Source organism: Poecilia mexicana, unplaced genomic scaffold (assembly GCF_051168715.1).
Source record: "Poecilia mexicana isolate PSO_F unplaced genomic scaffold, ASM5116871v1 scaffold_3, whole genome shotgun sequence".
Taxonomy (NCBI): domain Eukaryota; kingdom Metazoa; phylum Chordata; class Actinopteri; order Cyprinodontiformes; family Poeciliidae; genus Poecilia; species Poecilia mexicana.
The window spans coordinates 24732958-24786779 of record NW_028263372.1 but is presented as its reverse complement, the minus strand read 5'-3'; the positions used below and the strand labels follow the sequence as shown (position 1 = coordinate 24786779).

The following is a 53822-nucleotide window of genomic DNA, read 5'->3' as shown; positions in this document are numbered from 1 at the left end:
AATAGCAATAAACGTTATAAAAGGGACAACGCAGTGCTCAAACATAAATGTCACCATTTGATTTGTTTTACCAAAATTTAGCACTAGCTAATTCACATCTGCAGTTCCTTGGGCTGGTCGTTATAATACAACACAATCATAAAATAAAACACAAAATATAACCCTACAAGTTGCTTTCTAGCTTATAAAATGTGAAGTACTTATTACTTTAGACCAACATTTAGCATTATAATTTTAATATTGGAGCAAAACCTAGAGAAACTCTGCTAGTTTATAAACAGTGAAGTACCAGAACAAGAGTCAAAGATGGGGAACCAAAATTTAGCTTTATACTTTACAAATCTATAAGAAACTTAGAAACTTAGCAACAGAACAACTGGAACATTTTGTTTTTCTTTCATTGTGCTTGTGTTGTTTTTTGTTTTTCTTTTAATTCATGTAAAGCACTGAGCTGCCATGTTGCTGAAATTTTGATAAATAAATAAATCTTCTGTTTTCTAATCACAGTACACAGACAAACACACATGGTCATACAGTTAAATCTCTCATGGATCAAAGATGGATGTTTTTCCACTTTTCACTGAGATGTGTCCCGGTTGCTAAAGAAACGCTTGTGAAGTGTGTTTCCCCGCTGAGATTTTTTAATTAGTTCGACAGAGGTCCTGCTGTAGGTGTGCCTGTTCACGCCACGCTAACATCAGCCTGAGCTTTTCAGAACAGGAACCTCTCCCTCCCTGGCTGTTTCTACTTCCAACTATTCTCCGTCTTTCATTCCCAACCACTCTTTTTATCTTTATTACCCTCCATCTATCCCTCTTCCTCACTCTCTCCCCTCCACCCTCGTCTGACCGTGAATGAATGCTCTCTGACTAGTGGAACATATGCTGCTGGTTGTTCAATACCCTCCCTCTGAGCGGGGGCACATCCACGCATGTGTGTGTGTGTGCGTGTGTGTTCATTGAAACATACGCCTCCTGTTGCACATCGGCCATCTGTTCCTTGAATGGACTGATGGAGTGCTGCTGTAACCATGACTATAGGCCATTCAGTCAAACTGCCCCTGCCTCCCTCTCTTTCTCTCTGTTTCTCTCTGTGTTTGTGTGTGTTTATGTTTAGGAATTGGCTGGCAGAGTGGAGGAATTCCCACATGTTGATAAAAGGATGCTGACCTTCCACGGCGACCTGCTCCTACTTTATCCAGTCCTCCTTTGGTCTCCACATTCACAGAGATTTGTTTTTACTGTAGCTGAGGAAGCGGTGCCCATCGCCCAGCTGGAGCACTTATAAACCCCAGAGAAAGGGAAGCACAAAGTAATCAGAGAGCAACGCTGGAAAACACGAGGTAAACAAGAAAGAAAGATCACTTTACATTTGAAACTTCAAGTTTTGCAATATGAAAATATATCGTCACCTTCAAAAAATAAGGCTGTCAATGTTTTGCCAAAAACGATTTTTTGGCAATAACAAAAATCAAAATTTTAGGAAGGAGACGATATACTAACTTACATTTATTACCAGAGGTGGGTATAGTACCCAAAAGTTGTACTCAAGTAAGAGTAGCACTACCTTATTTTTACTCAAGTAAAAAGTAGCCATCCAAATAATTACAAAAGTAAGAGTAAAAAAAGTATTTGTTTAAAGTCTATATAACTACTACGTGACTGATCAAATTATCAATCATTTAATATTTAAAAAGCACATCATCAGATGAACCAGAATATAAATTTGTGTGGTAATGTTGGTATTTTAAGGACAAAAATGACAATAATGTGTATAAGTAACAAAAAATAAAATCAGGCAAAAGAAAAATTTCCCCAAATCAGTTTCTTTCAATTAAGAAAACTTATAAAACTTTAATAAAAACTGCAGGTGTGTGTCTGTGTCTGGTGAATTTTTGGTTAAAACATGTTTGTTTTTCATTCAGTGGGTAGAAAATCCAGAAATTTTACTCAAGTAAGAGTAAAAATACTTCATAGTAAAATTACTCAAGTAAAAGTAAAAAGTACAGCATAGTAAAAACACTCCTAAAAGTACTTTTTTCTTTTTTTTCAGAAAAGTAACTCTTGCAAATGTAACTGAGTAAATGTTACTAGTTACTACCCAGCTCTGTTTATTACCAACTTATACACAGGATTCCTCCATTTAATAACGTTCCCCTCTCACCGAAAGGACTGTGTGGGATGGTGTCTTTCTTTAAATCCCGCGCTGCCGTTCAAACATTTTCACTTGGATCTCTATTTTCTTTTTTCTGTTTAGATTTTTTTCTTTAAAATTTATTCTTTTAAATTTTTATGAAGTGACCTTATGTGCCCTGAAAACACCTTTTAAATAAAATACATAATAACTATCATGCTGATGGAAGCGTTATGGATAGTTACCATGGTTACTGCTTCACGTGGTTGCGTATTTGTAGTATTTTATATGTGTTTATGGGTGGCGACCAGGCGGACGAGCAGCTGCGCTCAATTTCCCGAAAATTGGGATTTATAAAGGAAAGGTGCGCAGGTTTGTGCGTACGCACCACGTCAAATGAATGATTTTTTTTTTTTTTTTTTTTTGTGCGCCGCACTTTTGTAAATTTATCGTACGCCAACACTTGGTGTGAAATCTGCGCACTCTTTTATATGTGAGGCCTCTGATCTTTTAAACTGTCACCTGTTTCTATGCGCCCTGATAAGCAAGCGGGAAGAAAAACAACAACCACGGCGGACGTTAATGAGGATTAAGTTATTGAACTCCTGCTCCAGTCGGACAACAACTTCGACATCGTAAGCTATGCTACACCGTTAGCATCCATGTTTACTTCCGCAAACACTAAGCACTTCTTCTTCTGAGCTCGCTCTCTATGTGTGACGTTGTTGCGCCCTCTACTGCGCATGTGGGACACTTTTAGGACACTTTTCAGGTCGTTTCAAGTCATTTGGAAATCTGAACGACTACGCCAAAAATAATCTGATTTGATTTAAAAAGAAATCGAATTTGGGTCACTTCAGGCTGCAGTGTGAACGTACCCTTAGTTTTTTAGATAGATCACAAGCCCACCCCCATACCTCCTGAAAAGTGGCCTTCCCGCGTGCCTGGACACACACACACACGCACACACACACACACACACACACACACACACACACACACACACACACACACACACACACAGAGCAGTGGTGCAACAGTGAAAATGAATATTGAGTTTCAACTGTCTCTAACCACTGGTCTATTCATCTGCGCCCTCATCAGACCATTCAGCGGCCCCACCCTCACACACACTCTGCCCCACCCAGCGCAGTGGTCTGCTGGCCATATGTCAGCCCCATCTCCTCCGGGACACCTCTCCTGGGACCCCTGCTCCTTTTGTGTTTTTATGTGTGTGTGCGCGTCACATCCCGCTATCTCCGATCTAAATGTACCACACTGAGTCAGGAATGAAGAAGGCACGACCACATAACACAGACTTATCTTCAATATTCTTTACGTTTCTGGTTTGTTGGGAGGAGAAAAAAACAGAGCAGGAGTTTTAATGTGAACCGGCTGAAAACAGTGGCAGGCCCCTGTTTTCCTGTAGGGCAGCACTGACTTTGATATTTGGAGACATGGCTGTAAAATATGAATATGCGATGCGGGGAGTTGACGTTGTGGCGTCTGTGTGCATATCTGTGTAGAAACATTAATGTAAACAGGCTCTAAAAAGAGCAAAAGCTGCTTTTTTTAGCAGCAGACATGAGGAGCATTATTGTTTTCTGGGCCTTTATGGCATTTATACATGTGGTTCCTACTAATACTGCTACTTATCTTGTAATTATCAGCTTTATCTATTCTCCAGCATGTTTGTTCAATTTATTATGTCTTTGATTCACCAGAACTGCAGGGCAGTATCAGGACAAAAAATGCATTTATTCATTTCTTCACCATTTCAACAGTAAGATCTTATGTTTTGTCTGACTCTGTAGAAAGTTTCTGCTTGATTTAATTAAAACAATGTTCACAAAAACATCTCTCTCTCTCTCTCTCTCTCTCTCTCTCTCTCTCTCTCTCTCTTTCTCTTTCTTTCTACATATATAAAGCTATGGAAAAAAAACTAAGAGTCCGCTGCACTGAACAACACTGAAAACCTGGTTATTCCACCAAATATTGGTTTCTGAACTCTTCCTGAGTTAAAACATTAATATTGTTGTTTCTAATGAACGTGAACTTGTTTTCTTTGCTTTGTTTGAGGTCTGAAAGCTCTGCATCTTTGTTATTTTGACCATTTCTCTTTTCCTGCAAATAAATACTAAATTTTTCATTTCGGAGACACGTTGTCAGTAGAATAAAAGAGCAATGTTCACTTTGCTCAAAGATATACATGCAAAAACTAAAACCAGAGCAACTGATAATCTTATGTGGTCTCTTAATTTATATATATATATATATAAATTTTTATTTATGTATTTTTTATTTTAGAAATATTATTAAAAAAAATTTAAAATTTTTGAAATGTTAAAAATTGTAAAAAAAAAATTTTTTTAAATATTTTAAAAATAAAAATACATATTCAAAAAAATATTTCAAATAAACAATTCTAGGCCTGGTATTATATAATAATAATAAATCATTTTATTTGTCGCCGCCTTTCAAAACACCCCAGGACACTTTAAAGCATTAAAAGTGTAAAATAATCTTGGGGAAACTAGTTTGAGTGTTTTAGTCTGTGTTTTTGTTGGTCTTGTCCTGAAACGAGCTGAATGAGTTCGTGGCTCTCAGGAACTGGAGTTGGACCATAAATGTCTGTTTGGTCCAACAGCCAGGAACAAACATGAGTTTGTTTCAACTCTTTTTCATGTTTGGTGGTTTCTACATTTCATATCTGTGGTTTTCAGAGCGACCGACACCAAGTTGCTCTCCTTCTTGTCCGATCCATTCATAGTCGTTCTGTCTTTTCTGTTTCCAGGATGTTTTGGGTTTAATCTGTCGATTGCTTTCCTGGCAGCGCTTTGTGTTTGTGTTGGTTTGGTTTCATTAAGGCGGCCTGTTTTCTCCAGATGCCTCCCTCCTGCCTGGGCCTAAAGGACACGCGTGACGAACGCTCCGCATTAATAAGTGACGTAGCTTCACATCGTGGCCATTCAGGAGGTTTTCATGCTCAGATTGTAAACCAAACGTGCGTGAGAGCGTCGAAGTGATTTCTGTGTGTGTGGTAGAAAACATTCAGGGCTTCCCTCTGACACAACACTGTTTTTATTTGTTGGCACGTCCTTGTTGTTTGGCAAGCTGAGGCTCATTTCAAGTTGTTGTTCTTTGTTTGTGCACAAACCAAAATCCATGCATGTTCTTTACAATTATCCGGTTTCATTTTTTTGATTTGGCTGCATCCCCTCTCAGTAGCCTAGGTAATGCTAAACATAACACAACATGGAAGGAAATTTGTGTTTGGTCCAGCGTTGCTTTGTTGTAACAATGGTTCTTGGCAATAAATCACATGCGGCTGGAAATTCAGTTTATTTCCACTTAAATGCTGCCACATTTATGAGGAAAAATACATTTGTGGATTGAGCAACAGGGGTTGGTATGCGAGTTACTCCCATAAAAAGCTTGATAAATCCTATCTGCCATTGCCAAGCAGTTTTTTTGGAGGAACCAGTGTGATGTGCGAGGCGTCGCCCTCTCTGAGGAACAAGGCTGTTCAGGCCTGCTCGCTTAATTTCAACCAAAGTTAATTTATTTGTTTACACGATAAAAACACAAAACAAACGAAAAAGAAACGTCACGTTAAAGCTGCTTTATGTAACGTATATAAAGATTTTTTTTTTACATATTTGTTGAAACTGTCATTATGTTGTGATAGTTTAATTTGAGAAAAGAAAAGTCCCAACACTGATGAGAAACAACCAATCAGAGCCAGGAGGCGGGGCTTACACTGCAAAACATTTGAGCCACATTTAGTTGTGTCTAGTACCTTTTACTCTTTGGATCTTTTAATTTTTGGTCACTCTTTGGTCACTGTTGGTTATAACCTCATTTAAAAACCTTTATTTGTATTTGATTTCTGGCGTGTCGTTGAAGCTTCGGCTCCTTCTGGCTCTCGCTGCATCTCAACAGACTCGGTGGTGAAGATAAAACTCGTCTTCAGGCTCGATTATGAAGCTCCTGCTTTGTGTTTCTTGGCTCTGTTGAAAAGCTGCTGGCAGCAGCAGAAGAAAACATCCAAACAGACGTGATGAAGACGATGTATCTCTGGGAATGTGGAGGCGGTAAATCAGCTAAACCATAGAAAACATTTAGCAAACAGAATTAAAGATTGCGGCGTTCTGAACTGGTAGCTTCATCTTGGAGAAAGGTTAAACTTCGCAACCTTTCTCCAAGTCTTTATTATTTATTTAGTTATCTCTTTATGTCAGCCTTCATTTTTAGACAATTCTCACCTCTTTCAAAAAAGTATTTGGAATCCTATACAGTCTTTTTTTTTAGGGTTTACTTTTGTACTTTAGATGTTTCAATTTTAAAATCAACACAAAACCCAGTTTTCAAAAGATCATTTTTATTTCTTGAAAGAAGAAAGCTATCCAACCCGACATTGTCCTGTGGGAAAATAAACTTTCCTACCTTGTGAAAGTTTAAAATAACTGTGATTAACCACATTTATTGACTACCAGCCACACCCAGACCTGACTGCAGACATGAATCAGCTGAATGCAACGCTGCTGACATGAGTGTCAAAGATTTCAAAAGGGAAATGGTTACAGAGGCATTTGTCTAATTTATTTTAGCTTTGCAGTTTTACGTGTTTGTCTAATATTGAGTGAGTTTCTGTGTCTGTAACCTGCATTAACGCAGTGACTTTTCCTGTCTGCTGCTATTTTCCTGTTCATCCCGATTACAAGATAAAAATCTAAAAAATTTCTGGATAAATTCAAGAGGCCTGCCAAAGCGGCCGTATCGGTTGGAACCCAGCGTTCTGATCCAACATGGTTCACTAACATGGACTTACTGCATTCACTATGCTAACATTAGTGTAAACTAAAACTAGCCAAAATGCTAAGGTTAGCTTAAATGCTGTAAGTAAATCTAGTCCATTCAACAAAGCTAATAAACAAAAAAATAGCTAAAATGCTTATTTTAGGTACAATGCTAATGTTTTCATGAGGGTTATCAATAGCATATTGTGTTGGTGCTACCAATACAATGAGAGTTATCACTAGCAAGTTGACTAACACAAAATTACTCCTTTCAATATGCTAGTATTAGTGTATAAACTAAAACTAGCCAAAATGCTAAAGTTAGCTATCTTAGCTGGTTATCATCAGCACATTTGTTTACATCGACTTAATCTATTCAGTGTAATAAACGTAGCTAATAAGTCAAAAATGAGCCAAAATGCTTATTTTGGGTATAAAGCAAATGTTAGCACCATGGCTATCAGTAGTATATTGAGTCACTAGCATGTTGTTGCTAGGTTGTCACTAGCATGTTGACCAACACAAAATTACTCCATTCAGTGTGTTAACATTAGTGTTTAAGCTAAAATGAGTCGTAATGCTGAGATTAGCTTCAATTAAATCCTGCTAGCAGCATGTTTATCACCAGCATGTTTGTTTACATCGATCTAGTCCATTCAGTGTAATAAATGTAGCTAATAAGTCAAAAACAATTAGCTAATTAGCACAGTCTTGAGACATTGAAGTTCAGAAATGCTTATTTTAGGTGCTAGGAGAATGTTAGCATGAGGGCTACTGCTAGCATATTGAGTCACTAGCATGTTGATGCTACCAGTAGGAGTTGATTGGTCCATTCAGTGTGCTAACAGCTCTGTTGTTTTGTCACTTATTTTGCCAAACTCATGTTTGCAGTGTAAGGTGGGTTTCATCGACTGTTGTTTTGTTTTATATTTATTACAGCTTAGAAAAAAAAATAAAAAGTTAAACTTGGAATCAAGAGTTTAACCTGCAGCATTGTAGTTATGTAAATGTTTGAAAGTTGGTTCAGGTTTTAAAAGCTTTGACTGAATTTCATGTTTGGATCAAAAACAAAAGGAGAAGCCAAGCAGAGCAGCTGTGGTTCTGGTTCTGCTCTGAATCGGATCACCTGTTCCTGTTGCTGCCCTCTTCCTCGTCTTTCTGGCACTAATGTGTTGATGGGTGAATTATGACACTTTCACTCGGCTTTTCTCTCTTCCTCTCCTCATTTGCCTTGCTCTGTAACGCTCTAACCCTCCGCAGATGACCATCAGATAGGACTTCCTCTGAAGTGCAGATGGGTCACACACGGGGCCCGGGTTAACGGGCCGGCAGGTTGGGGAGGTGGAGATCACAAGGTCACGGCAAAAGGTCAGGATAACTGGGAAGTCCTCAAGCTCAACGGAGGCCCACTCGTCTGATGCTGCTTCTGTGGAAACTCCTGAACAAATAAATCTGCCTCGGTTTCACATTTTGTAGGTAAAAATGACCACAGATTGACTTTCAGGAAAACATTTTATAATGTTTGGAGCTCTTTAGCATCTGATTTTAAGAGCAGCAAAATATTTACTTCACAGCTGAAGAGTTGGCTGAACCAGAACCGTTCTCGCTTTTAAATGTAATTCTTTTGATTCAGTAGCTTAAATATGTTGTTTCATGTCATGTTTTTATGGTTTTATTGTATTTACTGTTTCATTCAACTGTTAAAGCTCCTTCTAGGGATTTAACTTTGGTTATAAACTCTGGCTACATTTCCATCACTAATATGAGCAAATCTTTGTTTATATTCTGCTAATGTTGGAAAAAAAAAACCTCAACTGCTGTGTTTCCATTAAATGAAATTAAAATCACCTGAATAAGCTTGTTAATAAGAAATTAAAAGTAATGGCAGAGATGAATGTAAACGGATATAATTCAAACATGGCGCTCATCATCCATCAGAGGAGTCGCTGGCGTCTTATTCAGGCGCCGCAGCAGCTTCATACGCGGCGCTTTGGGGAAATTATAGTTGATTTTAACAGAAGAGTTTTGGATTCAACACATTCGAATAAGAACCTTGAGCTGCACATCGCTACTTCCTGTTATCGTCTTTGTCGTTCTCCCCAGTAGTAACGTCGGGTTGATGGTCATGTGACTCCTGTGATGCGAAAAAAATCTGTTTATTTTAATAAAACCACCTGATCCTAATGCAAAAACCTTTTTTCAAAATTTGTGTTTCTTTTAGGTGAATTTATTTTCTTAATTTAAATTTGCGTAATTTTATGGTTAAATTGAATACAGCTCTTGTTATGCAGGTACCAGATCGTCTTGATGTTTCTCACATTTGATCCTATAAAAAACTTTTTTTGGATTTTTATTCAAATCTGTACACAATGTTTGCTACCAGCAGAAAAAAGATAAGTAATGACAGCTCTGTAAAAAAACATAATATACCACTTAAAATGATCAGTTTCTCTGATTTTACTCTTTACAGGTTTGATAAAATGAACATTGTTATTTTATTCTGTGAACCACTGACAGCATGTCTCTGAAGTTACAAAAATAAAGTTTTTATTTGCAGAAAATGAGAAATGGTCAAAATAACAAGAGATGCAGAGTTTTCAGACCTCGAATAACGCAAAGAGAACAAGTTTATATTCATTTATAAACAGCAATACTAATGTTTTAATTCGGGAAGAGTTCAGAAATCAGTATTTGGTGGAAAAACCAGGAGGTTTTCAGTGGGTTCAGGCGTTAACCACCTAAAAGTCAGTAACAAAAGCTGAGAACAATCATGGAAATAAATAAATGAAAAAGTAAAATTGATTTGTTGCCGTTTCAGTTCTAAAAACAATCATTCTCTCATCAGACATTTTTGCGGTAACATGAAATATCGGGTCACTTTAGATGACCTTTAACCTTGTTGTTCATGAAGGTTTTCTCCTGCTCTGCCAGGTTCGTCTGAACTTTTCCTGCTGTTCTCAGACAAGAGGCCACACAAGACAAGCATGCTCCACATTTCAGCCATTAGACGAAGAACTGGGGAAACATTTGTCATAAACAGACATTTCTGAGTTCAGCGCAGCAGCTGCGGCCTTTTCCTCCAGCTTCGGTTGCAAATCGTTTCCTCCAAACTCTTTGATCTCAGAGGAAGGTGTTGGAGAGAGAGAGAGTGTCGGCGTCTGGTCGTCTTCTTCCAACCGAGCACCTTCAGTTGAGGCTGGGAGGCAAACTGCTCCTCAGGGTTCAGTCACTTAGGAAGGAGTTTGATTTAAAAAAGTTTGACCTTATTTAACTGTGTGTGTGTTTAAAGCTGCTCAGCAGGTCGACTCGTCCTGCTCTTTGATAAACTCAGACGCTTCCCTTTAGCGCCTGACTGACGAAATGCAAACCGTCACCTTGTGCTGCAGCTCTGAGGGAAACGCTGCAGCACATCAGGGACTCGATTCACCTGAAAACAATTCAACTACCTGCTTCACTCGGCCAGAGATGAAATGAGAGGTCAGCTTTCAAAAAATGATTTTCTACATGCTGCCCATACATTTTTCAAACTAAATATTTGGCTAGAAATTGCAATACTTGGCTCCAAATTAAATATTTATTTGAGAATAAAATACTTTACAAACGGAATATTTAGGTTTCAAATATTTAATTTGGAGTTAAATGTTTAGTTATCTAACTAAATATTTAATTTGAAAGCTAAAAATTGAAAGATGGAAAGTTCAATATTATTTAGCTTCCAATATTTGTTTTGGAACTAAATATTTCCTGAATAAACATTTAGTTTGGAGCTAAATATTTAGATTTCTAACTAAATGTTTAATTTGGACTCTAAATATTTGGTTCCCAAATAAATACTTAAATATTTGAATATTTAGTTCTCAAGCTAAATATTTCATTTGAAAGATAAATATTCAAACTAGAATTTACTTCCCAAGTAAATATTTAATTTGGAGCAAAATATTTATTTTTGCAAAATAATTGTTTAATTCCCAGATAAACTTTTTAATTTGGAGTTAAATATTTACTTTTCGAATTAAGTTCAATGTTTAGTTTGGAGCATTTATAAATAATATGGTGAAAATATGACTTTTCTCTGTGAAAGTCCAAATAAACCAAAGTTTTGCTTTTAATTTTTTACAGTGTAACTTTACAAACGTCACTCCAGACCTGGAAACTTTAAAAACTAATTTATTTTGGAGTGAAATTGACTTTGATCAATGAATCTGTTTGTTCTCCCTTTAATTTGTGATATTATCTTTAATTTGTTTCCTAAACGTAGCAGCGGCTCTCATTCTGGCTCAGCAGTGATAATTAGGAGATTAGAGCAGAGAAATCACAAAGGAGTTTGAGTTTTCACACTCAGACGAGTGAGATGCAGATCAGAGAGACAAAGACACAAAGAAACTTTAAATAGGACAAATGAGGCTCTTTAGCATGTAGGTGCTGACAGGAACAGGAAGAGAGGCAGAAATTAACAACTCAGATTTATTTCTAACTCAGACCCAGATAAATAAGTTTCGCCTCGACACTGAAGCTTTGTCTGTTTTCTATTTTTATTTCTGCCAAACAGAGGCGTCTCTGTCTGCTGGGCTTTTCATAGATCTGATCCTGAGTGGGAATATAAATAAAGGCAGCAGCAAAGAGACGATGGTTGTTATGGTTCATGACTCGTTTCATCCAGTGGAAATGAGAAACTTTTGGTAAAAATATGTTTTTGTAAAAGTCGAGAGGAGAAGCAGAAAACATTTTATTGAAAGGAATCAAACAGAGATAAATAAAGCAACATGCTAGATCCACTGTAGATGGAAAAAGCAATAAAAAAATCTGAAATTTTCTAAAAAAAAAAAAAAAAAAAAAAAAGAAATTTATGACTGAAAGTTCAAAATATACTAGAAAAAAAATATTTTTACATAATTTTTTTTTTACTTTTGAAACTCAAATTTCCATGATTGTCCTTGAAAATTTCTGAGATTAATCTCAACTTCAGTTTTCCCCAGTAAATCTTTGTTTAAACTCATAAATTTCCTCGTTTTTCTTCTAGAAATTTTCTGAAATTAATCTTAAAATATTTCAATATTTTTAGATTTATTCCTCTTTTTTTCCAATCTACATTGAACCTCATACGTCATCGTAGTTAAGATGCTAATCTACACAAATTATTGAAATTAATGAAAAAAAGGGTCTTTTTTTTATCTTATCCTGGCTTCTCTGCTAGAAGTAATGACAAAAAAAGAAAGTACACCCTTTGTTCCTTTGGAGGGTTAAATAATCTGTTTTGCTCCAAATACAAAACTATTTTAACCCAACTTCAACTTTTTTATGTTATTTATAAAATAAAGCCAGACGGAAAACTGTGAGAAATAAATGAATAGATGCTACAAAATGGCTGCTGGAAAAGACGATTGTTTTGTTGTTATCATCCAGAAATAACTTGTTGCGTTCTTGTTGGTTGTGCAGGAGGCTCCACTTCTGCTTTTCAGATATGTACAGTTGTATAATTTTGCATGTTTGCAGCTGTTTTCTTGTACAAGTGTAAACGTTGAGTTGGGGTTGTGAATTTAAAGTGGCAGAGGCCTTAAAACCGCTCAGTCAGAACTAAAATCTCATTATCTGGACAATAAAGTTGTGTAAAATTGTAACGAGCCTGCGTTGTGTAGCTTATTCATTAGAGGATCACCTCCTGCGGTCAGTGAGGTGTGAACCCCAGAGGCTCCACCCACTTCCACACCAGTCCAGGTGGCGAAGCCCCACTGGGCGACACTTTCCACCAGTATGAGGAGCTGCTCCACATTTGGATACCAGCAGGCGGAAATGTCTCCTTCTCAGCAGATATTAAGATAATCAGGTCTGAATGATAAAATGAAAAACCTCCTAATCTGTGAGGAAGGCCCAGTGGACTCCAGGTCTGACCCGTTAACGCTCAGATACCGACCGGGTTCTGGATGATCTGGGTCGTCTGACGCCTGCTGTTCGTACCGACGTCTGTCTGAGCTTCAACCGGAGTCTGACTTTAGGCCGACTGTCTCCTCTGTGCTGCCGCTCTGCAGATAAATATGTCAACATCACTGCACACAGTGTGTGTGTGTGCTGCACACAGTGTGTGTGTGTGCTGCACACAGTGTGTGTGTGTACTCCAGATTACCAACGAATCTCTTATTTTATTCCAGACTGTAACAAAAACGCTCTGAGCGTCTTATTTTAGACTTTGGGTTCATTCAGGAAGCAGAATCTGAACATTTGTGGAAGAAAGTAGCCAAATGTCACTAGATGTGACCCTGTGACCATCAGGGGTCAAGGTTCAAATTCTTGGACTGCCTGACAGGCGGAGAGTTGTGCTGCCAAAACCACGGAGCTCTCAGTTAACAGAAACTGAGTTTAAACATTTAAATACATCTGATTAATGGAAACACGGCAATTTAATCAGTCAAGTTTGTTTTAAATCACATTTCAGCAACAAGGCAGATCAAAGAGTTTTAAGTCATAAAGACACAAAGTCAATAAAACCAGTAAATGTTTTGTCACTACACATCAGAGTGTTGGTCAGTGTTTCATTTATTAAGGCTAAAAAACAAACCTAACAGCTGGTTTTAGTCTAGATTTAAAGGAACTCGGTGTTTCGGCTGTTTTGCTGTTTTCTAGAAGTGCATAGAAGATTTCAGTAAAATGTTTCTGAGGATATTTTTCAGCCGTTTTCAAATGGATCAGATGTCAAACTCTTCTTGGGAAATCCAGATCATGAATGCTCTTAAAGGGCCGGTTGTTCCAGAATGCATTGATAAAACCTGTTAACAAACTGTTAAAATATAAATTCTTGAAATTAAATTATATTATTGAGCATCTTTTCAGGGCCTTCAGTATTTTGTGATTCTTTTTGTGATTTGTTTGCAATAAAAAAGTGTTTGTGGTTCTAATGTGGAAATATTTGCGCTTTATTACTCGTGGTACAGCTCTGATATCAGTTAAAGCTGAGGCAGATGTGTAGTACAAGTAAAGTTTTTAACAATTTTTGAGAAAAATCTGCAATAAACTCCTAATTATGTGTTGGTGCAGAAAAGTGCAGGGATAATTTTAGTATTCATTGTGATAAAAACATCATAGATTCACTTTGGGAGTTTTCTGGCCAACCAACCACAGGGTCCTGAAACCCAGTGGAGAAAGTCTGCCAGACTTTTTCCTTCCACTCAACCTTCCATTTGGATGCTGCTCTCTGAGCCAGCCTCTGGTGGCTGCTCCGATTTATATTTTAAGTATTGAAATCTGATTTTTGTCCCCTTGTTTGATGAATCAACATGTCTATGTATAAATTGAATTACTGGAATAAATCACCTTTTATGAGATTCATTGTACTGAAATGCAGCTTTATATGTTAAACCTGATTAAACTGTTCAGGAATCATTAATTTCATGTTTCTTTTCAGTTCAGTATCATCCAGTTTGTTCTTCTTTATGTCTCGTGTACAAATATTTCTCTTGACTCTTTAATTAATAATTTTGTGAAAAATTTTAACCCTTTTTAAATAGTTATTTTAAAATGTTCTATCTTTTTTTAAATAATAAATTGAACAATTAAGGTTATTTAATATCACATTTTGTACAACTTTCGTTGCATTTTGAAAACGGGGTTTTAATGAAGTCGCAGCAACAATTCAGCTTCTTGTTCGCAACTATTTGATTTTACTTTCTTGGTCTTTGGCGCCCTCTGTCGGTCAATGTTTTTACTGCACACATTTTTATACACATGAAACGTGTTAAATTCCCACACAGTGATTTTAAAATAAGGTTTAAATTACTTTTAAAAGTTCAGCTAAGCGTCTTGAGCTGCTTTAGCTTCCGCAGACCTCCATGTTTGGAGCTAAGTTAGCATTAGCTCACGTCCTGTCCGGGTTGTCATTTTAAGTGCTGGTGTTCAGACTCTGGATCCAGTGATCATATGTTGTGGGGCTTTTGTTGAAAGAAGAGACGGTTATTATATAACAATCACACATTCATCATGTAATAGGTGTTATTCGTCCTGCAGCCTCTGTAATTTGTAAACATACATAGCAAACTGAGCCCAGCAGACGGTGATTAGCATAATGCGGGTCTGAATGTTTGTAGCCGAAATCTGAAGCTCTGATCATTTTACAAAGTGATAATATTTTGGTATTTAAAACTAATTTAGTTTAAAACTAAACTAATTCACAAGTGAATTTACAGCAAGATATAGGAGCTTGTTATTAAAATAATGAATTAATGAGATGAATTACTTCTGCATACTTTATGCTACTTCAACCATTAAATCTGTGCCATTATTACGCCCATTCAGGTAATTATGGTTATGTATTTTTGAACTGACATCTTCTATGGTTGAAGAAACCTAACAGCTTTTTGTGACCATGTTGGCTCTATTGAAATTAATGGAATTTCTCATTATTTCTGAAAAATTTTGCTAAAAACATTGCGCCAGAAACATTCAGTTAGAAACGTCGTTCAGCGTTTAAGATGGAGTCGAAGCTGCTTCATGTCTTTTACAGATTTAAAAACGAATCCCTCAAGTTTTAGCTCAAATGATCCTGTTTTCAGAAACAAACACTGTTCCTACCATCAGGGTTCCATTCAACCCTAATTCAGACCTCTCCTTCCAGATTTTAATTTTTTATTTTTCTTTAATTGGTCTTATTTGTATCTTGAAGAAAGCAGAATTAAAACTTAAAGTACATAAATGTGAACTTTTTTTCATTGTTTTATTTTTTTTTCTTATTCATCCAGATATGGAAAATTATGAAAACATCACTTTTCAAGACATTTTTGACAAGTTATGAACTATGTCCTTTATTTGTGTAAGGAAAGCCTTTTAATTCATTAATAAAAAATATGAAAAGTGTGGCAAGCACATTGAGATCTGTTTAGGGGATGAATTTAAATCTACACCACACTTTGCACAACTTTTAGTTGCTCTTTTATAAAAACAAATCCAATAAAATTTCTTTTCTAAAAGAAATCCAATAAAATACATTAGTTAGCTGATTTAAGGTTAAAAATGACAACGTTAATGTGACCTGAAGTAAAGTTTACTAATGTCAGTGTTGAATTAACGAGTTTTAAAGAACAAACACGCCATCTAGTGTTCACAAAGTGAAAGCACAAACAAACTGATCAACATTTCTGTCAGAGGATCTTTAGATGAAAGAGCTCATTGCTCTCAATTATAAATTGAATTAAAATGCATTTTTTAAAAATGAAACTTGTTTATACAAAGATAAAGTTATTGTCCTGGAGATATAAACTTAAAAATGTGAAAAGAAATATTAAAGTAACAGTGAAAAACATTTAGTATGTTGATTAATTTGAAACTTTCTCTTTTATTTCCAGGTTTATTGTTGCAGCTGCTTTTTGACATATAGAACTTTTATCTTTTTTCAGTCTGTACCACTAAAACCTTCCACATTGAGCCTTTAAGCAAATTACTTCACACTTCGTATCGTCTACTTTCACATCATTTATTCATTTTTTAATCATGAAATTTAGTTCCCTAAATCTCAATTTTATTGCTTTGCTTGCTGCCATCTAAACTAATGCCAGTTTTAAAAAAAGAATGTGAAAATATTTTTGTCTTGCTTTGTGTTCTGAGTAAATTTTACTAAAACATTAAAGATGCACATTTTCTGTAAATATTATGTCAGCAAATAAAATGTTACTTTTTTTCCCATATTTATCCAGAAAAGGAAAAGGCAAATTCCAGACTTTCCTAGTTTGTCTATTAAACCTTGTCATACTTAAACAGTCAGATGTCTTTATTATTTAATATTTTGAGCGACATTACAATTAAAGTTAATAACCATTTATTCCGTTTTAGCCAACTTGGTGTAATTTGTAGTTTCTGGCCTAAATGTAAAGACAGATGACCGAGTATGAAGCTCAGTCTGTCCAAAGATGAGATTATAAAGGAATAATATAAACAAAAGACAAAAACACACTTTAAAAAAAAAAAACAATCACTTTATGAGGTCAAAAAGAAACATCTTTCCTCAGGCAGTTAAAATATTCCTCGCCTGAACCGTTGGCATCAAACTGCGTTACCAACAGGTGGTAAAAATAAAGTTATAAACATTCCTTGTAAACCACAGAGCAGCACTGAACTTCAACAGCTGATCAAGTTAACAGGGATTGTTCAGACTTTAATGTGCATAATTTGCAAAAAAGAAAAGTACATTTAATAAACTACATGATTGGCAAACACCTGCGTGTCATTAGTGGTTCACAAACTGCTTGTTCCTCTGATCCGCTGCATTAGTGTGGATTTAATCTCTTTAATTAACTGGCTAGTGTTGCTACTTTGAGATATTTAAGAGCTTTTATTCCAGAAACGTCTCTGCAACAGATTGGAGTCGATATCAACATGAGGAACAGAGACAGTGGCGCTAACACTGGTTCAAATGGCACTATTAGAAAAGTGTTTCTGCCTCAACATGATCAGGTTTATCTTCTTAACATTAGCAAAATAAAATCCACATAAGCTGTTTTTACAGCACATATAATTATTGTAAAAATATCTACAGTCAATATTTCTCTGAATTTGGATCTAAATTCAACCTGCAGTGTGCAACTTTTACAGAAATATTTCATTTACATATTTATTAAAACTGTCACCGTGTCTTGATAATCAGGTTTCTCCACCTCCTCTAAGTGCTACTATTATGGTGATGACAACCAATCAGAGCCAGGAGGCGTGTCTCTGCGCTGTCAATCAACCTCAAGAACCTGCTGCTAAAGGTGCTAATGTCAGAGGACCAACTTATCGTTCCAGGAAATCTGTTTATTCATTGGTAGCCATGCTAACTAGCTTCAGCATCGGTAGCTGTGGTGAACCAGCTGTAGCTTAGCAAAGAGCAAGCAGGAGGGGGCGAGTACAAGAGTGATTGACAGCGCTAAGACCCTCCTCCTGGCTCTGACTGGTGGTGTATTTCTGCTCTGGGAGAACTGGGAGCAGAGGAACTTTCTGTCTCGTACTTTCACGACTTAATGATAATTTTAACAAATATGCACTTTTTGAAATAAAAGTTACAGACTGAGGCTTGAGCAGTTTGTGTAAACATTTCTTTAAGAGCTTCTCCACAAACCAGAGTTTGTACTTAAACAACAAAAGGCACATGTCCGTCAAGCGCTGTGCTTTTTGCCTGATCTCATCAGTTTGGGTTTCAAGTTTGTCGCGTGCATCAGAACAGTGGAGTAGTGAGAAGAACTGGGTTTGGTTCAGAAACCCAGTTAGGCAGAACCAGTCAGTGCAGCATCACTTTCAGTTCTTCTTCAGGTCGTTTCTTCTTTCATATCCAGACTCTCTATATTAACTCTGCTTTAGTCTTCAAAATACAGTTTCTTTTGTAAAACTCTTCACAGCCTTGAAGTTGCATCTTCTTTGCTACAAGTCAAAGTTTTTAGGATGTATTAGTCAGAAATAGATCAGTCACAACTTCCTCGTTGTCCAGTTGTACTTTTGGTGAGGAATTGTAAAAAAATAAAAATAAACAGTTGAAAGATTCATGCAGAGGCTGCCAAACTTAACAGAAAATAAAAATACTGCACATGTGATGAGGATTTGTCGATGTGGTCCAGCGTTAGCAGCAACCTGGCCTGGCGAAGAGCCTTCCTGTCCTGGCAGTGGAGTTTGGCCTCATGTCGTAGTGGAGGAGCATCTCTGGAGGAGGAGAGCGTGGCAGGTGTCACACACTCTCACCGGCTTGGGAGACGCAGGCAGAGGAAGCTCGTTGTCGGAGCAGCTGTTGCAGAAAATCTCCCCGCAGTTCCTGCAGTGGTGCTGCAAGCAGACGATCAGCTTCAGCCTCAAAGCCCAGGGATTTAAACTAGAGGCTAAAGCTACGTTCACACTGCAGCCTGAAGTGACACAAATACAATGTTTTGTGAAATATTTTTCTTTTGATGTGGTTGCTCACACTTCCAGTTATATGCAATCTCCAGTGTGAACTGAAAGCTACGGCTGCACCGATTGCAGTTTTCTGGCCGATCGCCGATTACCGATCCTTTAAAAAACCTAACTTACCGATTCCAATTTTGGCCGATACCATTTTTTTGACTGAAATGTTGCTCAATATATCAACAAAGTTGCTGAATAGGCAACAACGGGGTGACTGTTGTTAACTGTAAATGTGCAGACAGGACCTGGTCGACTGGTTTGTCTGTCAAACTTCTCTAACGGGAGAAAAGAAAAGCACAGCAGTTGATTTTTAGACCGTAACCGAGGTTGATAACATCGGTGGATAAGATCGGCTTCACATGTAAAAATCAGCCAATCAAAGATCTCCCAAAATGAAAAACAATCGGCACCGATAAATCAGTGCACCACACGCGCAGTAGAGGGCGCAATAACGCCACACAGAGAGAGCGCCATAAAAGAGAAGAAGTGTTCAGTGATTGCAGAAGTAAACATAAATGCTAACGGTTTAGCATATCCATTAATTCTGAATGACTGGAGCAGCACATCAACAACTTCAACCTCATTATATTCCACCATGGTTGTTGTTTTTCTTCCTGCTTGCGCGCATCAGGATGCAGAATAGTGACGTCTGTTGAGTGTCGTGTTCATCCAACCTGAACGTTCAGGTTGGATGAACACGACCTGGACTTTCAGATTCAAAAGTATCGGCTAGCCAAGTGGTCTGGTTCGCATTCGTCATGAAAAGATCAGATACGGGTTGCAGTAAGGCACAAAAATTGTAATTGGCTGCAGTGTGAACGCAACCTCAAAGTAAAACGGCTGGAATGGATTTACTGACTTTTCGTCTCGAAATGGAAAACTCCTTCTCACACAGCTTGCAGTGAGTCGCGTCTTTATCCTTCAGCCACACCTGACCGCCCTGAAAGCAAACACCAGTCTGATCACTTCACACGTTACAGAAACACCAACATGTTAAAAATACATTGGAGAAATGACAAAATGACGAAAAACCTCTAGATGTTCACATGACAAGTTTACAGTCATTTTCCCCTGAAGGGTTTTGATTACAGTATTTCACATGTTCCAGACCTGAAGAGTTAAAAGATTCATTTCACCGTTTTTATTCTTTAGGCTAAAAGAAATTAAAGTATAGCGAGTCAGAAGTTATTTCATTAAGAGTTTCCATCTGTATCAACTGAATTACCAGCAGTCTATTGAAAAGTCTTTATTTCTAGTAAGTTGTAAAAACACAAAATCTTATCAAGCATTTCTGGTCTGGTAGTTTAGCACACTTGAAATAAGGAAACTAACATCCAAGTAACTTTTCAGCAAGACATAGGAGTGTATTCGCAGTAAATATTCCTTAATATCGACTAAAAAGTCGTGCTAGTTCAACTGGGAGATTGTTTCACCTGTAACACATTTTTCACGTGTTATAAGTGTTTTCCAGCCGAGATAAAACCAGTTAGCCAAACTGCTGGAGTTCAGCCTGGGTTGCTAGGTAACGGACTGGGCTTAGTTTGGGTTGCTAGGTAATGGGGCTGGGCTTAGTTTGGGTTGCTAGGTAACGGGGCTGGGCTGGTTTTCTGATAAACTGAATCCTTCATTTTCAGGAGCTGTAAGCTCAAATAAATCAAAACTAGAAATGTTCTCCATGTGTCATTCTAAAGAAAATGATTCTATACATTAAAAGTTGAATCTTTTGAACTGAATTACTGAAATTACTTTTTTTTTTTTTTTACTTTAGCATTTTAAATTTAAAATATCACTAAAGCTGGCTACAGAGGTTTGATTTCACCTGCAGGGCCTTGTTGGCTTCTTTGATGTCCTCAATCTTTAGTTTGGACCTGATGGACAAAAATAAATTAAGATCATTTAGTCAGGAAAAAATGTTGACGTAGCAGGAGGGTTATGTTGTCTTTGGATGACCTCATCAGGTTTAAGTCGTTTGTGAGCGTTTACGTACTCGCTAAGTTTGGAGCCCAGCTCCTCCAGAGCTTTCTCTTGGTCCTCACAGATGGTTTTCAGCTGAATGTTTTCTTCCTGGAGGCGGTGGAACTCCTGGAAAACATAATAAATGGAATGTAATAATCAACTAAAGTTACAAAGAAAATCACTAAAAATGTTCTTTGGCATTTAGCAGATAGAAATAATTTTGGTGACTCAGATTGACCAAAAACAGGAAAAGTTTAAACTGATTTAACGTCGAACAGCAAGAAAAAATTATATCTGCATCTTTTTATTATAGGTGTATGAAAATATCTGGTTTCAACCGTAAATAAAATTTTACAAATTTAGGACTTTAATCAAATTAAAATTTATCACAAAACTGTGCAGCATTTTAACCCTTTCACAGCAGTGGACAGCTATCTAAAAGATATTTTCTTGTGTTTCTTGTGGATTTTTATGTTCTAAATGCACAGACACCACTAAGTGGTCACTCAGGCATCATACAATACGCTGCCAACTACTGGCCATCCACTGCAAGTGCAAGAAAAGTTTTAGTTAAATCCAATATGGCCGAGATGAATAAGCAACTCAGGAACATCCAGTCCCTCCTTCTACTGTTGCAGTAAAACAATATTATGACATCAACTAACCCCGAATGACCAACATTACTGATGTATTTTCCAAACGTATTTGTATTTGGAGAAAATTACAACTGATCACCTAAAAGAAGAATCCTAGAAATTTCTAATATTTTTCCCCACTTTTTTTTATGCCTCAAGAAAATCAAAATCACTTTGGAAAAAAAATATCCTGACATAAAAGATCATAATCCGTGCACTAAAGGGTTAAAAACTTCATACAGAAATCAAGACTTTTCCAAACCTTGAAAACACCTGAAATTCAAGCATTTTCCAGCGCCTGCCTGCCTGAGCCTTGTGGTTACCATGACGACAGGTGAAAAGCCTCGTTTAGTTTGTCCTGACCTTCTTGAGGCCGTTGATCTGCAGGGCCTCAGTGCTGAGCTGGGACACCATGTCTCTCTCTCTGTCCAGGTCGTTCTGTAACGTCTGTCTCCACTCGCGCTCGATCTTCAGGTCCGTCTCCAGCTGCTGCCTGAACGCCCAAAACAATCAAACACACACAAAACAAACTCGACAATGACATTTTTAAACTCATTCACTGCTTACTGTAAAGATGGGGGAGCCAATCTGCTTGGTGGGAGTATTAACATAAACTAAAATAAGTGGAATATTAACTAAACTCCAGAGGTGAGTGATGAAGGTCTAACAATCTGAGTTTTGCTTACAGCTGCTTCTCTCTGAGCTCGATCTGCCGCTGCAGGCTGTCCGCCTTGTTGGCAAAGTCCAGCTTGAAGCGCCTGGATCCCTCCTCGGCGGAGCTGCGGTGCCTCTCCGCCTCCTGTAATCTGCACCATTATAACCAGGGGACAAACTCAGGACCGTGGAGAGAAAAATCTGGGAGGAGTGTTCGCACGGGGAGAAAATGAACCAAACGGGAAAGAAAAACGATGGATGGGAGGATGGGGTGAAGACGTGGCGCTTGTTTTGGTGTGAAAGATAAAGAGATGTGAAAGCTGCCAGAAAGTAAAATGGGGTGCTGCAAACTGCTGCAAAACAACGGGGGGAGAAATGAGTGAAAAAAAAAGAAAATAACTGGTACCCAAGTGCAGCTTTAATGTGCAATAAATCCTGCATTTTAGACATGATGATCGGCCCACTCTTCCAAATCTACAGCTGACTGAATGTCATTTTATTAAAATCAAATGATAAGCTGCAGGCACTTCAGATTAAAAGCTGAATAAAAACTCCAGTCACACCCAGGACTTTCAAAACACTTTCATTTATTGATCACTGTGGTAAAAGACAACAGTTGTGAGCTTTAACTAACAGGACTGGGTCTTTATTTCTGTCTAAAAATGTAAAGTTTTATAAACATACAAGGTAGAATAGTCAGAAGGATTATTATTATTTTTTAATATACTGCGTGTCACAGAAGAAGTCAGTAAATATGCTGAAAACGAGAACAATGTTGATTTTTACAGCTCTGCCTCTACAGTTCACTGCAGTCTGTCGTTATTCAGCGTTTCATAGTGGAACCCTGCAGTTTTTTTAACCAAACTTTGAACCTTAACTAACAGCTGAATTACCTCCGAGAGAGACGGTTACTACAGACAGTGAGGGCGGGGGCTGACTGCAGGCGCACGCGGGGTCGTCACAGCCACTGGGAAGCAGGTCAGGAGGTGCAACACATGCAGCACAAACCAGCAGCAGACCTGAAGCACACAGTCCTGTCTGATGCTGCATCTGCAAAGGTCCTTACTGGCTGACTCAGAAAATAAAATAATCAGGGCTGCAATGAGATCGATTTACACTATAACACCACAAAATCTTACCACTGTTGTCTAGTTTCTGGTCTAAATGTTTTAATACACTTGAAATAGCTTTTCAGCAAGACAATAGAGGCTTGGTTTTAGTAAATAATGCCTTAATATTGGTGAAACTACCAGCTCCATTGGTAGATAAATTAACTTACAACATGGGAATATATCTTGTTAAAAGTTAAATAATCTGCCAATGGAACAAGTAATTTTTATGAATTATTCACTTAAAACAAGTCTCAATTTCTTGCTAAAAAATTTATTGTAAGTTAGTACACTAGAAATAAGACAAAACTAAGATATTTGCACCACAAACTTACTAGACCAAAAATATTTGGTAAGACTTGTTTTCTTTTTTGTAAACCTGAACTTTGCTGCTAGAGGCTGAAGCTGAGGCTGCGTTCACACTGCAGCCCAAAGCGACCCAGTTCTGATTTATTTTGACGTAATGCGACCTGAATCTGATAGTTTCATAAAATATCAGGTCGGATTCTTTTGGAATGCGACCCAGGCCACTCGGGTTTCCGATACGTATCCGATTCAAAAGCGACCTGAACGTCACTGATACTCGACAAACGTCACTATTTTGCGTCCTGATACTCACAAGCGCGAAGATAAACAACAACCATGGCGGACGTTAATGAGGATTAAGTTGTTAATATGCTGCTCCGGTCGGTCAACAACTTCAAATGTGTAAGCTAAGCTACACTGTTAGCCTCCTCCGCAAACACTGAGCGCTTCTTCTTCTTTATGGCGGTTGGTAAAACTGACGCTATTGCGCCCTCTACTGCGCATGCGGGACACTTTCAGGTCGTTTGCAGTTCACTGGAGATCACAAACAGGTCGCATTTATTTGGAAGTGTGAACGACGACGGACGACGGCGCAATTGGGTCACTTCTGGCGCAAACATCTCAGCACAACCAACATAAAATAAAAAGTAAACACACCACTTCAATGTTTTTACATTTTATCACTTCAGTTCGTTTTACTGGGATTTTATGAAACATTTTAGTGAAGTGGAACTAAAAGAATTCATGTTTTTTTTTCCAAAAAAAGTGAATACTTTGTAGAACCAATTTTTAATTGAATTACAGCTGCAATATTTTTGAATATTTAATCCGATAAGATTCTCTGTACCTGATAAAAAATAAATAAAAAAAATAAGCAAGATGCTGCCACCACTGTCTCCACCATTAGGGTGATGTTTTTTCATTACAGTCTTTTGCATGTGGTCCAAAAAGCTCAATTTAAATCTCATTAAACCTATAAATGTATTTTTAAATAATAGATTGAACTGCGTTCTGTGATTTTTCAATACTTGTAGTTTTGTTTTATGAACCAACTTGGCTTTAAACTTCTCAACTTCCTGTCTGACCTAAGCAGCTGTTTGTTCACTAATCTTAACATTTTATCTATAACACACTTTACATGTAAATCTCAAAATGATACAAAATGGAAGGAATTAACCAACATAAAAACAATAAAAAGTAATTTAAAATATAAGATCTTGTGAATCTTTTCAGTTCTTTGAAAGTCTGAAATTATAGAAGTTATTGCGATAAACAATAATATTGCTGTTTTGAGTCAATTCTCAACTAATATAATGATGATGGCATAAAAAAACAAAAAAAACGTCTCAAAGATCAGTAAATTTTAATTATTTGCTGTAACACAGACTGCTGTATGCTGGCATTTGAAACAACTTTTTGACGAATCTTGAACAATTTAAATTTAATTTGAGTTTTAATTTATCTTTGGAATCAATAAACTGACTGAATTTTAATTTAACACTGGAACCAAAAGACATTTTAAAGTTGCAAAATTAATAAACAGAAACACGAGAAAAACAAACCATGCAAATGGAAATTATCAAGCTAATTTAATTTAACGTTGATTTAAAGCTTAAACTGATTATGTGTCTTTTCAGTGTGATTGGATTAAATTCAGGAGTTTCAGAATAAAGTTGAATGAGTTAAATGCACGCCACACTTTTAAGATTTCCATTTGTAAAATAATAAAGTGAAGCCATTTCTCCATTTCTTATTTATACACGACTTTGTGTTGATCTGTCAGATAAAATCCCAACAAAATTTCTGATTGTTTTCCTCTTAATGTGATAAAACGTAAAAACCAGCAGACTCGCCCCGCAGTTTGAGTTCCTACTTAACATCGACGACAAAAGAGACCCAAACTTTCTCCCTGCATATAAGCTGATCACTGCGGTTGAGTGAGCTGCATGTGTGACTGAATATATAAGAGGTGTCTAGTTCATTTATCTAAGCAACAATTAAACCGTTCAAAAGCTGCACGACTTAAACATCTGATCATTTCTCTGAATGCGACATCATGAGGCCCGTCTGAAGCCGCGGCTCGGAACCAAACCAAACATGCAGTCGGGGTTTCACCCGATTCTGTGGCGCCTCTGTTGCCCCTAAAACCACTGAATAACTGTGAAAGTTAAACAACAGGAATGTAGTTTGGAGTCCAGTGAGTGACTGGTGTCCTCAAAAGGAGATGTCTTTGACCAGCTTGTACTGGTGCTCTGTGTCTGTGCTGGCACACTTAACAAACGACATGGCAAGAGTTCTGGTCTGGCTGAGCAGATCTTTATCGCTGCACGAGGGGGAGCGACCAGACGAGGTTTCAGGGGAAGCAGGATGAATGAAACGGGGGAAATGGGATGAACAGAAAGGAGGGACGAGGGAGGAAAGAAAGGAAGAAAGGATGTCAGTACATCAGTGCTCTAAGGCGGCCCCGTCACACTGAACAGCTTCGACTTTTCAAGACAAGCACAGCAGGAAGTGTTAATGAAACACAGGTTACTAAAACTGATTTCAGGCTGCAAACATGTTGGTTTCACTGGAAATACTGGAGCGGCGGCTGATGGAGAAGAAGGGAAATGTGATGCAGAAAAACAGATGAACGAGACTACTTCCCACAAAGTCTGCTTAGAAAGAAAAGAGCTGGTGCACTTTACTGTCACGACAGATTCAAGGTTAAAATGAAAAACTAAAACGTAAAGTATCTCCCATATCAGCTGGGAGAGAGAGCAAAAACATTAAAAATGATGAGCATTTCTGGTCCAGTTTCTATGCAAATATCTTAAACTTGAAATAAGACAAAACCATCTTTTTGGCAAAATGCAGGAGCTTCTTTTAAAATCAATAATTCCTTATTGATAAAAAGTATCAAAAGGGCAACAGATTTTCCTGAACAATAAATTATCCCAGTAATTATTGCGATAAATTATAATATTGTTTTGAACTCATTTCCAATTGGAAAAAATAAGAGATCACTTAAAATGACCAGTTACTCTGATTTTATTCTTTGTAGGTAAATGTTTGAGTTAAATGAACTTTGTTCTTTTATTCTATGAACTATTGACAACACATCTCTGAAATTCAAGCAAAAATGTTGTTCTTATTTGCAGAAATGGGAAATGGTCAAAATAACAGAAATATGCAGAGCTTTCAGACCTCAACTAATGCAAAGAAAACAAGTTTATATTCATCTACAGACAACAATACTAATGTTTTAACTTGGGTCAGAAATCAATATTTGGTGGAGAAACCAGGAGGTTTTCGATGTTGTTCAGTGCAGTGGCTCTTAGTTTCCCATCTCAAAGGGGAATAAACTTTAACTTTGTAAAAAAAAAAGAAAAATAAATAAAACAAAAACAAAGATATTTGAAATATTCAAAATAAAACCAATCATAAACAATAAATAAAATGGAAATAAAGGCGACTCGTATCAGAAACTATAAATAAAATGGATCATGACATCTCTAAACAAAATTGCCCTTCAGAAAATATTAAGACAATGAAAACTTAAATAATCTGACGTGTAACGACGGCGTTTGACAAAATAAAATGTTTCACTTGTTTACTACGACTTTGTATTTTTGTGTTTTTATGATGTAAAAACTTTGAATTTTTTTTTTTTTTACAAAAATACAATTTTTATCAAAATATAAAATTTTATCAAAAACTGAGAATTTTGATTAGATTTTTTAAATAAAGAAAATAATTGAAATACAATTTGATAAAAAAAAAGGAATGAAAATTATTGCGCTCACTTTAATTTATTATACAATTTATTACTTGGTTCCACTGTCAGATTGTCTCATTTATTTTTACTTCTTCATCAATATTAATGAGTGACTATTTCTAAATTGCTAAAAAATGTTTAAGTTATTTTTGTCATATTTCAGCGTACTGGGATATTTCCACTAGAAACTGGACCAAACCAGATTCATTGTTTTTGCAGAGTGTGTCGGCCTGCTGAACACTTAGAACCAATCACATCACAGATAAGATGGAGAATTAACCAATGAGGAGAGGAAGAGGGCGGGACGGACCAGTGGACTCAGACGACAGGACAAGGAGGGAATCGTGAATCATCAACAAACATGTCGAGAATGGAGGACTTCACCTGAGCATGCATGATAATATCTGCAGTTTATCTGCTTATGGATGAGAAAAGGAGGACGGCAGGGCTTTAGTCGTCAAATATTCATGTTTAATCACATCTAATGCCTGAAAATGAGCCTTTTATTTCCCACAAAATGCCACTTTTACATTTTATGTCTACCCCTGGATAAAAAAAGATTTATTTATTTTATAGATACTCTAATCAACATTTTAAAGAATAATATTTAAAAAACGTTACATTTAAAGAACAGATAGATTATTTACCAACATCGACCTTTAATGAATTAATTCAAAATATAGATGAGATTTATTCTGAATTTCACTGAGACCAATCCATTGTAATCTGATGAATATTCATTTATTTAAGGCTTTTTATACATGTTTGTCCACATATGAAGGGCGCTGAAACAATTTACTCAGAACAAAAGAAAGAAACACATTTTAATTTTGTAAATCTCGTATTTAGTGAGTCAAATGCCAAACTTTGAGGGCAAACAAACAAAAAAACAACTTTTAGAGGTTTTTCAGCTTCAATAAAACTGAATCAAATTAGCAGGACTTCGAAGAACGTTGGGGATTCGATTAAGACATTTAACTAAGGCGAGTTAAACCAGGAACGCTTTTAAAGCCGCAGTACGCCAGAGAGAGAGAGAGAGAGAACCAAAGAAAGCATCAGAAAGTCTCACCTCTGCTCCAGCTGCTTCATGGTGGCGGTGATCTGATTCGTCTTCTCCTCCAGGCGACTGATCACGTCGTTCTTCTTCTTCATCTCCTCATCAGACGACTAAACGGGAGACAAAGAGCTGCTTTGACACACAGGATCGACTTCTTAAAGGGTGTGTGTGTGTGAGGGTGTGTGTGTGTGTGTGTGTGTGTGTGTGTGTGTGTGTGTGTGTGTGTGTGTGTGTGTGTGTGTCAGTCATTACCTGCATCTTCTGGTACATTTCCACATTGATGGCTTTCACCTCGTCCAGCTGATGCCTCAGTCCGATCAGTGTGTCCTGTTCATTTAAACACACATTTCCCATCTCCAATTACCAACATTCACAATAAGCAGAGGACCGAAAATTTACTTAAGAGTAGAACTACTTCAACATCTTTGTACTCAAGAGTACAAAAGTATCAGGTAAAAAGTACGCAAGTACCGAGTAACTGATCAAATTACCAATAATTTAATATTTAAAAATGACATCATCAGATGGACCAAAATATAAAGTTATGTGGAAATTTCTGTATTTTCAGGACAAAAATGACAATAATTCATATAAAAAACAAAAATAATAAAATCAGGTAAAATAAATGTTTCTAAATCAGTTTCTTTCAAAATAAAACTTTAACAGCTGTGTGTCTTTGGTCAATTTTTGGTCTAAACATGTTTGTTTTTCATTCAGTGTGTAGAAAATGCAGAAATTTACTCAGAGTAGCAAAAATACTCCTACAAGTACATTTTTTCAAGAAAGTTAGTGAAGTGACTGTTGAGTAAATGTAAGTGGTTCCTATCCGACCTGTTTCTCATGAATGTCCTTCTCCAGGAGCTTCATGGCCAGCTCCATTTCCTGTTTCATGGACACCTGTGCGACCAGCTCGTTCTCCACATCCTGAGAGCACAAACAGGAAGAACATGCTGGGTCATCACCTCATGCATGTTTAACGAGTCCATTAGGCGGCCTGGGTCGGACCTGTCTGAGCTGGCACTCCTCCTTCAGCTGCCTCCGGGCCTCGTTGTACATCTCATCCAGACCCTGACGGGACTGCTTGTAGGTGTCCCGCTCCACCGACGTGTCGCCCTGAGTCACCTGGACGAACAACGTCAGGATCCGGTTACACGGCTGGACAAAGGGGCTCAAATTCCGATTTTAATCTTTTTTTTTCCTCAAAAGAAATTACAAAATGACTGGAAATGTTTGAAAATGTCTTTCCGACTCCTTCCTGTGATTTGGACGATGAGGTATTAGAGTCAGGCTACGAGGATTTTTGTTTAACCCTTCTAGTCTGAACGTGTCGACGACGATCCATCCAAATGTGCAGAACCGTAAATCCTCCACACATTGCGCTATCTGAAATATTCCAACGGTTTCTGAAGGGGAGACGTTGCACTTTCCAGTCAATATCAGGTTATTATGGTAATTTCACTCCCACAGCAGCAGGGAGTGAAATTAATCTGAGGGGAATGCAAATATATTTAATCACAGGACATTTAAAGAACTGCACACAGTTAAAATTAGTAAAAATATCCAGGTGGAGATTTGAAACTTAGGGCTCAAAGAATATGGGCATAATATTAGCAGAATAAAGACACCATTTTACTAGAAAAAGACATTTTAATAAGGAAAAAAATAAAATAATAAAAAAATTATAGAAAACTATTTAAGAGCTTTGGCGCTGGTTAACAGATTCATGTTGCTTATTCTTAATAGTTTAAAATAATTCCAAAGAAATAAGATCTGATCATTTCTAAGTAACGGATGGATGATATGGACTTTAAATTTTAACAACAGTATTTTGAGGGACTTTCTGTATATTTTATTTTTATAATGTAAAGGACTTTGAACTGCCTTGTTGCTAAACTTTATTTGAACAAATAAACCTGATAAGTTACTGCACTATAAAATAAAATGTGTAAAAATTGAGACTAAAAATGATTTAAAAATTCCCCAAAATCAGAGAGAGCCCAACAATCATAAACACTGATAAGATAAAAACTGTTTTATATTTTATTTTCATGTAAAAATTAGATTTATATGTAGTGTTTCATCAGTAATGTGACCAGTTTTGATGAAAGCGACGAGTTTTTTATTTGGTTTCAGTTTAAGCTGTAATAACATTTCATTTGGTTTCAGTGTAAGCTGTAATAACATTTCGTTTGGTTTCAGTTTAAGCTGTAATAACATTTCGTTTGGTTTCAGTTTAAGCTGTAATAACATTTCGTTTGGTTTCAGTTTAAGCTGTAATAACATTTCATTTGGTTTCAGTTTAAACTGTAATAACATTTCGTTTGGTTTCAGTGTAAGCTGTAATAACATTTCATTTGGTTTCAGTTTAAACTGTAATAACATTTCGTTTGGTTTCAGTGTAAGCTGTAATAACATTTCATTTGGTTTCAGTTTAAACTGTAATAACATTTCGTTTGGTTTCAGTGTAAGCTTAGTAACATTTCGTTTGGTTTCAGTTGAAGCTGTAATAACATTTCGTTTGGTTTCAGTGTAAGCTGTAATAACATTTCATTTGGTTTCAGTTTAAACTGTAATAACATTTCGTTTGGTTTCAGTGTAAGCTTAGTAACATTTCGTTTGGTTTCAGTTGAAGCTGTAATAACATTTCATTTGGTTTCAGTTTAAACTGTAATAACATTTCGTTTGGTTTCAGTTTAAGCTGTAACAACATGTCGTTTGGTTTCAGTTGAAGCTGTAATAACATTCCGTTTGGTTTCAGTTGAAGCTGTAATAACATTTCATTTGGTTTCAGTTTAAACTGTAATAACATTTCGTTTGGTTTCAGTTTAAGCTGTAATGACATGTCGTTTGGTTTCAGTTGAAGCTGTAATAACATTTCGTTTGGTTTCAGTTTAAGCTGTAATAACATTTCCTTTGGTTTCATTTGAAGCTGTAATAACATTTCATTTGGTTTCAGTTGAAGCTGTAATAACATTTCCTTTGGTTTCATTTGAAGCTGTAATAACATTTCATTTGGTTTCAGTTGAAGCTGTAATAACATTTCATTTGGTTTCAGTTTAAGCTGTAATAACATTTCGTTTGGTTTCAGTTGAAGCTGTAATAACATTTTGTTTTACCTCCAGATGATGCTGTGCCTTCATCAGAATCAGGTTGTTTTCGCTCCTCAGCTGTTGGTTTTCCTCCTGCAGTTTGATGATGTTGTTCTTGGCTATGGCTAGCTGCACACACATACACACACACACCCCGTCACCATGACGACGCTCACTCTGACACTAACTTCTGGAGTTTACGTTTGCTGTTCTTCAGCATCCCTCACCTCCTCTATGAGTTTGGAGTTGGATTTCTCCAGCGAGTCGACTCTGCTGTGGAGGCCATGAACCGTGGAGCTGCTCAGAAAAAAACAAAGCAAACATTTTCAAAAAAAAAAACGCGACTTGTAGAAAACTTTTTTTTGATTAAAAGAACCAAAGCCTTACTTGAGCTGTCGATTCAGTTCTTCTACGTAGTTCTTCTGATCCAAGATGGATGCTATCTGGCTATTCCTGTTGCCATGGAAACATAAAAAAAAAAAAAAAAAAAGAAAGCCAGAGTCGTGAGTCAGATTCGGCAGCTGCATGAAGCAGCGATGGAGAGCTGCCGTACCTCTCCTCGCTCCTGTAGTCATCCATGTCGTTTTTCAAGTACATGGAGAAGTCGATCACTCCGACCTGGAAGGAGATGGAAAATAATTACATGAGTCACTTTACTCAGATTATTAACAAATAAAGATTTCAGCACCAGTTTGGATATTCTGTAAAATGCGGTAAATATTTTTTATATCTTAAATGCAAATTGTACATGTTCTGTATAGTTTTGGCTTATTTACTACTCCTACTGTGTTCCTTCAGCAAAATGGCTTTTTTTAGTCTGTAAAGTCCAGTTAACTGATTTCTAAATTAGTAGTTGATTATTGTAAATATTATTTCAGTCCTACTAATTGTTTTTAGTCCGGTATTATTTTCAGAGATAAAGGTAAATGGGTGGTGTAAAAATATTAATTTTACTGTTTGATGTTTTTTTGTTATTTGTCAGGAGATTATAAATTTATTCACTTTACTTACATTTTGCGAAACCTGCATAAATTCTCAGAATTTTTTTTAATAAACTTGAATCATCATACAGACATAATAACAGAAAAATGAATCTTTTTAGCGTAGCCGCATGATGGCCCATTACTTCATTCTACACATTATGAAGTTTTTAGGTCCTCCGTCGGTTCGATGGCATTTCAAAGCCACGGTTACCTGAGAGTCCAGGTCCTCGCCTTTCACACAGAGGTTGGCGTCGATGACGTTCAGGCCCACCAGCAGGCCCACGATCACCGCTCCCTCCTCCTCCAGCATCAGCGCCGAATCCTCGTAAAAGTCGCTGAGGACGGAGCAGACAGGAGCCTTTAGCGAGGCGCTGCGGTCAGAAAGCGGGCGGCGGCGCTTTGTTTCTCCGGGTCGTACCTGAGCAGGTCTTTCCTGGTGATGAGGAGGCGCAGGTAGTCGGCCAGCCGCTTCTGCATGAGCGCCAGGCGGAGCCAGGCTCTGGCCCGGCCCAGAGGAGTCCTGCAGAACACAGAGGAGGAGCGTCACGCCTCTCTGCTGGACAACCAGCAAACTGCATTCAAACATGAACAATCCACTTTGTATTGCAGCTGCTGTTTATTCAGCCTAATTATTACAGTTATTATTCAAATTCTCTAAAAAACTGATTAGTTGTAACCAAAATCATTAATTATTTAAAGAATTAAATAGTTATTAATTTAAATTAACAATTTATTATTTAATTAAATAATTAATATTTAAACTAAATACTAATTGTTCAATTGTAAATTAAATATTTAAATAATTAATGTATTTAATTAAATTATAAAATATTTAAAAAATAATTATTGAATTAAATAAATAAGATTAATTGAATTAATTTAAATAAATTCATTCAGTAAATTAAATATTGTATATTGTACACAATTATTTGTGTGTAATAATTCTGTGTTTATTATTTTCACTTCTTTAACCGAGTTACTGAAATGTACAGATAACTTTTTAATTGCATTATAACTTATGAAAACACAAACAGATTCTCTGTATTATAATTTTTCCAGGTTTTATAAATTTCAAGCCTTTTCAAGGTAAAAATCAAACTATTCCAGGACCAAACTTTGGAGATAAAAACACACAAAAAAAGACAGTTTCATTCAGCATGATGTCATTTATTACTGTTCTTTCATTGTGTCAATATTCTGCATCCTGCAGCAGGAATAAGGAAAATCCAAATGTAACTAATTTTATGTTTTGAAGTGTCTCATTCAGCCTGAACAGCTGACTGGTGTGAGAACACTAAAAAACATTTCAGTAACGTTTAACTATGTAGCAGCCTGTAATTTAATCACACAGATCAATAACTCAATGAGCCATTAGGAATAACCAATATTCAAAATAAAATTAGAAAATGTCCTCGCAGTTTGTTTTGGAAGTTAGCAAACAGAAATAATTTTGGTGATTCTAAATCAAGAAAAGTTTAAGTCTGATTTAACTTCAAATATTAGAAATATTAGAAAATCCGACGTCAGATTGACTTCATTAGAAAACCACAGTTTGAATTTCAGCCAGTTTCTGTGACTTTATGCAGAATTCAAACACTTTCAAACTTTGAAGACACCAAACTAAAATTCAAGTTTTTAAAGCGCCTGCATTTGATTTTTTTGTGTTTGTAGTTTTCACAGAACCGTTCTAAAGCGTGTGAAACTTTTCGTTCCGTCTGACTCAGCAGCACCAGAGGAAACGGACCGGGCCTCCAGCAGCAACATTAATGTTCCTCATTCTGCTGATCAGAGAAACAACGAATATTTCTCAGTTGGTTTCCTGTCTGCAGAGTCATCGTCTACGACGTCGAGGGCGTCAAAGTCATTTTCATTTTGGGCCGGGTTAAAAACCTGAACGCTCTTAAAGGGCCAGGGTGTATTGATACTTTAAACTGGTAAAGTATCAATAAATAACTGTTTCAGCATTCAATTAAAATTAAATAATACTGATCGGTCTCTGTTTTTTCACGATAAATTTTGCTGGACGATAAATTGAGCTTATTGTGATAAATGACAACATTGTTTTGAGAACATTTTCAAGTAATAAAATAGGAATAATTGCATAAAAATGCAAGAACAGATTATAAAACGCCAATAAACTTTAAATTCTGATGAACATTTAAACACTGGAACTGGAAGGCATTTAAAATATTCAAAATAAATATAGAAAACAACAAATAAAATAAATTAAGTCTAAAGCAAAATTATCTTTCAAAGAAAGTGATAGTTGAGACCAAACACCAGATTGAAGATTTTTATCAGATTTTTGGTAAAAAGAGAAAAACGATAAATCAAGCAAATTAAAATTATTGCGTTTCTTTTCATTTATCGTGCGATTAATTGATTTACTGTTTATCATGACAGGCCTAATTGTTTTTCTGTTTTTTTTAATTCAAAACCACAGATTTTGTGTTGCTAATTTAGAAGTATTTGCAAGGAATTTTTACAATATTTGCAATAATGTGTAAACTTTTCATTACTCGCTGTGTCCGTTATATGACACTAAGTAAACTGAGGCAGCAGTGACTGCCTAATGTTTCTGCAGTAAAATCAGAAGAAATGTGGAGATTTGTTGATTTGTGAAAAACTGGAAGAACTTACTGATGTAATCTGGAGTCTAGAGGGCCACATAAAAAGCTACGGCGGGCCACATTTGGCCCCCGGGCCTCGAGTTTGACACATGCGGTCTACGGCTTTCTCCTTTGAAATTCACTCAGGTCAAGAAAGTAGCAGTCAGTTAAAGCTGACAAAGTTTCACCGTCTACCTGATGGTGGTGCATGTATGTGTTCAGTTAATGTGTGTCTGTATAAAAGCAGGGAAAGGGAGAAGTGAAGCTGAAAGGTGAAGTGAAAGTAAACAGCACAGGTACTTCCCTGAGCCAGATCAGGTCACAGTATCATGTTACTTCTGTTTGCGAGCCGTTAATTGCTGCAGATTAGCAGTGAGCTTAAACAAGCGTGTGGAGGAGGAATTTGATCCTTACTTGAGGCCGGGAAGGTCTCGAACAGAGGCAGAGATCTCTGACGCTTCTGGACACAGCTTCTCCACCAGCTCCAGAGGTCCCCACAGAGACTTGCTGAACCCCAGGAAGGACTTCTTCACTGGGAAAGCAAAGAGAAATAAACCAAAGAGAGGAAAATCCACTAGGGAGGGTAGATATGTCCAGGGATTCCCAAACTTTTCCATGCCAAATGCCACTAGTTTCCAGCCAGGAAGCCCCTTTTAAGACCCACAGACAGTCAAACTACGTGAACTGTTAGAATTTATTTTAGAGCTGGACGATATGGCTAAAAAATTTATCACAATATAAGCATTTCATATCAGTCAATATCAATATTGATTAGTTTTCTGTTTTAAATCACATATCATTTCCTGTTTTATCCACAGTTTTCACACCACGCCGTTGTTTTTTTATTTTTAAGCAGTTATGAAGCAGAGTGGTGAAACCTTAAACTGCTGCTGCGCCAGTTACTCAGCAGGTTGTTGCTAGGTAACCAAAGAATGAGTGAGCTAGTTGTTGCTAGGTAACCAAAGAATGAGAGAGGTAGTCATTGCTAGGTAACCAAAGAATGAGAGAGCTAGTTGATTTCACCAACTTTGCTTAGTTGGCTGTTGAGCGGCTAAAGTCTTTCCTCTGCCTAAATCTCCCAGAATGCTGTGTGGTTCTGGATCAGACTTCTGTAAAATTATTGATTATTCTATCAGGTGTATCATCTATCGATAATGATCACTTGTCCATCGTGTTATTGATTTATTGTCCAGCCCTTCTGGTCAGTAATTTTTCATTTCGTTTAATGCTGCCTCATACTTTGTGATTTCAGTTTGCCATGAGTTCTGTTTAACAAAATATCATCAGGTATATCATGATTTCTGTTCATGTCATAATATACACCCAACGATAAGAATTTTCACCACAATCCACTGTTTTTATTATAAAAATGTGTAATATTTTAAATTAATCACAGATCAAAAGTTGGCACTGGCTCTGCTAGTTTAAGGAGCAAAGCAGCTTGATCAATTTGACTGGCAGTCAATGAGAAACGTGAGAATGGCAAAAAACATTTATTTATTTAATTTAATAATCACTTATTATTGATTGAAATAGCGATTAGATGTTCCAAAACGTGTTTTTTTGTTGCCTTCTGTCCAACGTTCTGCGTTCCCACTGTGAAAAACCGCGGCCTCGCCCACACACAGCTCTGAGTCCCTCTACAGGACGCTGCCTCGCTCACCTCGGAGGCCGTGCTTCAGGCAGTGCTCCATGACCACGAAGAACTGCTGCAGAGGCGGGTAGTCCGAGTCCAGCGTCCGGCCGAAGCTCAGAGCCGACTCGATCAGGCCTTTGATGCTGAGCTTCGCCATGTTCAGCAAGTTGGCTCGCTCCATGGCCATCGGGTCACGCATCGCTGTGGAGGAAACGATCCGCAGTTTAGATATACAGCTCTAGAAAAACTAAGAGCCACTGCACTGAGCCTCATTGAAAACCTCCTGGTTATTCCACCAAACATCGGTTTCTGAACTCTTCCTGAGTTAAAACATTGGTTTTGTTGTTTCTAAATGAATATAAACTTGTTTTCTTTGCATTATTTGACGTCTGAAATCTCTGCATATTTTCACCATTTCTCATTTTCTGCAAATAAAAACAAAAATTTTGCTTTGAATTTCAGAGACATGTCAGTAGTTTAGAGAATAAAAAAATGATGTTCATTTTACTCATATACATGTAAAAAGTAAAATTAGAGAAACCGATCGTTTTAAGTGGACTTCATTTTCTAGAGAGCTGCATGTTGGGTTACATTTTACTATTCAAAATTTATTACAATATATATGAATAACATCAAGTTTGGTTATCAGAGCAACTAAACACTGGAATCAAGTAACAATAGAACTACTTTAACATATTTTTACCCAAGTAGAAGTAGAAAGAAGCCATCCAAGAAATTACTCAAATAAGAGTAAAAAAGTATTTGGTAAAAAAAAAAAAGTCTACTCAAGTATTGAGTAACTAATCAAATTATCAACCATTTAGTATTTAAATAATACATGATAAGATTGGCCAAAACATAAATTTAAATGGAAATTACATCAATTTATACAAGTAACAAAAAATAATAAAGTAAGGCAAAGACATTTTTTCCAAATCAGTTTCTTTCAATATAAAACTTATGACTTTTTAATAAAAACTGCAGGTGTGTCTGTGTCTGGTCAACCTTTGGTTTAAACATGTTTGTTTTTCATTCAGTGGGTAGAAAATCCAGAAATTTTACGCAAGAGTAGCACTACTTTAACATATTTTACTGAAGTAAAGGTAAAAAGTGTAGTAAAAATACTCCTAAAAGTAAATTCTTGCAAAGAAGTAACTCATGTAAATGTAACTAGTTACCACCCAATTCTGCCAAGATCTAAAAACGAAACATTTTGAAAATGTAAAAAATATTTAAAGTTTACTTAGTGAGATACCAGAGAAAGATTAGGACTGTGCTGCCCCTCCCCTACTTACTGCTGCTTGCTTCAACCTCTGGGACTGAATGAATTTATACTCAACAAAAACAGCAGATTTATCTACATCGTAAGAGAATATCCTGAACTGCCCTTTAAAAGCACACCATCGTTTCCTGTCCCAGTTTGAGGAAACATTTATGTAACGTTTTGATCAGCAGCATGATGATTTTGTTTTCCAGTGAAACCTTCAGGGCCTCACCGCAAAAACACAAAACCCTGCCAAGTAGTTTTGCTCTAGTTTCAACTGCAAACATTTTAATACACTGCTAGCTTAAAATCTTAGCTTTTAATATGAGAAAAATGTCTTGTTCCACTGGCAGATTGTTACATTTATAACTGCAACCGTCTCATAAATATTAAAGAATTATTGACTTAAACAAAAAGCTTTTTAAAGTTAGTTTTGTCTTATTTCAAAGGTTCTGAGATATCTGAACTGGAAATTAGACCAAAGATACTTGGTCAGATTGTGTGATTTTGCAGTGGAGACAGTGTGCCGCGCTTTTAAACGCTCCATGTTTGGAAATGTGAGTTAATGTGTAGCTAAACACACCAGAGGACCGAGCAAAGTCAGGAGATGCTGTTGTAGCAACACGTTGGCCTGCAGGCAGCAAGGCTGTGATTTTTTACAAGGAAAAATTATCAGAGGTCAGAACAGAGAAGCTGCTGGAAGCTTTGGGCACAAACAAACTAACATGAATTTGTGGAGACAACATTCATAAATATACAGCTGCAGGTGAAATGGCAAGATTTAGACCAACGTTTATACCTAAACACAACAAAAAAGGGTCTAGACTTTAAAACTGATGTTCGCCCTCCAGTCTCACCAAGCCTGAGCTGTTTAGCAACAAAGAACAAGGCATAAAAAATTATTACTAGATCTGCAAAGACTTAAAGACTAGTAACTAGAATTAAAACAAACAAAAACAAGAGAAGTCAAAAGTCAGAATGCCCCCCCCCCCGCAACCTTCATTTCAAGGTTAGGCACTACTTTGTGTTGGTCTGTCAAATAAAACTTCAACAAAGTACACTGAAGAAAATACTACTTCCTCAAAGTACTGTCTGCAACTTGTTGGTGTTAAATAAAAATACAATTTAATTCGGGAATAAATCAGTTAATTGGTGCAAGATGTATTACTGTAAGCTCTACAATTTATTTTTTATTTTTCTTAGTCTCTGTAGCACTTTGAGATTTCTTTGAAATATAAGGTGCGTTACAAATAAAATTTATTATTATTATTATTAATTGCATGATAAATTAAAATCAGCTTAATAGCTTCCATTTGCATGATTTATTGTTTCTCTTCTTACCAGGATATGCAGGGTTTCCCCAGTGTATGAAAAGTCTGGCGGGCCACCAGGCTTCATTTGGACCCCACCAGGCTTAGTATTGTTTATTTATTTAATTTTTCTTTTAATGTTTGCATTTATACGATTTTATAGTTGGTGTTCAGGTATTAATCTTATTATCAAGTGATATTTTCAAATTTCCTGTCAATTTTAAACTATTTTTAACTCAAAAACACATTGAGCCGCTGGATGGATGACTGGCAACCGCCACAACCACCAGGCTGACCAAGTTGTCTGGGAGAAACCTTGACATGGATGACAAACGGCTTCAGCCTGGTGCATTTCTCCATAATTTTGTTTACAAATGCTTCATAATGAATTTTATTTGCCATTTCTGTTGTGTTGTTTATTCATTTCGGATGTTTAAAATGTCTTCCAGTTCCAGTGTTAAACATTCATTAGAATTTAAAGTTTATTGATCTTTGAGAACGTGTTCTTGCATTTTTATGCCTTTATATTATATTCATTGAAAATGGTCTCAAAACAACATTATCGTTTATCGCAATAACTTTTGGGACAATTTACCATAACATGTTTAAGTAACATGCAAAACATGAAGGGAATTGAAACCAAATTAATATTTACTTGATACAAAATAAATAAAAAGATTTTTATCAACGTCATTTGATTTGGTTCATTGTGAAAGGAAGTTTGTGGTGAAGATGGTGACAGCCAGCAGGTTCAATTTAGCTCAGAGTGGGAGTGAAAGAGGTGCGGCTGCTGCAGTAGTTATGAGGATTTTGTAGTTTAAACAGCTGAATGACACAGCGAGTAGTGTGTTAACCCCAAGAGACGGCATTTCTGAACGCATCATGTGAGGCCTCGGGGCAAACGGAGCAGGGCGCATGAGACCAGCACTGATGTGTGAAACATCAAGTGGTCTGTGGAGATCACGGCCGGGCCCAAGAAATATGCAAGTTAAGCGGCTGCTTATGGTCCCCCACGCCACCAGGAGGCCTCCAAGAGTACCAATTAAAAATAACATTGAATTATACAAACTGAATGCTACTAAACATGGAAAAAACATTTTATGGATTGCTTTTATAGTTGTTATACAAATAATTATCAATATATTCCTGCTGCCACTGTTGGAGAAATTTAAGATTTCAAACTTGTTAACTTGCTTAATATCAGTTTCATGTTTATCAATTGATGTTACTTTCCAATAGTTAAAATAATATGGCACACTTAAATAGCAGTCTGAATTTCAAAATTCAAATATTTTTATTTCAGTTTGTTGTAAGGTTAAAATCAATTATGTAAGCTAATTACAAGTTATGCTAGTAACAGTAGAGAAGTTTAGGAATGATGAAGCATCTGGTCCTGATTTTTTGGTATATGGGGCTAAATCCTCGTAAAAGTGCGGGGCTGGATCGCGGACAGGGTAAAAAGATGGCAGAGTTTAATTGATCGGTTTGGATCGGGCAGATCCAACTGACTGATGAACCAGCGCTGATCTCTCTGCAGATGTGGACCAGGAGGAATTTGTGAGGCTGTGCACACCCACTTCACTCCAGTGGGTGAAACGCTCGTAATTAAAGTAGTCATTTAATTTCATTTATTATGTGGTTATTGGGGCCACAGTCAGTGGTTTTTGTCACTACGGAGAAAAAGTTAGATGCGTTCATCTGGTTTATGTGTGATGGGATTAACTGAACCACATTAAAAAAATGCATCTGAATAGCCTATGTTAATATGATTATAACAACGGGTAAAAATAGTACAAGACAGATTTTTCTTTTTATGCCGTCAGTCAAAATGATGGACAACTAAAATGTCTAGCACGACCTCTGATGGGGCCTCAAATGAAAATCTGCTCAGGGCCCCAAAAAGGTTTGGGTCGGCTCTGGTGATGATGAAAACTAGACAGCAGGAGAGAGATGTGCCACAATTTCATTTAGCACAGCCCCATAATGCATACTGTACCTTGGACAGTCCAGTCACCAGGAAGGGAAGTCCTGTGTTCCGACACTTTTGGAAGGACGTGAATGCTTCCTGAAATGGTCTCTGATGCTTTCCTGGCTAAAGCGAAGATAGGAGCCTGCCATCGCCCGTCTCCCACGCCACCTCCACCTCTCCCTGTGCTGCTGTTCGCCTTGTCCCCTGCACCTGATTTCTCCTCCTGTAGCCTGAGGATCCCGAACACCTGGCCTTTCTCCTTGCTGCTGTCCGCCTCGTTCAGAGCCAGGTCGTGCTCCGCGGCAGCAGATGCCATGTTCAAGGGAATATTATCAAAGCTAGCTGAGCTCCGTGATGTAAAAAACACACAAAATTATCCAGCTTCTTCACTTAGTTAGCTAGCGATTTAGGTGAGCATAGCAACAAAATGTCCGGGATCCCACCGGTTAAATGATGACATTGGTTTAACCAACATGAGAAGAAAAAAAAATCAGCTCCCCACAAAAGTTACACCGCTCCCGTGCGTCAAATAATCCTGAGTTTACCTACATGATGAGCGCTAAAACCTGCTGTCACGGCGCAGCAAACAGGCCCGCACAAAAGGTTCCTTTCCCGTACATCTCGGAGGTGTACAGATTTGTTTACAGCTAACCAAACCGACAGTTGGCGTCTCCCCGGTCCAGCAGCTGCGCCCTGTGAGGAGGCGGCGTCAGGAGGCCCACGAAGCTCACAAAAGGCAGCAAGCAGCACTACGTCATCATTTATAGGCTGCCGCCGAGCTGCTGCCCCCTGCTGCCGGAGGTGGGAACTGCAGGGAGGGCGCTGCTTCAACCTGAAGCTTTCACACATGAATTATTAAAGCTCCACTCAAGTTTTACTCCGTAGGGTTTTCAATCAACTTCAGGTATTAAAACTATAATTTCTTTAGTTAGAAACATAGACCTTATAAAGGTTTTCAGGACGTACTCTCCCAAAAATATTTAATATACATAGCAACTATTAAAAAAAGACACTTCCCTCACTGTCTTCTATTACAATCAGACTTCTCTTGTTTTAAAGCATTTAAAAATACCCAAAAATATTCTGGTATATTTTGGTTCAATATTTTTGACAGGAAATTTGCTAATTTCCTTTCAACTTTAAACATTTTCAAATCTCATATGATTTAAAAATGTTTAGAGATGAAATTTGAAAATATGACTTGGTAATTTTGTGTTATTGAAGGACATTATTAACAATGCCTAAACTTTGTTGCATTTAGGTATTAGGTCTATTAAAATCTATTAGGTCTTAAAAAAATCTTAAAATATGCTATAAGTTCTTTAAAAATGTTATATAGCCAATAATACTAGCCTTTTTTTAAGACTATGAAATCTTAAAAATGTTAAAACATAAAAAACACAATTATACATGTATACATAATCTAAAATGTGCTAGAGCGCAAAATTGCACAGTGGCAGCAAACAATATGTTACCACCTGGTATGACGTTTGTTGTTATGAATTATCACACCGTTAAAAATTCAAATTAAGAAACTATGTACACGATTCCTTTTGAATTACACAGTAGATGATTAACTATAGCAGAAATTATGGGTGATCATTGCTTGACTCTTCATCATGTGTTGGTATTTTACACCATAAAAATATAAAAACAAATTATGAAACAAGAAATAAACATTACCTTTTGTCAAATTCCATCATTAAAATCATCAAGCCAATATACATAAACTATTCTGATTAATGTTCCAGTTTTATTAATCAAGTCAACTCCAAACAGGTGGATTTCAAGCCTTGATTTACAGGAACTCAGGGTTTCGGCAGTTTTGCAGTTTTCTGGGAGTTTGGATTGTAAAAACTGAATGCTGCTTCTCCATGTTTGGTTCTGGTTCTGGAGATGCAGGCAGAACCAGAACCAGAACCAGAACCAGAAGACCTCAGCAACAACAGCAGATCTTTAATGTATTTTGGTGTTAAGCCGTTCAGTGATTTATAAACTAACAACAGTACAGAGGATGTTTCATTGCTGTCTTTAAAATTAAAAATGCACCGTAATAGTAAAACATGCTGTAGTGGATGTTAACCGTCATGGCTGTTTTTCAGCAAGGTCAGAGTTTTAAACGTTGGGCCTACCTTGACTGTAAGCCAGGCGCTCCATGCTCTCGCTGTGAGTGATGCCCCAGCGATGGAGGCTCTGGGGGGAGTACATGCTGAGCGGGGCGCTCCTCCGTCTCCCTAAGAGACGTCCTCAAAATGGTTCGTTCTGCAGTGGACTGTGAAGACTAAGCCAGACAGGAAGGTTCAGCTGTTCGTCTGATATCCAGGTGACCCGATGCTCTGCACTGTGGAGGATTTTGGTTTTGCAATCCAGTTTGGCCAGACTTGATGTGCTCAGCATGGATGGATCTGCACGAAAAAAACATTGATCTAAAAAAATCACAGGCTGGAATAAAATGAGCCTCAATGCAGATTTGAATAACACTGGCTTGTCTGGACTTATGCTGATTGATATAATGTGACAAGATCTGGAATAAACTAAGAGTCCACTGCACTGAATCCCATTGAAAACCTCCTGGTTATTCCACCAAATACCGATTTCTGAACTCTTCCTGAGTTAAAACATTTGTATTGTTTGTAAATGAATGTGAACTTGTTTTCTTTGCATTATTTGAGGTCTGAAAGCTCTGCATCTTTTTTTTATTTTCTGCAAATAAAAACTAATTTTTTTGCTTTGAATTTCAAAGACATGTTGTCAGTAGTTCATGAAATAAAAGAACTATGTTCATTTTACTCAAGCATTTACTTATAGAGTAAAATCAGAGAAACTGATAATTTTAACTGGACTCTTAATTTTTTCCAGAGCTGTATAAAATTAAAAATCCAGTTTCATGCCTGCAGAGAGAAATGCTTAATTAATAAATGCATCTACTATGATTTTATAACTGAAAAAATGTGACTAAATACTGAATTTCTAGTTAATAGGCTGCTACTGTTCAAAGTTACAGAAGTCTTTCTGTATTTTGTCGATATTGTCTTACCCCAAAAACACACATCTTTCAACATAATGCCCCTGTTCCTAAAACAGGAGAATAATTTCAAATAAATCACAAACAAAAAACTTCCAGAATGTAAATATTTCTTACCTTTTCTTTTCATAATAACCCAATGAGCTACTATTGCCATGAAATGGCTGAAACCCTTCGATCTTCCCAGTAAAGTATAGCATTACAGAGGAAGCGCAGCGTTACTCTTCCTCTGCTGTGGTTTTCCTGTTTCTCCCTCTAATCTCTTCGGACTGACCAGAGATCATATGACCAGCTCAGCAGCCCTTTAGCTGCTGCTGTACTGCCTGAATCAATTTCCAAAACAAACATTTTAAAATATTTCATTCATTCTAAGTCGTAATATACGAGACTGTATATATTTATTGTAAATTTTGACAAACCTTTTCTTTACATTTACATAATCAGATGGACCAAATTTAAAGTGGAATTTTTGATATTTTAAGGACAAAAATTACAATAATTCATATAAGTAACAAAATATTTTTTCCCCAATTCAGTTTCTTTAAAAAAAAAACTTATAAAATTTTAACAAAAAACTGCAGGTGTGTGTCTGGTTAATTTTTAGTTGAAATATATTTGTTTTAGAGTAGAAATATTTCATAATAAAATTACTCAAGTAAAAGTTAAAAGAACAACAAATTACTCAGGTAAATGTGAGTAATGTATATATATGTATAATGGCAATTTATAAATTGCCATTATAAATATGAATGAAATCACTAAAAGATCCCTTAAAAATGCCACAAACCCAAAAAGTAAACGCTACATAACTGTTATAACTGTAACTCCTTGTAACTTGAAAAACAAATAGAAAATTGGAATAAATAAATACATATTTCAGATTGTAAGCATATGTAATACATACAATAACTAAAGGTTAAATTCATGATTTCCTCTTAAGCCTGAGCACTGGCACTGCTATTTGAAAATATTCCACACTATATCATAATATAAATGCTTTTTGTAAAAAAAAATTAATAATGGCATAGTTATTTAGTCATATATTCACACATTTTTATGTTTAGATTTTTATGCAGATACTAATCCATTGAAGTAACTTGTTATTATCTCATTGTGGCGCTTTTGGACTCATTTCTGAACCACACCTAGCATCCCATTACTCACCAACAAACTGCATGAAATCCCAGATCAGCCTCCTTTATAAAGACGGATAAACCAGCCAATCACCGAGCTGTCCAGGAGGTGTTTTATTTCTTCCACCAATGAATACAGGATGCTGTTTCATCGTAGTATTACCATTCACTGTGCAGAAATCCTGCAGACAGTGCTACTATTCAAAACACTGATGTTATCATAATTATGGCTTACAAAAGGAACACATTTTAACTAATCTTAAATAATATGACCTAGCGATTTTGTCAACTTCTTGTTTAATGCTAACACATCCTAACGTAACTGAATACATGTGCATTCCTGCATCTCACCTCAAAATGAAGAAACACAGGAGTAATCGTCATTTAGCTTGTATGAAATCTGTCCAGCAGCTGAGGATGAAGGAGGTAATCAGCAGCTCTCAGATGTCCCAGAGTGTGGATAAACTTCCATCTGTCCATGTACGGCTGCAGGCAGAGAGCTGGTACATGCTCCGGAGATATCACCGACAGAAACCACAACCATCACCCGACACGGCACCCAATGACAAGAGGCAGGAGGCTGGGAGAGGGGAGGGGTTCGGGATAAACAGGAGGAGGGATGGAGGCTGGTAGGGGGAGAAATGAAGCAAAGAGGTGATGGGAGACACGTAGACTTAGAGAAAACACAGAACAGGAAAAACAGCAAGTGACATTTACTTCTTCACGTATGGAAAGTCACAGGTTAGCAGGATGTTTGAATGAATGTAGAAAATGATGAATGAAAACGCCACACCCAAGACCAACCAATCAGTGAAGAGAACGAGGAGGCGGGACTTGTGAAAGCAGCAACGTGATTGGCTCGTTTTGAAGTGAATGACTATGCGGATAACAGCGCTGCTGGAAAATAATCTGAATAAAAACCAGTATTCCCAGTGAGAAAACGGCTGCAGAGACGTTTGATGCTGAAAGTGTGAATCATTTGAATCAAGCAGGTATTAATTTTACACACTTCTGTTCATGCGAAATGCATTTTTAATGGCGGTATTATGGTGTTATCCCATCTTTGGTGTCAGTTCCTTTATGAAAAAAGCATCCCCTCATCATGATCCTGCCAACACCGTGTTTTGTTACGTAGATTGTATTTCAGGGAAACATGAAGATTTAGTTTTCCTTCACAAAGCAGCAAATTGTAACATTTTAGTCACACTAGATCACTTTTGCTGCATCCCAGCTTGTGACTGGAGTTGGTTAGTAACTAGTTACATTTACTCAGTTACACTTACTTGAGTAACCTTTTGGGTAAAATGTAATTTTAGGAGTATTTTTTTTTTACTATGCTATGCTTTCTATTTGAGTAATTTTACTACTCTTACTTCAGTAAAATGTCTGGATTCTCTATCCACAGTCTGTTCTTCACAGATTGAAGAACAAACAATTGTTTTAACCAAAAACGATATATATATATATATATATATATATATATATATATATATATATATATATATATATTTTTTTTTTTTTTTTTTTTTTTTTTTTTTTTTTTTGCTAAAATTTCATAAGTTTTACATTGAAACTCGTGAATTTTTTTCTTTTGCTTGATTTGTATGTAATTATGTTATTTGTGTAAATTGTCTTAATTTTGGTCTTATCTGCACAAAAATTGCCAACATATTTTATATTTTTGTCCATTTGATGATGTATTTTTGAAATACTAAACAATTGATGTTTTGATCAGTTTCCAAATATTTATTTTTACTCTTGTGTAATTTCTTGGATGTCTACTTTTTACTTTTACTTGAATAAAAATATGTTGGAAGTGCTGCTATTAGAGTACAATTTTTGGTACTCTACCCACCTCTGAATGTGGCAAACAATTATTACAATTACCTTTTAACTTTCTTCTTGACGCTTCCATAAATACCATATTTTTTAGGTAAATAACAGTTGTCCTGTCAACCTGAGTCTTGTGCTGCTGGGTTTTTAACAATATTCACTATTAATTGTTCATTACAATTTCTATCTACTAATTAGGCGATCAACAGGTCTCTTATGTAAAGGTATTAGAGTTAAGGAGACTAAATATGCATTTCAGGCTTTTCAGACTTTTATTTACAATATAAAATGTTGTAAAAAAAGTACATTTCCTTACACTTTGATTGCTCTATCAAATAAATATATGTATGTTTGTGTTGTGAATAAATGTGATAAATGGATGTGAATATGATTGCAAGGCACTGCATATGTCTGAGTGGAAGCTGCTCTATTATGAGGAAATAAAAATACACAGCAACTTTTATAATGCGGCAGGTTAAGTAGTGCGTCATTGGAGCATTTGTGCTTTTCCCTTTAATTTTTATGTGACCATAAAATAATACAGTAAATGTTTGACTATGAGGAAATGAGTCAGGACTGCTGTAACTCCTTCATCACTGACTTCTTGAAAAACTAGAAAAACACTCGTAGTTACATAAATAAATGTTGATATTGTGTGTGTTTTCAGTAAATAAAAGTGAAGCGTTTTTTTCTTCCTTTTAACCCAGCCTCTGAAGATTAGTAAAGTAAAAAAATACCAAAAATAACAATACAAAAATAATCATTAACAACTTATAAACATGTATTTACAAGCCGACTGTCTGAGGGACAGTGCATAGATAGCGTAGTGATCCAGACCCAGACTTTAGTCCTCAAACTCTGCAGCGTAAAGCACCTGCTGGAACTTCATGCGGACCTCCATCCTTTTTTTAATGGTGAGCCTCTTCAGAGAGGGCAGCAGGCTGAGCAAAAACAGTTCGTCTTCATCCCTGAAATTGCTGAATGCATCAGCAGAACTTGGCCCAGTTTCTGCGGGAGCTTGTCTTCTGCGTTTAGGAGAAGGTTCGATGATCTGGTGGCAGCTTGGAGCGGGTTCTGCAAGAGAAAAACTGGTGGTGACAACTGGGAGCGGATCAAGCAGCCTCTTCTTGTCTTCCTCTTGCTCTTTTTCCATGTCGTCTGTTCTTCCAGTTGCCTGTGTGCCACAAAAACATGAACAATTTACTGGTTAGTGCAGTCCATAATGTCTTCTTACCTTGTAAAAACTGTTCGTAGCCTGTAAGCTACTGATGATGTTGCCTATGTTCAAAATTGGGTAGATCTGGTTACATTCCCTTGAGTAACATTTTTGGAAAAAAAAAAAAAAAAAAAAATATATATATATATATATATATATATATATATATATATATATATATATATTATTAAAGTAGTTTCACAGCACTGTACCTTTTTCTTCTACTTGAGTAATATTATTATTGCGTCGACTTTTTTTTTTGTTTTTTTTTGCTACGATTCATTTTACCCCCACCAAAATAAGCCGATGCACTGAATAAGGGACTGCAAATTGGTCAAACCCTTCTGGGTTAAACTGGTGGATTTGCTGAGCAACTGGTTGGATGTACCGGTCCCATTGACACTTACCCTACATGCCTGTTAGGAGACGGAACCCAAATAACAAATAAAAATGGGTAGGGTGGTAAAGTGGAGGGGCCAATTGTCCCCACAGATTCTATTGTTTTTCATAGCGCATGCTAACTGCGAGTTATTATTACCCCTAGCAACTGTTGCCATGCTGCTGACAATGATGTCATCAGCATGACTTTAAATGAAGTCTGTGTCATGAGGTCCTGGTAAGGATGACTTTGTGATGTCATAGAGTCATGACATCACCAACTGATCAGTTAATTCTCAGGTCAGTTAACACAGAAATCATTTGGACATTTTAGCTAACCTCAACACAGATAAGTAACAAAAGCTCACAGCTCAATTTTTTTTGGGAAAAACATGAAAAAAAGGTTCTCCAACAAAGTCCATCCTGGTCAAACAACCCCGGATTACAGGAAAAAATCGTTCTCAGTGAACTTCTTTGGAAAGTGATTGAAAAATCTGCGGACAGACTAACTCTGCATCTTGTCAGAGAAACATTTTTGGAAGAACACCATGAGGTTTGATCTTACTTTTGAGAAAAACAGGAGAATTAAATGTGGATGTTCTCTCAGAGGTGTCAAAAGAGCTGAGTGAACGGATTTTCCAAAGTATCGCCAAAGATGCTTTCCACTTGGCATCTGGACTGCATTTAATTGGACTTTTTATTATCCAGAAGGACATAAAGTTATTGTGGAAAAATTCAAACATCACCGGAGAATCCTGTTCCTCCAAAGAAAATGTTTACATCTACAAAATGAAAGATCAGAAAGAATTTTTTTCCTAGTGAGGACTTGTACTCAGATGAAAACTGCCTGACTGAGGATTATACTCAGGCAGGCATGAACCCTGAACGATTTTTGAGGGGCGCGAAAGAGATGGGTTTCAGACGTGGAACCGAAGAGGAAAGAAGAAATATGGTGGAAAAAATTCTTTGGCAATTGGTTTATAAGTCCAGTCATAGAGCTAGACATGCCGCTTACAAAATGAAGCACACCATACCTGTCCAGAAAAAGCTTGCTCCTAAACTCTGGGAAGAAGTAAAGGACATAGATTTTATCTTTTTTGACAAGATGGAAAGAAACTTCTGCAGATATAACTTTCAACTTCTCTCAGGCAATGATAATTTAGTTAGAGAATTGGTGTTTAAGAATTGACAACCCAATAATTAGTGACAAGGTTATACAGTGTTTCAAAAGAAACACTGCAGGTCCTAACTTGGAGGCAGGTCCTCCAGTTCCAGCAAATTCAAAAAGACCAAATCTTGGTATTTTTGTCAGGCTTTCAGCACCAAGGTTTGTCTGCATTGGGAATATTTTTGTGTTCCCACATATGGCGCATTGTGCATCCTCTCTCCTGGAAAGCGTCCCTTCGACACGACACATCCTGTTTCTGTTGACATCAGGCTTCACCTCAACAGCAGGCTTCACCTCAACAGCAGGCTAATTTATCTCAACATCAGGCTTCACCTCAACAGCAGGCTTCACCTCAACAGCAGGCTTTATCTCAACATCAGGCTTCACCTCAACAGCAGGCTCCACCTCAACAGCAGGCTTCACTTCAACAGCAAGCTTTATCTCAACATCAAGCTTTATCTCAACATCAGGCTTTATCTCAACATCAGGCTTCATCTCAACATCAGGCTTTATCTCAACATCAGGCTTCACCTCAACAGGAGGCTTCACCTCAACAGCAGGCTTCATCTCAACATCAGGCTTTATCTCAATATCAGGCTTCATCTCAACATCAGGCTTTATCTCAACATCAGGCTTCACCTCAACAGCAGGCTTCACCTCAACAGCAGGCTTCACCTCAACAGCAGGCTTTATCTCAACATCAGGCTTCATCTCAACAGCAGGCTTCACCTCAACAGCAGGCTTTATCTCAACATCAAGCTTTATCTCAACATCAAGCTTTATCTCAACATCAGGCTTTATCTAAACATCAGGCTTCACCTCAACAGCAGGCTAATTTATCTCAACATCAGGCTTCACCTCAACATCAGGCTTCACCTCAACATCAGGCTTCACCTCAACAGCAGGCTTCACCTCAACATCAGGCTTCACCTCAACATCAGGCTTTATCTCAACATCAAGCTTTATCTCAACATCAAGCTTTATCTCAACATCAGGCTTTATCTCAACATCAGGCTTTATCTCAACATCAGGCTTCACCTCAACATCAGGCTTTATCTCAACATCAGGCTTCACCTCAACATCAGGCTTTATCTCAACATCAGGCTTCACCTCAACATCAGGCTTTATCTCAACATCAGGCTTCACCTCAACATCAGGCTTCACCTCAACATCAGGCTTCACCTCAACATCAGGCTTCACCTCAACAGCAGGCTTTATCTCATCAGTAGGCTTTTTCTCAGGCTCTTCATTCTTGTCTAGGTCTTTGAAGTCTATTGATTCAATGTTTTCCAAAACTAGATCACCTTTGTTCACATATTAATAGTCTTTGTTTATATCCTGGTCATCAAAGTCTACTGCGTCTTGGCTTTCAATGTTTTCTCGTCCTGACTCAGAGGCCGTTCGCAACTCAGAGGCCAGTCCTATCTCCGAGTGAGGACCGTCCTCTGAGTCTGGACCTGCCTCCGAGTCAGGACCGGCCTCCGGATCAGGACCGTCCTGCGAGTCAGGACCATCCTCCGGATCAGGACCGTCCTCCGAGACTGGACCTGCCTCCAAGTCAGGACCGGACTCCGGATCAGGACCGTCCTCCGAGTCAGGACCATACTCCGGATCAGGACCGTCCTCCGAGTCAGGATCTGCCTCCAAGTCAGGACCGTCCTCCGAGTCTGGACCTGCCTCCGAGTCAGGACCGGCCTCCGAGTCTGGACCTCCGTCCGAGTCAGGACCGGCCTCCGAGTCTGGACCTGCGTCCGAGTCAGGACCGGCCTCCAAGTCAGGACCGTCCTCCGAGTCAGGACCGTCCTCCGAGTCAGGACCGTCTTCCGAGTCTGGACCTGCGTCCGAGTCAGGACCGGCCTCCGAGTCAGGACCGGCCTCCGAGTCAGGACCGTCCTCCGAGTCAGGACCGGCCTCCGGATTTGGACCATCCTTTGAGTCAGGACCTGCGTCCGAGTCAGGACCGTCCTACGAGTCAGGACCGGCCTCTGGATCAGGACCGTCCTCTGAGTTGGGACCGTCCTCCGAGTCTGGACCATCCTCTGAGTCAGGACTGTCCTCTTAGTCAGGACTGTCCTCTCAGTCAGGACTGTCCTCTGAGTCAGGACCTGCCTCCGGATCAGGACCTACCTCCGGATCAGGACCTGCCTCTGGATCAGGACCTGCTTCCGGATCAGGACCTACCTCCGGATCAGGACCTGCCTCCGGATCAGGACCTTTCTCCAAGTCAGGACCAGCCTCCGGATCAGGACCGTCCTCCGAGTCTGGACCTCCCTCCGGATCAGGACCGTCTTCCGGATCAGGACTGTCCACCGAGTCGGGACCGGCTTCCTTAGCTTACTCAAAGCTACCAATTAAAGTATGCACCTTATTTTTTCTTGAATATTCTTAAATCTTATACTATTTATTACACAGTTGTTTCTCTGCACTGATGTGCTGTATTGTAAATAGTGTATTTTTCAATGTTCAATATATTATGTACGTTTTTGGAAAAGTGATCCAACTCAGTTACATAACCCTCAGATCACAAGTCCTATTTTTATTTCTAATAACAGCACAGTATTTTCTGTAACAGTAATATGCAATATATTATTATTATATGGTTATTACTATCATTATTATTAATCTAGATTTTTATTTTAAGTGAAACGTTAATACTTTAAGAACTTTTTTTCTTTTGTGAACCAGACTATTTTCACGTAATAGTGGTACAATGGTATAATAAAGCAAGAACACATTCTCAAATATCAATAAGTCTTAAATTCTAATAAACATTTAGCACAAGAACTGGAAGACATTTTAAATATACAAAATAAATAAACAGAAATAAAAGAAACAACAAATGAAATCCTTAATAAAAAGTTGATCAATTGATCAGACTGAAGACTTTTATCATCCAGTTTTTGGTAGTAAGAGAAAAAACGATGAAATTATTGACCTAACTTTAATTTATCATGCGATTAACGGAGTTATTGCTCATTGTGCCTTTATCAAATATTTTCTAATAGTTACTGATTAATTCAGAAACTTGTTGACAAGGGCTTTTGTTTTGAAGGAACCAAAGCGGATGTTGTCAGCCGTGATAACAGAAGAACCATCTTCTCTGTCTACCATCAGGTGTTTCCATGTCGGTTTGTAATGTCCGATAAAAGAATCTGAAAACTCACTCAGCGTGAAAGTTAAACACCAGCAGAAATCCAACTGAAAAACTCTCTGAATTGACGTCACCTCCTGTGGGTCCCCCACGCTCCCTCCGATCTCCGGCCGTAGTTTAACGTGTGCGGTGAGCCAGGCCATCTGGCTGAACAGCCCCGGGACCTGCACCTCCCACGGGAGGTCGTTTTCGTCCTGCTGGGGGAACTGTCTCCGCACCAGCCGCTTCCTCGCTTTACAGAACTTGTCGCGCAGGTTTTTCCACAGCAGCTTCACTTCTTCCTCGGACTTCCCCATCGCGGCGCCTATCTCTTTCCACGCCAGGTGCCCCTTCACGCTGTTCCGGTAGTCCCCGCGCGACTGGTCGTACAGGTTCGGGTGTTCGCGCACGAGCTCCGCCAGCTTCTCCTCGGTTGCGTTCATCGCGACGTCCTTTCGCTCGGACGAGACGACCTCCAGCTTCACCGTCAGACGGAAGTACGAAGTTCAAGCGAATTCAAAATAAGTGCTTTGGTTTAACGACACCTAGACTCGATAATGCGGCTTTATTCAAAGCTTTACACAATATACATACACTGCTCAAAAAAATAAAGGGAACACTCAAATAACACCACCTAGATCTGAATGAATGAAATATTCTCATTGAATACTTTGTTCTGTACAAAGTTGAATGTGCTGACAACAAAATCACACAAAAATCATCAATGGAAATCAAATTTATTAACCAACGGAGGCCTGGATTTGGAGCCACACACAAAATTAAA

At 37.5% G+C, this 53822-nt stretch overlaps 2 protein-coding genes across 3 annotated transcripts; both read right to left on the bottom strand.

Moving 5' to 3' along the window:
* Positions 1–16665: 16665 nt before the first annotated feature.
* On the bottom strand, positions 16666–45811 carry rufy2 (RUN and FYVE domain containing 2). Of its 2 annotated transcripts, XM_014975541.2 has the most exons (20): positions 45665–45811; positions 43288–43560; positions 36640–36813; positions 35391–35508; positions 32786–32887; positions 32579–32702; positions 31938–32002; positions 31772–31837; positions 31612–31681; positions 31412–31513; positions 29301–29417; positions 29127–29219; positions 28548–28622; positions 28308–28405; positions 22099–22218; positions 21776–21905; positions 20809–20903; positions 20641–20689; positions 19681–19761; positions 16666–18704 (listed from the first exon to the last, which is right to left on the bottom strand). In XM_014975541.2, the coding sequence occupies exons 2-20, from the start codon at positions 43361–43363 to the stop codon at positions 18561–18563; spliced, it is 1899 nt and encodes a 632-aa protein (XP_014831027.2). In that variant the 5' UTR covers positions 43364–43560; positions 45665–45811; the 3' UTR covers positions 16666–18560. The 2 variants fall into 2 exon arrangements, with proteins under 2 accessions (XP_014831027.2, XP_014831026.2); XM_014975540.2 differs by lacking the exons at positions 43288–43560; positions 45665–45811 and adding an exon at positions 41183–41886.
* A 1588-nt stretch (positions 45812–47399) lies between these two features.
* On the bottom strand, positions 47400–53523 carry LOC148160234 (transcription factor Adf-1-like). The gene is made up of 2 exons (XM_088004355.1): positions 53134–53523; positions 47400–48320 (listed from the first exon to the last, which is right to left on the bottom strand). The coding sequence occupies exons 1-2, from the start codon at positions 53479–53481 to the stop codon at positions 47991–47993; spliced, it is 678 nt and encodes a 225-aa protein (XP_087860481.1). The 5' UTR covers positions 53482–53523; the 3' UTR covers positions 47400–47990.
* Between the last annotated feature and the right edge of the window lie 299 nt (positions 53524–53822).

Bases quoted from the DNA above. Each gene is read 5' to 3' on its own strand.
- LOC148160234 (XM_088004355.1), bottom strand. From the start codon at position 53,481: ATGAACGCAACCGAGGAGAAGCTGGCGGAGCTCGTGCGCGAACACCCG. The intron at 48,321-53,133 runs GTGACGTCAATT...TGTGGCACACAG, and splicing joins GCGTGGGGGACCCACAGGAG to GCAACTGGAAGAACAGACGA.
- rufy2 (XM_014975540.2), bottom strand. From the start codon at position 41,471: ATGGCATCTGCTGCCGCGGAGCACGACCTGGCTCTGAACGAGGCGGAC. The intron at 28,623-29,126 runs GTCGGATAGGAA...TTAAATGAACAG, and splicing joins AGGACATTCATGAGAAACAG to GACACACTGATCGGACTGAG. The intron at 21,906-22,098 runs GTAAGCAAAACT...TTGGGCGTTCAG, and splicing joins GAGCTCAGAGAGAAGCAGCT to GCAGCAGCTGGAGACGGACC.